The sequence below is a fragment of the Protopterus annectens genome, chromosome 13.part0, assembly GCF_019279795.1.
Source record: "Protopterus annectens isolate FY-2018-M chromosome 13.part0, PAN1.0, whole genome shotgun sequence".
Taxonomy (NCBI): Eukaryota; Metazoa; Chordata; order Ceratodontiformes; family Protopteridae; genus Protopterus; species Protopterus annectens.
In genome coordinates this window covers 217,792,408-217,864,496 of record NC_056747.1, presented here as the reverse complement: position 1 = coordinate 217,864,496, position 72,089 = coordinate 217,792,408, and positions in this window count along the sequence as shown.

The following is a 72,089-nucleotide window of genomic DNA, read 5'->3' as shown; positions in this document are numbered from 1 at the left end:
GCGTATTACTCCCTCCCCTTTTTTAATTTTTTCTGTTCTTGTAAGCATTACCAGTACTCAAGTCAAATATATTCAGATGAAGAGGCTTTGCATTGCATTCTGCAGTTTCCCCCCTCCTTGTCTCCCTCCAACATTTTTATATTATTTTATCTTTTTTAACCTTTCCTTTGACTTTAATCAATGACATCAGTCTACTGAAATGCGTACTGGTGAATTGTCATGTGTGATATTTTCAGTAGCTGCACTGTCAGCTCTGAGTTACAGTAATCCCATAAGGATAGGGTGGATGATGATGCCCATGTCCATGATTGTGAGGAAGTGCTGATATGTGAGCTTGATGTTGACTTTCTGCAATGATGTGACCTAGTGGATGCTGGAGATCCTACAGACAGTGATCTCACAGTGCTGCGCGATGATACCTTGAATAAGAGCTTCTGCTATGAGTAGATAACAGTTTAGGAGGCCTGTATAACTTCTGATGTGAAGTTGTTTAATCTCGCCATTTATTCTTACATGTGGGATCGGAGCCGAGCCATTGGCTCCAAGTCCGGCTAGCTAAAGATCTCAGAATAGCTCGAGGCCAGGCCCCTATCCCATGATGCTCTCCATCCTACCCCAGATCTAGTTTGCCGCTGCAACTGATCGCAAGGTCTACGGAGAGCTCAGGCCAGTAGAATTTATTTCTTTATCTTTGACCTAATTTTTGCAAGTGTTTTTTCAAAAAAGTTGGATATTTAGCTTTAGTGTACTCTCTTATAGGGTTTTTAGGCAGTTAGCCTCTATTTTCGTTAGTATAACTCCACGTTCTTTATGGAGTGGTTTGCTCTAGGCCTTTGGCAGTTTTTTTTTCGTTTGTTAATTCAGCTTACAATTAAAATTACACAGCGGTTTGCTGTAGGCCTTTGGCCATTTTTTTTTTATCAATACAGTTTGAAGTTTGCATTTAATATTACTACCCTATCCCTTTGAATTCAACTAGTACCAGTTAGTATGTGTGTGTGCTATCTTTGTCGTGTATATATATATATATATATATATATATATATATATATATATATATATATATATATATATAAATACTGATCTTTTCTTATCCCTAGTTGTGCAGGGACTTTATATCTTTGTTCGGTTTGTGCAGATTGCTGTTGTTTTTTGTGCATGTGTTGTGATCGAAGTTGATCAGGGCTCTGATAACTTCTATTGCTTAAAAAATGGCGGATCAGAAGGAAAAACAGAGGTCTGGCTTCAAGAAGTGTAACTGTGGGCAGAAGATGTCCGTTACAGATGGACATGTTAATTGTGTTTATTGTTTGGGGCCTGTACACCTCCAAGAAGACTGCTCTATCTGCCACTCCTTCATCAGTAGGGTCTTATTAGAACAGCGAAGGAAGTTGGTAGATAGAGGCTTGTTTAAAGCTGACCAGACCTCCAAATCCTCAAAAGGGTCGAAGTCCTCAAAGGTGTCCTCGGAGCCCAGGTCATCAGTTCCTACTCCTTCTGTGAGGACGCGGTCGTCGGCTCCGCAGTCTTCTGAGCTGTGCACCGAACAGGTGCCTCGGAGCCAGTCCCCGGTCTTGGTACTGGTCTCAGAGACTCTGAAGTCTCCAACCCTTTGATCCATGGTGTCATCGGTTCCTTCGACCCATTCGTCGAGGACCTTTTCTGATGTCAATGTGGACCGGGTGGTGCAGAGGCTTTTAGAGAACCCAGCATTGGCTAAATTACTATCAGCTTCATCCCAACTGGGTTCGAAGCCTGAGACTATCCCACTGGCTGTGACTACTCCTCTTAGCCAAACAGGGCCTTTGGAGTTGGAGGAAGATCTGATGATTGTGGAGCCTTCGGAGCCGAGGCCTGTCCCAGTGCCTTCAGCTCCTTCAACCCTGACTTCTTCAGTTCCATTGTAAGAGTCTCGGAGCCGACATTCTCTCGTCGGCTCTTGGGGGAGTCGAATCAATGCGTCTGTTCTGACCCTTCCTCTCAGGGCTTTGGCGCAGATGAGCTTGGCTCTGTCCTCTGGTTCGGAGCCCGCTGTCTTGGTGCTGGGGAGGCTGCCATCTTCCACAGAACTGACTGCTTCCTCGGGTCGAAGCAGTGGTGCCTTCAATGCCATGAGTAGGGTTATAGATAAAACAAAATCCACGTCAGCAGAACTAGCAGCAAAAAGTCCAATGTTAAGTGTTTTATTAACATCCACTTTTCGTTAAAAAAATGAGTAGGGTTATGTCATCTAAGACACGCACATAGTCAGGTCCCTCCTCTTCCTCCCCTAATGTGCTGAGTTCTGTCTCTACATCTCACGTTCCTGTCAAGCGTCGAGACCCAGAGCCTCAGGTACCCCCATTGGGTGACCGCTGCTCTACTGAGACTTCACCAGAAGCCCCCACTGATGAGGATCCCAGAAAAAGATTATGCAAGAGGAGGCATATAGATTCCCCTCAGGAATCTTTGACATCAGACACCGACTTAGAGGAATCAGAAGGGTCCCCACAGTCCCCCTTGGAGGATATCTACTTTGCGGATATCCTGGAAGTTCTAAAGAGGGGCGACTGGCAGTTCATTAGCCCTACTGAGGATGAGTCAGTACTCCTGAAGGCCTTTGGGTCTCAACCCTCCACCTCCTGGGTGACTTCGCCCTTCAAAGTAATGTATTTGGTCGCTCGAAGGACGTGGGAATCTCTTGATTCCATGGAACCGGTCCCTCGGAGGCCTAATAAATTTATCACCTCCCCCCAAGACAAGACGTTTCTCATGATGGGAGTCCCCGTTGATGCCATGGGGGTGGCGGCAGCCCCCTAGAAAGAGATGTCAGAAACCACTTCCTCTGTGCATCCTCCTAATAGAGACTCTAAGACGATGGACAGATACGGCAAATGCATCTTTAGTTCTGCAACATTTGCCATGAGATCTCTTAATTTGTTGTGTCTTTCAGCTTTTCCTGGTTAGGGGTCGCCGCAGCAGAACTTTGGTCCGCTAATGATTGACAGTAGATTTTTACGTGCCGAGTTGCCAGCCCTGATGCACAACTTTCAACAAAGGTACGCCCATTCACGCATGTCTCCACGCAGAAGATGCTCTAGCTGAGAATCGAACCAGACAGCGTCTTACTGTGAGGTGACAATGCTACCGCAGTACCACCACCGCAGTACTATTTAACCCATTTCACCCATCTTCAACAAGATCTTCTCAAAGAGCTTGGAAATTCTCTAAAGGGCAACACAGATGATGCTGTCTCTGAGAAGGTGACGGCACAGCTTAACACCATTAATTCTATTGTGAACTCATCCATGCAGCTGATGGATCAAGCCAAGCAGCAGGTTCAGCGATAACTCTGCGGAGACCATGCTGGATGCGCATATGCTCCTTTGCAGAAGCCTTCAAGTCTTCCTTTGTCAACACCCCATGTGATGGCTCTTCCCTGTTTGGGCCCAAAGTCAAGGAGACTCTCGCTAGGTGTGAGCAGGAGGGAAAGACTCTATCTGCCGTAGGAGTCCATTTTTGCACCCCTACTAGACTATACCCCAAAGGGCAGAAAGGTGGAAAAATGTGGTTCTGAAAGTCCCAAGGAGCTATGTAGTGAACCCCCCTCCAGTAGCAGTGGAGGGGGCAGTAACAGAAGATGCCGCCCTGGTGGCAGAGGGGGTCCGCAGAACCAGGGTGACAGGGAGCAGTTCCTTGGCAAACCCTACCAGCACTCCTGAGAAGAGGCCCAACTGTTCTGCTCTGAAGGCAGTTGGGGGTCACTTAGCTTTGTATCCAGATGCCTGGCTAGGACTTGCAACAGATTCTTGGGTACAAAGCATAGTTACCAGAGGATACTTCATTCCATTTCTACAAAGCCCGCCTGTCAGCACAGAAATCCCAGATGTTCCACCCAGTCTCTGGGATCAAGCAGCCATAGAAATCCAGAGGCTGCAGGAAGAGTCATCTAGCCAGTCCCAGCAGAGCAGATAGGATCTGGAACTTACTCCAGATTCTTTTTAGTTTCAAAGAAGACGGGGGACTGGAGACCCATCTTGGATCTCAGCAGACTCAACACATTTGTAAAGAAGGAGACGTTCCAGATGGTCACGCTTCAGTCTATCCTTCCATTCCTCGGAGTGGGAGGTTGGATGTGCTCCATAGATCTCAAGGATGCGTACTACCACATCAAAATGGCCAGGTCATCCAGAGATCATCTGTGTTTCCGGCTGGGGGCCAGTCACTACCAATTCTGAGCACCGCCCTTTGGACTCGCAACAGCTCCCAGAGTGTTTACCAAATGCATGTCAGTAGCTACGGCTCACTTGAGATGTCTAGGATTCAGAGTGTTTCCATATCTGGACGACTGGCTCCTTACCACCACCTCCAGGCATCAACTAATTCTGTCCAGGGATCACTCTCAGTCTCTGCTCTCAGCTAGGTATCACTATCGATTTCGAAAAATCTGAGTTGTCACCATCGCAGCATATACCCTTTATCGGAGCAGAACTAGACACTACCACTTCCACAATAAGACTACCCCTGGGCAGAATAGCCTCTTTACGGACTCAGGTCTCAGACATTCTGCAGAGGAAAAAATTACTGGCCCATCAAGTTCTAAAACTCCTAGGCACTATGGCAGCTACACTCATAGCAGTTCCTGTGGGACTAATGCACATGAGGATTCTCCAGTGGTTACTGTTCACCCAGTGGTCATACCAACAACTTCCCATGTCATCCTTAGTCATGATTACAGATGATTCTGGCAAGGAAGGATCTTCGCTGGTGGTTGACCAGCCAACAACTTACGATGGGTCGTCCATTTGTTCTCCCCCTGACTTTGACCATGGATGCTTCCCTGATAGGGTGGGGGAGCTATTTCAGGGAAGTACTGCCCAAGGCATCTGGTCGGAGACAGAGTTGCTTTTGTACATCAATGTTCTGGAGCTGAGAGTGGTGCTTTTGGTGTTGCAGCACTTTCACGACTCTCTGCCTCTAGGGACGATTGCCATACAGACGGACAACCTGTCTGTTGTCTGGTACATCAACAAACAAGGAGGAACCAGGTCTTACCCCCTGTGTTGAGATGCCTTGAGAATTTGGCAGTGGGCTGTGTCCACCGGGTGCTTTCTGATAGCAATGCATATCCCGGGGAAATCCAACGTAATAGCAGACAAATTTGACAGAGCCGTTCTGTTACCTCACGAGTGGTCCCTCAAGAACGAAGTTGCGGAAAAGATTTTCCGCAGGTGGAGCCAGCCTTGCTGCGGCCTGTTTGCATCCCCTATGAATGCCAAATTCAGGAACTACTTTGCCCTAAATCCCCCACCGGTGGACAGCCCAAGGGACTCATTCGTACACGACTGGCCCTGGGACTCCTGTATGCCTTCCCTCCTACTATTCCCCTGATTCCCAAGTTCTTGCAGAAAGCCAAAGCTCTTGGCAGGATAGTAATCTTAATAGCTCCAATTTGGCATAGTCAGGTTTGGTTCCTCTTTCTCCGACTCTATCAAATGGAGGAACCTTGGATTCTGGACTCCTTTCCAGACCTTCTGACACATTCGCCAGGGACCCTCCACCCCTCTCTTCGTTCCCTCAGACTGACAACTTGGTTGCTCCAATTCCCTTCCTTAGCCAGGTCACATGACTTTTCTTCGGAGGTACAACACATTCTTGTATCTTCCCATAAAGCTTCTACCAGAGAGTTATATGCTAGTAAATGGAAGCATTTTGCCATTTGGGCTTCTCGAAACAACATTGATCCCTATGTGGCCCCTATTGCTAGTATTCTGGAATTTCTCTCTCTTCTTTTTCAAGAAGGTGCTGCGGCTGCCACAACTACAGTACAACTGGCTGCCATCTCAAATTTTCATCTTGAAAGTGAGGGTTCTAACTTAATGTCGCACAAATTGTGTTGGGCCTTCCTTAAGGACACCATTCATCTCAGGCCTCCTGTTAGACAGCCCTTTACCCCCTGGAATCTAAATTTCATTCTGTCCTGCATTATTCTTCCTCCTTTTGAGCCTGCATCATTTTGTCTATTGAAGTTCCTATCCTGGAAGACTATTTTCTTAGTGGCCATTACTTCAGCACACAGGGTATCTGAGCGTCAAGCCCTTTCTGTCAAACCACCATATTTGGTGTTTCATCCAAACAAGGTTTCAATGAGGACTAACCCTTCATTCTTGCCAAAAGTGTGCTATGAGCCCAATCTGAACCAAACTATTGAACTTCCAACCTTTTTCCATAATCATTCTAGTCACTTGGAATATATGTTGCATAAACTTGATGTCCACAGACAATTGAGATTCTGTTTGGACAGGACAAAGGAATTTCGAAGATCTGACCAGCTTTTTTTTATCTTATGCAAATGCCAAGAAAGGATTCTCAGTTTCTAAAGTTACCCTTTCCAAATGGTTAACTGACTGCATTAAATTTATCTACTCTTCTGCCAACCAAACATTAGAATATGGTGTGAAGGCCCATTCAACTAGAGCTGTCTCCACGTCTTTGGCTTATACGGCTTGTTTACCTTTGGATACTAAATGTGCAGCTGCCACTTGGTCTACGCCTCATACCTTATCACTCATTGCAAAGTGGACAAGGCCTCCAGGGACAGGGCTTCCTTTGGTTACACTGTTCTCAGGAATATACTCCCGTGAGCCACACGGGATTAGGGTGGTTGGGGCGCTACCCACGTATAAGAATAAATGGCGAGATTAAACTTCACATAAAGAAGTTATGGTCTTACCATAACGTTCCATGTGAATTGTTTATCTCGCCTTTATTTTTACATTCCCACCCACCATCCCCCTCCAGAGTCTCGAAGAACGGGTAGACTTGGGGACTCGTAGTCTTTTCTATGGTTCTTACTCCTGCTAGAGTACTTCTGAGTTACCTTTTTCTTGCTGCTGAGTTCAGCAAACTACATCTAGCGTAGGACAGGAGAGCATCATGGGATAAGGGCCTGACCTTGAGCTATTCTGAGATCTTTAGCTAGTAAAGCGGCCGACTCTGAGCCGATGGCTCAGCTCCGAACCCACGTGCAAGAATAAAAGCGAGATAAACAACTCACATGGAACGTTATGATAAGAACATAACTTCTTTTTGTGTTATGCCCCACCACTTTTCCCAGTACTTTCTTATCACATGGTATGCTATGCCCAGGGAGTACCCCATGCTCATCCCGCAACCGTTTCCTACTTGAGTTTGGTAGATGCTAACTAGTGTACACATCGAGGCAGAGATGCTTGCTTTGTGCCCCACCATACTATGCATGAGTGTGACCATGGCATGATCACTACTCTCTACCATTTCCATGAAGTGGTGGAAATCCTCATGTACACCCTGCAGTACTCTGACCATCTCTAGCTGATGCTGTTTGGCAGTGGACTCAACCTGAACAATGTCCCGGCACACTTGCTGCTAGGCAGACAATGCTTTTTATACTTCTGGAGGTAGCTATGATATGTACTTTCTCCTGTCATGCCTTTGAGAAGATGCTATAGTGGACACTGCTACTTTTAAGATCATGCCATCCTCCAGAAGGTGTTCCTGTGGCTGAGAAACACTGGTGTTGAGGTATATGGGTACTCTCCCTGTACAGCCGATATAATATTCTCATTTACTTGACATTGTGATCCTGTCATTAAATTTGATGGCTGTGTACCACTGCCCTCAGGCTGTCTCATAAATATAGTTACCAACAGTCAATCTGCTATTGACATTGTATCACACTAATGCCTGTTGTATAATGAGGCGTGGAGGACACTTACCATGCTCACTTAGTTCACGCTCATTATGAGCAGAAATAGCGAGTTCACCTGTTGATAGGAAAAGTAATGTATTTGTAAGCAGATAACATCTGCAGTCATCTTCATTATGTGAATGTCATGGTGGAGGCACTCACCTTCCTGAATATATATCTGTGGATTCTGCTAAGGTGGGTAATTGCCAGTGTCCATATCCCCTTTTATTATGCCTGTACCATCCTCATTGGTGTCAGTCATCTTTCTGTATGGAGATGAGGTATTTCTGTTTGGGTATTGCAAAAATAAGTATAGGAGCCCCCCATAAGTAAAGTGACATACAACTTCATTCTGCCTCGGCTTTGCTTTGGCACATCCCACCCTATAGTTGGCCATTTTCCTGTGCTGTATTAATGTGCAGTTTATCCCCCAATAGCTTTGCTGTGTGGGGCATAGCCTACTGTCATTGTACATTAGATATTTTCTCTTATCTTTAAAGAATTTTATTTAACTATAGGTACTCATATGATGTGTTTATATTTTGTTGGTTACACCCTTTGCTGTCTCAGCCTGCTTTGCCCCCTTTCCAAAATGGAGTTTGCCATATGTCATGAGGGCCTCGATGTGGATGTAGTTCTGCTCATTGCTGAGGTTCTTTCCTCTGTCTGGATTCCTACTTCTGCATTATACATTCACCTGAAACAGCATACAGGAGTACCCCTAGTGAAGCCTGATTTATAAAACTGAAACTCATTCATCAGTCCTGCAGCAAAGAACTGAAAGTATCCTTGCATTCCTTACAGTTAAGTCATTTTACAAACTATGCTTGCAGTACCACAAAAAGCACTCTGAAATCTAGGTTCAAAGTGAAATGATATCAGGTATGAACTGAGTAAAGTAGACCTCAGAACTGTTGAATATCCTGTTAACCTACTAAATCCAGTAACCTGCTAAGCATTTATTTCCAGTATCGGCATATGTTTGTCAAAACCAGATCTACAGAGAATGACGTTCAGTAACCTTTCCCCTTGCATTTCCTGTAGACATAACACTCGGATGCACAGCTTTAATAAATGACACTTCACATTCACAACTCCTGACATTACCACTTCCCACATTATCAGCATATATCAGTTGCATTTAACATTCACTTCAGGGTAAAAAAAAAAAAAAAAAAAAAAAAAGATTTTCTTGAAAGTAAATTATCCATTTGAGTTTGCCAATAATGTGTAAATGAAAAGTTGTTTTAGCTTACTTTAAAAAGTTCGTGCTTTCACACAGCAGTTGCCACTAAATTCAGCTGATCACAGCTAAATATGGTAGCTTTACAGTTATTGATGGAAATTCAGGTCCAGTTACATTTTTCTTATGTTAATGAAGCTCAGACACACTGATCTCTTTGAATTGCAGTGATACGTGTTGGTGTATCTGGTTTTAAAGGCAGAGATAAACTTTGAGTGCTCATGGTCAAGCTGTGCTTAGCCACAATGGCCATAAGAATACATGGCAGTACATAAAATGTCTTTATTAAACCTAACATTGCTACAATATTTAAAAAGACGTCTGTACTAAGTTAGCATTAACTGTCAAGTTTACTGAAGCTTTGTCACTTTCCTAACAGTTTGGTTACAGTCATATAATATCAAATACGTGTTAATACATTTCAGATAGAAAATAGTTATTCCCCTGGATTTAATAAACTCCATGCAGGCTCTGTGTAGAGCCTACACTGAATGTATCCATGTCGACAGCTGCAGAGTGCCATTGGTAGCACATCCTGCATATTCATGATCTTCATCATAGGAATATGCAGTCAGTCCAGCAATCCTGAATGACTATCTGAAATCCACAAATGTTATCCCATCTTGTGTCCTTTTATGTTTTTTTAATCCATCCTGCATGTTTGTGTGGCATGCTGCAGTGCATGCAGAGGCTTATCAGGTTTGCACAGTGGGGCGATGCAGGTAGCAGGCATGACCCAGACATCTAAAAATAGAAACAGGATACTTTCACTAAATATAATTGTACAATGCTGTACAACACCTGCTAAGCAGAGCTGTGCTGCACTGATACACTGGAAGGCATAACATGTAGTAAAACAATGTGGATAATGTCACTACACTGGTGGTGACATGGATTAAGTTTTGGACTAAAGTACAAATGGTCCTGGGTTCTAATCCAGGGACTGCATACTTTTTCAATATGATGGTTTGAGATTACAGCATATCCAAATAACCTAGTAATGGAAGGGAATGACCATGGGAGTGTCTTGGTGGTGGTTTTTGCTATTTTTGTTTTTTAAAAAAGGTGAGCAGCACTTAACATCATGCAAATATGAGGTTGTTTTTTTCATATGTATATAATGTGCTGTTTGCGCAATAGTAAGTGGTGCACACTATTTTCAGATTATGAAATTGTACATAGTGCGCACTCTCAGTAAGTGCAAGTGATGGGAAATCATGGTATTTAAAGGGGAAATACCAGGAATTGCACTTTATACTTTGAGGTTTGACTTGAGCAGCAATGCCTGGAGCAGGTGATGGTGTGCATTTCAGGTCACAGTACTAGGGTGTCCAGGAGTCCAAGGTTTTTATTGGGCTCCTGGTTAGGGATCATGGCCCACGCCTGTTGTAGGATGACTGTACTAGCACCCAATACAAAGCAGAAGCCTGGGGTAGTTTGGCAAGGGCACTTCACAGTGCGACTGGTATTACTTGCACCAGTGAACAGTGTCATCACCACTATGATGACCTCTAAAGGAGAAAGAGATACCCTTGATCAGTGGATCAGGGATTGCCAGGCAGGGAACACCCCGGTCATGTGTAAGCATGATGTACATGTATAACTTGAAAATACTCAAGCTGGCTATGGTAAACACTGGTATTTATAACTGCTTTTTCTTTTCCCTTTTTCCACAGCTGCAGAAAACAGGGCCTCGAATGTGAGGTCCGAAGCTAGGTGATTGGAGAGGATGTGACAAGCATGTGGTAAGTAAGAAGAATAATATAAAGCAATTTTATTGCAGTGTCAGTGAGCCATTTGGCAACCCATCTTGTGACATAGGGATTTATACCTAGTTTAGTGAGTTTATCTATAATTCCAGAGTGGGGGATGGTGTCAAAAGCCTTGGTGAGATCTAGATAGGCTGTGTGAACTACCTTACCTGCATCTACGGCTTTGGTGACTGCTTCAAAGAAGTCTATCAGGTTTAGAAGACATGATCTGCCTTTTACAAACCCGAACTGGGTGGGGTCCAGAGTTTGGAGATTACCAATGTCTTTGTTTATAAGTTCCATGATGATACATTCATGGCCTTGCAGACCAGGCTCATTAGTCTAATGGGGCAGTAGTTCATGGGGTCCATGGTGGCTCCCCCTTTGTGAAATGGGATAACCATCGCTGTGTACCATTCAGTATTCTCACAGCTTAAGTTGAGGCTATGATTGAACATGGTGCTTAAGTGTGGTGCCAGTTCATTCTGTAGTTCATGTAGAATGCAGCCTGGGATGTTGTCAGGTCCCACGAATGCTGTGTTGTTGGCTTTGGAGAGTGTGTTTTTTACCTGTGCAGCCATGATTACAGGAACTTTGCATTCTTCTTTTTGTTATTTATGTGTTACTTATTTTTGTTATGATTTATGTTTTACTATTATTACACCTTATTATATCATTGTATTATTTTATTATGTATACTTTTATTTTCTGTTTGTGTTAAGTTTCATTATGTATCATTCTGTTTGCATTAATGTTATTAACCTTTGTTATAATTTTTGGTTATATTTTTCTTTCTGTAAATTTTTTTATTTATTTTGTTTAATGTTTTAATTTTTTTGTTAATACTACAGCACAGCAGGGTAGGCTGGTTCCTGATAATCTGCCTACTCTCACTCCACTGGTTGCAGCACCAAGACTCAGCACTTCTAGGCTCTCATCTGGTGGCACCCCCAAGTGCCCCTGCCCTACCTGCACCCTCAGGTAGATCTGCCCTATGGGCCAGGCATGTGTTCCCCCATCAGAGAAAGGTGGGGAGGGTGCTTACTTCACCCATGCAGAGTTGCTGTATGTGGTGCATAGGATTGTGCACCAGACTGTGGACACACACCTACACTGGATGGAGAAGATGCTGTCCATTCTTGTACTGTAGACGGGCCATAGGCCAAGACGTTGGCTACATCAGCCAGCGGTGCAGTGCTGGACCAGTGCTGACAGTCCAATGGGTGAGGACTTGAGTCACACTGTAACTGTGCTGATGTCCATGGGACCTCGATTTCCCCACCCCTACCCAAACCAAGGTGTTCACCCCCCTCTTGTGTCTTTCACTGACCCTGTCCTTGTCTTATATGCATTGTCTGTCTGCAAATGCTTCCTCATCTTCCCAACTTGCCTGCTGCAGACTTTCCTATGTTCCTTCCCCAACATTCCACACACTCCTTAAAAAAAATGGGAAGGACACCTGTCCCTAAAAAAATATTGTCCCATACATAGCTCTCCATGTCGCAGATATGTCTACTTGACCCACCTAATTTGGTCCAATTGGCTTCACAATGCAATTATTTTGTTGTCACCACTCTCTCCAGAGGTGACAGTCCAAATATATCTTAAAATGCGTACATGTGCCCAGTGTTTAATGTTAAAGACATGGATAGCTAAGGTTCTTTCCTACACCCTTCCTGCACATACCTACCTTCTTGTCACTTTGTTTTTCCCACTGCTTGCTCCCCATTTCACCACTGTTCTGTCATCCCCTTTCTCTTTTCTAATCAATAAAAAATGGTCTGTTGCCATGGATTTGAACTTTCCCACCATCTCTGTTACCGGCTTGGTGGATATGGGCATCCTGAGGCAATGTAGAAATTGCCTCATGCTTACTGACAACCAATTAATTCTCATTGAGAATATGTGAGAGATGTAGTTACACAATGTCACTGAAGGCAAAGCTGTCACATAAAAGTACTCCTAATGTCAATAAGGTTGTCAGTAGTACACACGCTGCAACCATCACGAACAATTCAAAGCAGACATATTGACCCACATGTGCTGAAGCACTTAAATGTAAACTTCCTAAACCGCAAAGATGATCTAGACAAAGTATACATAAATACCCTCATCAGCCCCAAATGCGCTCTTTCAAAACACCCACATCAACACTTAGAGCTACATACCATGGAGCCTCTACCTCTAAGCCCATAAGGCAAGCCACCATACAATCCAATATTCTATTCATTGTAGACTCCATCATGAGACATACTGTTGTCCTTTCACCAGGCTGAGTAAGGAGAAAGTCACACTCAGTTCCTTATCAGTGGCTAGGATCAGCCACATTATGCATGCACTCAGGTCATTGGACCACAATTACCAATATGACTAAGTCATAGTGCATGTGGGAGTAAATGACCTGAGGTGTACCTCCCTAGACTATATGAAGAGAGACATCATGGAGCTCTCAGAAAATGCCTTAGGCTTGTATGAGCCTAGCATTAAGCAGCATTTTACATTCTCCAAGGATGATGCCACAATATAAACAAAAGATTAACTTCAATAATTGGCTTATTTTCTGATGTCATTCTAAGGGGGTGCAATCTTTGACAGCATGGAGGGAGATGGTCAACAGATCATGCAGCTTTGCCAGGGATGGGCTGCACCTCTCTCACCTCTAGGCTTTTGAATATTAGCTAAAGCATTGTCTTCCTCATAGTATCTCTTTTAGTCAATGCCAAACGGAAAGTACTTCTGACACAGGAAATCAAAACCAAGAAAATCTAAAGGTATTACTGCTCAATGCTAGGAATCTAAATAAAAAGCACCACTTCCTAGAAGTTCTCTTTACCCTAGAGAATGCCAACATCTGTGTGGTCACCGAGACACAGTTGTGGAGAGCACACCAACAGTGCAAGGTTATAATGCCTTCCACACATTTAGGCCAGCTACTTCACAGGTGGGGACTAAAGGTGGTGGTGTCTCTATTTGCATCAGAAATAAATATACTTCAATGCTGGTCAAACAGGACAATATACTCAAGCTACTCCATGTTCAAATCACCATAAGCATAAGCCAGGAACATTACTGCCATCTAGTCGGATCTGCCAAAGGTATTACCTAACCTCTAGAATAGTCTTATAGTCTCCCCCAAACTTTTTAATCCAAAGCCTGTCTAAAACAAAAAGTAATTTTTTTTAAATTAGAACAGTTGTTCGTGTGATTGTATAATGAATTAGTAGATTTCTTATTTTTATGTCCCTGTAGTGTTCTAAAATTCTATATCTCAACTTTCTAGTAGTCATACCTATATAAAATGTTGGACAGGAAGGACAGGTGGCTACATAAATTACCATATTAGTGTTGCAGTTGCAAGACCACTTAAAATTCCTTACAGAGACATCAAACTGTTCTAATTAAAAAAAATGTATTTTTTGTTATAGACAGGCTTTGGCATCAATGACACCCTATCCCTAGCTTACATATTAAAACACAAGGCAGCTTGTATTTAATATATTTTAATATACTTTGAATAACTTTTGAATAATGATTCAACATTTATCTATTTATTGATATATACAACAATTTTTATATACTTCATATATTTTTTATTTTCTATTTTATTTTATTTTTTCATACTTATGTATGGCATGTTTATTCATTTTTGATGTTTAATTTTTTATTAATTTTACTGTTTAATATTATATAGTTTATTTTAAAAATTTTTCTAACAAATTTAAGTTTGTATAAGAAACATTATGATCTGTATTATTTTTACCACTGCATACTATTGTATATTCAGTAAGCAAGAACTGATCTCTGAAGTTTGTACAATAAATAGTTCAATGGGCAACTACAGGGTTAATTATAAAAAGGCTGTTAGATGATGTGACTCATTGTGTTTAATTAGCCTTGATTATACTGATGACTACTAAATGTATATAAAGACTATCATTGAATGTATAGACTGACTCTGAAGATGCCCTACCAGGGTGAAAGCACTTAGTCAGTGAGGTTTTGTACATTTTAAGATGCATTTGCACTGTGAGCTACAGAGAGAGGGGTGGCATACTTGCGTTGTGAAGCCAGTTGTATCACATTAGGTGTGTCAAGTAGAGATATGTGAAATGGAGAGCTATGTATGGGATGATATTTTTTTTTTGGACAGGTCCCCTTTTTTGTTTAAAAGAGAGATTGAATTGTTGGGGGGAGGAACATAGGCAAGTCTGGCCAGGTAGGTTGTGAAGGTGAGGAAGCATTTGCAGACATACAAGACAAGGACAGGGTCAGTGAAGGGCACAAGACGGGGGTGAACACCTTGGTTGGGGTCAGGGGAATCGCGAGCCTATGGATGTCATGTTTGGTGATAGTGAAAATCAGATCCCCACCCAATGGACTGCTGTCAGTCACCTCACTGTGCCAATGGCTAATGTCTGTGTCTCCTTATGTCATCCATTATAACCATGGAGAGCAGTCTCTCCACTTGGTGTAGTTATGCACCAAGTGTGTGGTGCACAATGCTATGCACCAAACCAGGCAGTTCAGCTCTCGTGACATGATCACCTCCCCTGCCTCTGCCCCAAGAGGGCACCACAGGCCTGTCATCTGGGGCAGAAGTACCTGAGGGTGCAAGTAGGGCAGGGGTTGCAGGGGGTGCTGCTAGGCTGGATCCCAGAAGTGCTGATCCTCAGTGGTGTAGCAGGTGGAGGGTGAGTAGGTATTCCAGGGGGAACTGTCCTACCAGCCGTGCTGTAATATGTAATGATATAAAAATCAAATAATTAAATACATATAACAGAATAATGTACAAAGTTGCATTAAAAATTTATTATAATGGCAGATATTATAACAAACAATATAATACAGATACAATAAAACAAAATGATAAAAAATAGAGAAGGGGTGGGGTGGGATGAGAGAAAAAAATAGAACATTAGTAACTGTACAGATAATATACAAAGCTTTCTACAAGTAATGTACAATATTATGTTACATTTCTCACATAACAAGACCAAATGCTAATCAATCCCTTTACTACATTGAATGCTACCCTACTTCTAACACAGACACACTATATTTCAGATCAGATAGCACCCAGCAATCATTTCTGCTTGCATATCTTGAACATATATATGTTGCATGTACAGTGTTTACATTTGACAGCAGGCCATCAACAGAGGAGAATTTCACTCCATCAGGTATGCATTCATCTTGTTACCTAAATGTCAATGTTGGAAAGCAAATAACAGTACATGAGAAGTAACTATGTATGCATTTGCTATAAATATATTCATTACATGGCCTTTATCAGACGTGAGAGATGCAGAGGCTGTAGAGTAAACACAAAGTGTAATGCTGTGTGCTAACTATGTACACATGTTCCATGGCAGGATTCTTTGTTAGTACCTTTAACATTCCCCCATTGTTTGCTTAACATTGTTCCTCACCCTGGTATTTGGTATGTTATGGGAGGTGGGGGGAGTGATGAAGTCCTATGGGGGGGGTGGGGGTGGGGGGTAATGAAGTCCTGCTGTGAAAATAACTGAAGTGCAATGTTATGTTGGTTGGGGGACATAGTCCTGTATCTGTTAGGGCACAATAAATTATATAATGCTCCTGTTACTCACTTTTGTAACCATCCTTGCTATGTACTGCACAACTTTGAATCTGTACAGTGTACTCCCCTTTTGAGTATTGGGAGCCTTCCTTTACTGCATAATCTGTATAACAATTTGTACTTATGTGATCATTATGTAGTATCATTATTTTGTCTTTCATTAAAATATGCCCCCAACACAGAGACCCCCATTCTCTGAGGCAGAAAATGAGCTGCTGATAGATGCACTCAGGCAACACCATGAGGTCCTGTGGTCAAGAGGGATGGAAAGAATGGCTAAGCATGCAGAACTGTAGAAAGACCTTGTCAGAAGTCTCAACAGGGTGGGCAGACAGAGTTGCACATATGAGCAAGTGTGTCACAGAGCTACTGACATGAAACATGCAGCAAGGAGGCATGCAGCTGACATCACACTTGATCATGAGGTTACTGGTGGAGGCCCACAGCAGAAGAACCCCTCAGTGTCACTGAAGAATGCCTAGTGAATATTAACACTCTGGGAAGCTCCCAGCAGTCTGACAACCAATATCTCCTTGATGTGGGTGTCACCCCTGCTACTCGAGAGGAGCGTCCAGGTAGGCTGTGTCAGACCATCAGTAGAATACATTTGCAGTCAGTCTGTAATAGTGTATATAGTTTGTGTGTGAAACATTGCTTTATCGGTGGGGTGCAAGTGAGATAGCTGCAATATTCAGGTCCTTCAGCTGTCACAGAGGGATTCCTGGCACACACCTATACACAGGACAGCTCCCAGTCATCCTTGTGCCAGTATGTTCTGGATGTTATGGATGTGTGTGGCACTCCCGCATCACATTTGGGGCTGGGGTCTATATTATATCTTTGAAAAACCTATTCACCGAATGCCTGTTCGCTGACCAATAAACAGAGAAATCTAACTCCCATGACTGGCCATTTCAGCAAATTTTTTCCTAGGGGAAAAAATGCTTGGCCAACGTCTGGAATTTGCCATTTTCCCCACTGTAGTGCTATCTCAGAGTTGGTGTATTAAGTTAGGGGGGTGTGGGGTGTCAGGAATGAATCCCCACTTTGAAGGGTTTGAAAGTTTGTCTGTTTTTTGGTTGGCCAAACAATTTTTTCCCCTTGGAAAAAAATTTGCTTAAATGACTGCTCGAAGAAGTTTGATTTCGCTGTTTATTGGTCGATGAACAGACATTTGCTCAAGAGGTTTTTTGAGGATGTAATATAGACCCATGGGGCTGTCAGGAATGCTTTGCAACATCATCAAAATATTTCTGCATTCTGTCATAAGTGTATATAGTTGTGTCAAGCTATATGTATTTTGTTTTGGGGTATATCAGATAGCTGTATGTAAAATATGTTAGCCACATTCCTGATATGTATTTGAGCATACATATAGACGAGTATGTATTTCAGCATACATATAGATAAGTAAAAGTAACCCCTGTTGTACAGTTAAATTTCTGGTGGTGTTGCCATTGTCTTTTTTGACGTTTTCTATGACCATCAGGGATTCAACATGCCAGGGCTGCAGCAGCAATAGGTAAATGGGCTACATTTTTCCTGTACTGTATATACATCAGTGCCAACATATCTGCTATGCTGTCCTCTCAGGCCTGCTGTATGGATTTCAGTACTGTTGGTATACCTGTCCACTCCACAGGTGTTTTCTGGATACTTGGTTTGATAATCATCTTGCAAGCCTATATTTAAGATCATGGTAATTGAATGTCAGATTACTGTGAAGTCAGCAATGATTTCAAACATTGAATTATTTGACACAGTTCGCGCATTCAAACTGTGTACCCTTCAGATATGTCATGGTGAAGCAAAACCAGTTACTCCATCAGTTGTATTTGTTTGAAGGAGCATATTATGTAACATTTGTCCATATTCTTTAGCCTTTGTACAACCACTATTTATGGCTTTTTCCACACTTCTTACTGTAAGTGGTTAAATGTCTGTAATAGTGACAGTAGTGTAAAGTGCAGCATGCTAGTGCAGGTATTAATGTCATCCTTTTTTTTTATCACAGGTGAACATGGCAGCAGTTGTGTCCTCTGTGCCACTTGATGTCAGTTTCTCATCACAGTCTAATGATGATGGTGGCCAAAGTGAGGCACAGTCAGGAGTTGCACAGGCTAAATCTGACACAGAAGCTGACATCCAGCACCCACACTCAGGATCTCTGGGCACAGCCAGTATGCCTTTGCATATCCAGTCCACTGAGGTCACACATATTGGACAGTTGGAGGGTGAGGACATAGACCAAGGAAGTGTGGCTACCACAGCTTTGGCACCTGTTGACACTTTCCATAGCCAAACTGTTGATGAGTTGCCACACAGGCAGATTGATAGGGATGCTCGTCAGATGCCTGCTGTCCCTCCACCACCTGGTGAAAGTGTGTCTTCATGTGTCATTCAATATATGTTTAGGGCCATAATGGAGGCACAGGCATGTTCAGAACATCATTCCAAGAGAATGCTCAGGGTTTTAGATGCTGCACAGTCTGACATCCGTAACTTGCCTCCACCATGTTGTTGATGTACTGGATCGGTTCAGTGACCAGCATCAAAGGGATGTGGCCATGAGGGAGCACAGAACATCTGTCATGGAACACACATCGTGCTGCAACTTCTGCTGGGAGGGGAACATCGACCTCATGGGCATAGGTCAGTAACTACATCTGCTGTCAGCCAATGGGGTGTGCCCAATCAACCTCCCATAGTGGCTGTACATCTGCTGCCCCATCAGTGTATGATGTCCACACCCCGACATAGGCCATGGGGTCATGGTCCTGGCCATTCCCATGAAGGGAGGATGTCCAGCACACTATCTGACCTTGGGCGTGGAGGTGGCAGTGCTACTCCTGACAGATCCAGTTCTCTTGGTCAAGGCAGGGAAGATGAACTGTCAGCTCTATCATGCATGGCTCACAACTGTCTGACATAGACACGTAGGGCTAGTAATGAGCTTGGCTGTGTTCGTGCAGACACTCGCACACCAATGTCACATTGAGGGCACCTACTGACACATGCTACAACTACATGTTCTCTGTTGGCTGCTGCCCTTACTGACTGACACACACACACACACACACACACACTAACCTTTTGTGTCAACCTAGGCCTCTTGTACCTCCAAAGACCACCCTGTGCAAATGATGACTGTGCCCACACCCCTGTTGTCTACCTTATCCCCAGTATCCCAGATGGTAAATGTGTCTGATGCACAGGGTGACTACATACATTTATTATGTATTTCATATGTCCATTTGTGATGTTGTCCTGATTATTGTAACTGTCATTTATATTCTAGTTAGCCAGTTAGACAATTGCTAGCATAATGATTACTCTGCTTTCTAGCTGATGCCTTTTTTAAGGCTTGTGAAGTCAGTTGATGACATGTATCTGATTAATATATCTAACCCTCTTTTTCAGGATTGTTTAGTGCTAACTTGTGTGCACATCCAAAGTTAACCCATTGAATTCTGAGCTGTGGATTGTATGTCTGCACTGCAGACAGAGCTGACATCAGTAATACAGTATAATGTTTTGCTTTTATATGCACATCATATATTCCGAGGTTAATAGGCTGTGGTAGGGGTATTGTCCTGATGGTGTTTAGAACTGTAGCTGATGCATCACAATATGATATATAATGGCATGCATAATGCATGCCCATGATTCTTACAGAGAGGACCACCCATGTCCAGCATAGACTCATCAGTGATCCATGGTGAATAACATGTTCACATGACATCTGCCAGCCTGTGCTCAAACAGTTTTTTTATGTACTTTGCATGACATACTGTACAATTTAAGCCCTAATGCAGATGGGTGACAACTTTCGAGACATGTATGCTTCTACCTAGCATGTCCTATGTATGTCATACTGTACATTGAGGTCCCTGGACCCAGGTGGCTGTGGTCCCATATGATGCATGGATGTGCAGCATATTTATCTCATTTGGCCAAAGACAGCCATGTAGTGCTTCAGTATTCTGGCTCAAAGCTATATATCTGATACTGCATACACTGACAGCTACTTCATTCTGCCCACAGAAGAGACATGTTGGAGATGCTCTGATGTTTTCATACTCAGAGATATCGGATGTCTGTCATCTTCCTGCAGGTGTCAGGGACAATGCTTATCAAAGGGAGGATTATATACATCAATAGGGCTGATGACAAATAAGTATAGGGGAATGATACACTTTTTGTTGATGTTATGCTTTCCCCTAATCAGATGTAGGATAGAGGATGCCTTCCTCTCCACAGTACATACATTTGTCAGTCGACCTGCGTTTCAAGCTATATTAATGTATAATTGGGATATACTGTACTCTGGTGGTTTTCTTTAAATAAGCAGAAACATGTATTGACATAGGGTATGAAGCATGTTTTTGCAGTTGTTACAACACCCATGGCTTTGTCAGTAGTCATTAGTGGTACACAGAGTTTTTGCTACACATCCTCTGCTTTCTTTTGGGACTTTTGATATGTATATGGCAAACAATAGGGGAGACAACACTGATGCATCTGTTACTACACCAGTGACAAGTCAGCTGCTTTAGATGAAGTCTCCCACTTTGACTGAGTATTGTTGGTCTGTGATCTGATTTGCAACCCGCCTCTTAACATGAGGTGTGATATTCACCTTGGTTAGTTTCTCAGTGGGAACAAACATGTGGATTGCATTGAGGTGCCTGGCCAAGTCAAGATAGGGTGAGTGCACATCCTTGAATATGTCTCTGCTCACAGTCTGGATTTCACACCATTTTTGCAGGCACAAGCTAACCATAAGAACAGATAACTGGAACAGATGTACTATTTGGAGGTCACCTATGTCATTTTTGTGTGAGATGCATGCATGTTGTTTCCATGCCCTTAAAGCAAACATTGAATACAGTCCCATTTGTATGTTGCCTATCCTACATTGTGCTTGTGGATAATGGTCACTGTATTCCATTCATTGTGGACAACAGCAGTATGCAGGCTATCAATGAATATTGTGCCTAGTGCAGTGGTTGTAGTACATGAGTGAGCAGTGTTAACTTGCTTTTTGTAGATACCACAGTTTGGAGGGGGTGATGCAATCATGTAGTAAGCTTGGTGTTGTGAGGGGGACATTTTACAGCCACATGTGTCTGCTAGCAGGTTTGGAATTCACAGTGGGTCAGGGTGTGTAATACCATCCAGAATTACTTCCATATACATCTGAGTGATATATTTTATTTTGCAGATGTAAATGACAGGCCTATGGTTATGCCTGTATATGTCATTACTTCTTAGCATAGTTACTATATGAGGCATCTTCAAGTTGTCTCATTGTTTATGGTGCATCAAGGTGAGTTGGCTTAATGGACCATTTTGTGCATGTGGCATTTGTAAACAGCAGCTTCTGTCACTTACTGTAGAATGTAGTACTGACAAACATCTATCATTATGGATTGTAATTCCTGGTGGATCTGTCCTTGAGCATATCAGGCATGGCTGTGTGTATACATTTGTGTAAGAGTAGTAGATGGTGCATTAGGGTGCAACTTGCACCAGCTGGCAGTGTCCTTTGTGTAAGCCTGAGCCTGAATGTTGGGTATCCCATTCCCTTAGGAAGATGTAGGTAACTTGGATGATGATTTTGAACCTGGGTCCTCACTTAGGGAGTTCCTTAGGTATTCCAAACTGTACACATACTGTGTTATGGTTGGAGTATCAGTACAGGCACTAAATATGTGCCATTATGTTATTCAGTTATATTGTTGACAAACAGGTCTGCTATGTTACAGACCCTTGTGGGGTGGTGCACTATTTCTTCCATGTCATTTCAGTTTGCAACATCCAGTTATGTTTGTGCACATGACTTTGTCCTCCTATAATTACCCACGTGAGGCATTATATGCACTGGTGAATAAATTCATGTCATCTAGTCTTGCAGGCGGAACAGATAAGTGAGGATGGGAGGTTTGAACCTGGTATCTGCAAAGAGAATGCTAAAAGGAGGATATTTATCCGAGTGGCATTTTCTGGGGAGTAACCTATGGTGTGTACATTTCTAGGTCGTTTTTAAGGTGGATCTATAGTTCTGTCATAGATTGGTAGCCGTTTTATTTGCTGCTTATTATGTAACTGAAGGTATGACCGTTACCTACAGCTGTTGAGAATCTGCTCTGCAACATAGCAGCAGCCAAGTCTATTGGAAAATATTGTAATTTCTGTATGTATGAGGACAAAGTGTTAATGCATCTGCACATACACCACAACAGAGCAGGTAATCCAAGGAAACACTGTTAAAGCTCACACTAGGTCCAGAAATAGTAATCTTCAAATACAACCTCCTACTGTACACACTTGCAGAAGTCTACAGGTGCAAGTCCTATAAAAACTGATATCCTAATATTCTTATTCTTTAGGCTACTGCCATGATGGTTTGCCACAGCACATCACCTGCTTCAATTTCCTCCTTTCCTCTACATCTTGTTCTGTCACAACCACCACCTGCCTTTCCTCTGTCATCACATCCATGAACCTAATATTAGGCCTTACTGCTTTCCCCTACCTGCCATCTCCATCCTCAGCATCCATCCCCAAATGCACCCAGCATCCCTTCTAAGCACATGCCCAAAGCAACTGAATCTCACCTCTCTGGACTTGTCGCCAAACTGTACAGCTTTGTGCTGAACTGTCACATACCGATTACTAATTCTGTCCATCCTCGGCACAAGCAATGTAGATCCTAACATCTGTAACTCTTCCATCTCTTGTTATGGCTCCCGTATTTTTGTCAGTGCCACCGTCACCAAACCATATCACATAGCTGTTGTCTGTACACTCTTCTCTTTCATTGTTATTGGTATCCATTTGTCACAAATCAATCCTGACACTCTTCTACACCCACTCCATGCATGCACCATCTTCTTCACCGCCCTTCCATACTCAGCTTTCCTGTCTACTTTAATTCCCATGTATTTACTATCATACACCTTCAACAACTGCACTTCCTGCAGTCTCACCATTCATCTAGCTTCCCTGTCATTCCCAGACACATATTCTGTCTTAATCCTTATGCCAGTCATTACTCAACTCTGTATAGCATAACCTCACCTCTCCAGGGTCTCCTACACATGTTCCCTGATCACAGTATCATACACAGACATCATAGTCCATGGAGACCCCTGTGTGAGCTCCTGTGTCAGCCTTGACCCTCACCATTGCAGAGAGATGTCATGATGTTAGTGCATAACATAAAAGGTGTGTCACTGTTGTCTGTCTTATATTGCATGAGGTGACATCTCAGGCCATTGTGTGTCCGTGGCCTGTTGTGAGCAATACGTATCAAATGATCTGATTTAGCTGATGACATCAGCTGTGTCTCTTGAAGATGTGAGGACAGTGTAACACAGGCTGTGGTAAAATTATCTGTATAACATTCAGCAGCAACACATACACATGCACCAAGTTGACTGCAGTGAGATTAGAACCTCTACCTGTCTAGGTTTACAGACTAGATAACACAGTACTTAAGGCACATGCCACAGCACAAATCTAACTTTAACAAGACTTCAGGTGATCTTATAGTAGATGACAGCAGGCCCTGTGGGGCACAGGAGGTTGGAGGACTGCTAGACATGGATGTTTGCTGCAAGCACAAAAGCATTACAGAACCTGGCCCCTTTCCAAGGCTGTGTTGAATATATGCGCGTGCACACACGCACACACACACACACACTCTCTCTCTCTCTTTCTCTCTCTCTCTACTACAGTGAGAACTGAACCCCTACCTAAGTGCACACACTAATGAACACAGTTTTTAACTCATTCCCTCCAGTAGAGGTCTACTAAGTGTGTACCTCCCAGTGGGTGTGGCTTCAGCCTTTAAAAAATCAAGTTATCACCTTATAGGTCTAACAAATACTGACAGAGGTCCTATAGCAGTACAGTTCTGTTTGCCATCATATATGCTTCAAGATAAAATATTCTGTTACCTTGTATGTAGCATGGTTTTAGAATTATTAATGCAAATATGAACAGGCAATATTTGACGTCTAGAGGTGCAGTAGGATGTAACTGTAGAAATGTCTGGAGACGTCACTCGGCTGTAATGAGTTGCAAACTCCACTATACAAGTATGGTTTTAACATGTCTTAATGTGATCTCATAGTAGATGACATCATCAAAGGCCATCGGGAACACCAGCTTGGGAGGCCTGCATAGGCACATCAGTCCTTTTGTGTCATCTGAGGCTAGTACACTAGCAGTAGTATAATGTTTAGAAGCCATAGCTGTGTAACAGCACAAATCCCTTATTAAGCGTATTTGGATGTTTTCCTTTGGCAGTCAAGCCTGTCAGTACAATATTATTGCCATGTTCGTCAGGGAGCACACAGCATTATTACACCTTTGTTTTGCATTAAGTGCATGTGTTGTAGAATTAAGGAGATCCCATGGTTGTACTGATTGTTATTGAGATTGGTTGTGAAGAAATACATATGCATGTCTATTAACTGTCTGTATGGATCGTTATACTGTGCCCTCAATTTGAAATGTTTCCACATCTTGAAAATATAGAACAGTAAGAACTCAGATCTATGAATGCGATGTAATAGTTGACATACCTCCCAACCTCATAGAGCAGAAAATCTGCACAAAGCCATAATTAATGTGATGAATGTTGAAATATTGCCTTTACAAACCTGAAATATTGATGGAATAACAGGTTTTGCATTAGAATTCATTTTCTGAAAGGTATGACATCCATAAATGAAATGTATGCCATTATTTTCTGACTTTATTCTTAGTTATTTAGCAATAATGTTGTATAAACCAACATATTATGGAGAACAGACTACAAAACTTATGTTAAAATAGGGATCTTCCTCATTAATCTGGACAGTTTAGAGCTATGGTAGTTATGCATAATGAAAATGCACAAGTATTGCACTTAGTGTACACGCATGCCCATTTTACTCCTCTACCTATTTGTGTGATAAGCAGTGTGCAAAAACGGGGTCAGGCTGACCCACAATGGGGAGGTATTATCATCACCCCATGAAAGTCGCGGTCGGGCTGACCCATAATGGGGGGTATTATCACCCAGTGAAATTCAGTGTCAGGCTGACCCATAATGGGGGGGTATTGTCATCCCATGAAAGTCGGGGCCAGGCTGACCCATAATGGGGGGTATTATAATCACCCCGAGAAAGTCTGGGTTGGGCTGACCCATAATGTGGGTATTATTGTCACCCCGTGAAAGTCGGGGGCGGGCTGACACATAATGGGGAGTATTATCGTCACCCCGTGAAAGTCGGGGTCAGGCTGAACCATAATGGGGGGTATTATTGTCAACTCATGAAAATCGGGGTCGGGCTCACCCGTAATCGGGGGATATTATCTTCACCCCATAAAAGTCGGTGTCGGGCTGACCCATAATTGGTGGGATATTGTCACCCCGTGAAAGTTGGGGTCGGTCTGACCCATAATGGGGGGGTATTAACACCCCATGAAAGTCGGGGTCGGGTTGACCCATAACGGGGGGTATTATCATCACCCAGTGAAATTCGGTGTCGGGCTGACCCATAATGGGGGGTATTATTGTCACCCCATGAGTCGGGGTCAGGCTCACCCATAATGGGGGTGTTATCATTACCCCGTGAAAGTCGGGGTCGGGCTGACCCGTAATGGGGGGTATTATCATCACCCCATGAAAGTCGGGGTCGAGCTCACCCGTAATGGGGGGTATTATCATCACCCCATAAAAATCGGGGTCAGGCTGACCCATAATGGGGGTATTTTCATTACCCCGTGAAAGTCGGGGTCGGGCTGACCTGTAATGGGAGGGTATTATCACCCCGTGAAAGTCAAGGTCGAGCTGACCCATAATGGGGGGTATTATCATCACTCCGTGAAAGAAGGGTCAGGCTGAACTGTAATAGGGGGGTTTTATCGTCAGCCCGTGAAAGTCGGGGTCGGGCTGACCCATAATGGGGGGGTATTATCATCATCCCGTGAAAGTCGGGCTGACCCGTAATGGGTATTATCACCACCCCTTGAAAGTCAGGGTCGGGCTGACTCGTAATGGGGGGTATTATCACCCTGTGAAAGTCGAGGATGGGCTGACCTGTAATGGTGGGTATTATCGTCACCCCTTAAAAGTCTGGGGCGGGCTGACCCATAAGGGGGTATTATCATTACCCCATGAAAGTCTGGGTCAGGCTGACCCGTAATGGGGGTATTATCATCACCCCATATAAGTCGGGGTTGGGCTGACCCATAGTGGGGGGTATAATCATCACCCCGGGAAAGTCGGGCTTGGGCTGACCCGTAATGGGGGTATTATCACCCCATCAAAGTCGGGGTCGGGATGACCCATAATGGGGAGTATTATCATCACCCCATAAATGTCGAAGTCTGGCTGACCTGTTATGGGGAGTAAAATCATCACTCCATGAAAGTCAGGGTTGGGCTGACCCATAATGGAGGGGTATTATAGTCACCTCATGAAAGTCAGGGTCATGCTGACCCGTAATGAGGGGGTATTATCATCATGCTGTGAAAGTCGGGGTCGGGCTGACCCATAAATGGGCATATTATCGTCAGCCCAAGAAAGTCGGGTCAAGCTGACACGTAATGGGGGGTACTATCATCACCCCATGAAAGTCCGGGTCGGGCTGACCAGTAATGGTGGGTATTATCATCACCCCGTGAAAGTCGGGGTCAGGCTGACCCATAATGGGGGTACTATCTTCACCCTGTGAAAGTCAGGGTCAAGCTGACCCGTAATGGGGGTATTATCATCACTCCATGAAAGTCGGGGTCAGGCTGACCCGTAATGGGGGGTATTATCATCACTCCGTGAAAGTCGGGGTCGGGCTGACCCGTAATGGGAGGTGGTATCATCACCCTGTGAAAGTTGGGGTCGGGCTGACCCATAATAGCGGGGTATTATTGTCACGCCGTGAAAGTCAGGGTCAGGCTGACCCGTAATGGGGGGTATTATCGTCACCTTGTGAATGTTGGGGTTGGGCTGACCCATAATGGGGGTATTATCATCACCCTGTGAATGTTGGGGTCGGGCTGACCCGTAATGGGGGGTATTATCGTCATCACATGAAAGTCGGGGTCGGGCTGACCCGTAATGGCGTATTATTGTCATCACGTGAAAGTTGGCATCGGGCTGACCCGTAATGGGGGTGTATTATTGTCACCACGTGAAAGTCAGGGTCGGGCTGACCCATAAACGGGGGTATTATCATCACCCAGTGAAAGTCGGGGTGACCCATAAAAGAGGGGTATTATCTTCACCCCATGAAAGATGGGGTCGGGCTGACCCGTAATGGGGGGTTATTAATGTTACCCGGGGAAAGTCGGGGTCGAGATGACCCATAATGGGGGGGATATTAATAGTAATTAAATTACATATAGGATAGAAAATATAATGTTAAGCTGCCCTCTGGTGGAAATTCATATTATTGAACATAAAACTTTCAGATAAAATCTTTTAAATAATATATTAGAATGTCATTCCAACAGTTTAAAATTGATAAAAATAATAATAATAAAAAATATATAAATAGAATGCCTCTGGTAATAATCTATTTAGATGCAGTTTGTATTATAATTTAGCTGCCCTTAATTTCAAAATAGGTGTAATACTTGTGTGTTCATTCAACCCTGGTGGGTTGTATACCTCCAGTGTTACCTGCCACCAGAGCTTCCCTATATTTAATTTTCTCTTCCTAGGGACCTCCTCTTATATCTCTGTGTGTGTGTTCTAACACCATAAATCTAAAATTGGCTCCTGTGCATTCTTTAGTATGCTTAAAGCATTTGTATCCTTACAATTCTTAATATCATTAAAATGTTCGTATATCCTTTTTTTTTAATTTTCTGTTTTTCCTATATAGAAAGAGTTACAAATCACACAGGTAGCCTTATAAATTAGTCCCATGGAATCACAATTATAATAATTCTTATTGTTAATAATCCACCTATCTCTACTTGCTATATAAAGCCTATCTGAATTCAAGATATAAGGGCATTGGGAGCATCTACCACACTTACAGGTACCCATCTTTTTTACATTCTGTGTGGTCATAGTATTCCTACTTTCTAGAATATTTCTAATACTTTGGGCATTTTTATATACTATTTTTGCTGAGATTCCTTCTAATTTGTCTATATCTGTGATGTTAATGAACCTATCCCATTCTTTGGAAAATATCCTTCTAATATTATTATTAAGCGCATTATATTCTAGAGTCAGTGTCCTCTTCACTTCTCTCTTGATCTTTTGTTTGCTCTGTTTCAAAATTAATTACCTTCACAATAGGGGTATATATATCACTCCTTCCCCTTTCTATTTCCTGCCTTATTTCCTTAACAAGCTTAGTGGGGTATCCCCTATCCACAAACATTTTCTCGAAGTTCACATTCTTTAAAAAAATCATCTTGGGAACTTGTCATTCGACTACCTCTCACAAATTGTCCTTTAATAATATTCCTCTTACAATGCAGGGGGTGTGCACTATCATAGTGTAAATAGGTGTTACAATATGTAGGTTTTCTATATACTTTTGTCTCTAAACCATTCCCCTGCTTATAAATTTCCAGATCTAGGTATTGTAGACTTCTATCAGATACTGTATAGGTAAATTTCAAAAACTCAGTAGTTTTATTTAGGTAAGCCATAAACTCCTTGAACTTCTCATATCCACCAGTCCAAAATAGGACTATATTGTCCAGAAATCTGCGATAAAGTACCCAATGGGAGCTGAACTGTGAATTTAATACATATTTCTCTTCCCATTTAGCTAATACTAAGTTAGCATAAGTTGGGGCACAAGCAGCTCCCATGGCTACTCCTTGTGTTTGCCTAAAAAATTCACCGTTAAAATATAAAAAATTATTCTTTAATACCATTTCCATCAACCAAACATTCACTTGTTTTTCATTGTTGGTTAGGTTGCCACTTTCATACAGTATTTCTTCAAACATATATGTACCTTGAGTACAGGGGATGGAGGAAAATAGATCAACTACATCTATGGTAATGAATAATATATTTTCAGAATAATTAACTCCAGAAATAACTTTTAACAAGTCCCAAGAATCCTTTAATATATGTTTTCTTTCTACCCATAGTTTTTTAACCTTAATGTCAATATATTTAGCTAGTGGATGAGTTTTAGATCCATCAGCTGAAACTATGGGTCTTAGTGGGGGGGTCAAGTTTGTTTTTATGGATTTTTGGGATTCCAAAAATCGAGGGAATTTTAGGTTTCTCTACTTTTAAAAATAGATAAGTGTCTTGGTTTATAAGTCCCTCATGTAACATGTCTTTTAAATTTATATCAAATTTGTTATAAGCAATATTGATCTCATTTTTAGAAACTTGATTATATTTAGAACTGTCCCAAAGAATACTATACATTCTACTATCATATTCTATTTTGTCCATGATAACCACACCACCCCCTTTATCTGGTTTCATGATTCTTAAATTGGGATCATTTCTCATCTCATATAACAACTGTCTCTCTCTTTTCCCCAGATTAGTTTGATATTTAATACTATCTTTTTATTTTCTAATCTCCCTTTCAATTATTTTTTCTAAATTCTTTAATTGGGGGTGTATAGGTGCATTATACACGGTTCTATGTTTCAAAACAGGGATAGGTTCATTTTTGTTGTTAGAAAACAAAATTTTCAAATTAATTTTTCTTAAAAATATCCTAATATCCAAAAGCGATTTGGCTAGATCTCCCTTGGTGTAAGCAATAAACTTTAATACTTTGGATAAGAGTCTAAAATGTTCTTTCTCTAAAACTAAATGACTAAAATTATAGATAGTAAAATTATCGAAGGACCACCTGTTACCCACATTAGTGATGTCCATATATTCAGGGTGGTTGGGTACTACTAGTACCTCCCCCTCCCTCACCCCCCATGGAAAATTTGTTTGCCTATTCCCTTGCTTGTTCATCAGCCTTTCTGACCTTCTCAATGGGGGAAATTCATTCTCATATTCATAAGCATCTTCAATGGAATTGTTTTCCTCTTCATTCGCTGAGAGTCCTTTTCTATCATCTTCCTTATAATATACATCCCTAGGGTATCGCTTGTGTGGTGGATTAGGGTAACTCAAGTTATGATTATACTCATAAATATCTCTATCCATTTTCTTTATTTTCCTTTGTATTAAATTCTCACTTTCTTTATATCTTTTCTTATGTTAAAATATTTTTCTTTCTTATTCTATAGAGAAAATTAGATCATTCTTAATACATTGGTCCAATACTTCTATATCCTTATGTATTTCATCTTGAATGTGTGTGTTTTCCCTTACAATCAATTTTAACACATCAATACCACATTTATTAAAAACCTCAATTAATTCTTTATAAAATAAAGAACCAGGAACAACATTTTTAGGAAACTTGAAAACACGTAGCCCTTTGGGCACAATTTCCCTTGAAATACATTCCATTAAATAAGTGTTTTCTATATCTAAAGTTCTGTATTTGTTCATTAATTTTGCAAGGGAGTTTAAGTTCTCCTGTTAGCCTGTACTTTTTTATCCTTATTATTGCATTTGAACACATATTTGAAATGTAACCAGTCTTTCATCTCCTGGTGTGGAGAAACAGTACCTTGTACCTCAGCGTTTTTTTGAGGTTTGTTAGTTCCAACACTTCCACATGGGCGAAATTGGTTCTTGCCATTCTCTAATAAGCCTTTTAATGCGCCCGGCATGTTGGCTGGGTTGAAACTGTCGATTGCAGGCTCTCAATGGATGCCAGTGTCTCCTCTTTCACCTATAAGCTCCACATTGGTATTAGTGTTCAAAAAAATCTCTTTTTGGTAACCCTTCGGTCCTTGAAGAGAATGTTATTGTATTCCTTTCCTGTGTGCCTACATGGGACGAGGCAACTGGTGTGAGCAAGTTGATAAGTTCAGTTAGTTGGCCAATCAATTTGTGTGTTAGCCCAAGGTCTTCCTGCGCTGTAGCTGCAGGGACCGCCTGCTTCTCCATTCCTCTTTCCACCAAATAAATGAAAAAAGTGGAGGTAGGTAAAAAAAAAACCTCCAACTTTGAATGCCAAACAAATCATAACAGAAGAGTGGAGAGCGAAAATTGTTGCCTCAAATCACTATTTTATTCAAACCACGTTGAACTCAAACAAAAAACGTAGATCACGCTACACTCAAACATTAATGCTCTTAACAGACGCGTTTTCGTCTGCAGGATCAGACTTCATCAGATGAACCATAAAGATAGCACATCCCTTTTATACCCTGACCAATAAATCAGTTAGTGTCCATGAATTAAAATATTTAATAATACCAATTTTCCGATTTACATATACAGTTATGTATCTGTTCAAAAAATAATAAATTCACTTCCCTAACCCATATAAAAACACCATCCTTACATTATATATATTGTAAGTTACCCTTCTGAAAACAATTTTATTACCATACATATTTAAAAATAGTAATTAAATTACATATAGATTAGAAAATATAAGCTGCCCTCTGGTGGAAATTCATATTATTGAACATAAAACTTTCAAATAAAATCTTTTGTATTATAGTTACCCCATGAAAGCCGGGCTGACCTGTAATAGGGGTAATTATCATCACTCCGTGAAAGTCAGGGTCAGGCTGACCCGTAATAGGGGGGGTATTATCGACACCCTGTGAAAGTCTGGGTCAGGCTAACCTGTCAATGGGGGTATTATCGTCACCCTGTGAAAGTCATGGTCAGGCTGACCCTTAATGGGAGGGGTATAATCATCACCCCATTGAAAGTCGGGGTCAGGCTGACCCATAATGGGGGGGAATTATCATTACCCTGTGAAAGTCGGGCTCGGGTGGACCCATAATTGGGGGCTATTATCGTCCTGTGAAAGTTGGGGTCAAGCTGGGGGTATTGTTATCACTCTGTGAAAGTCGGGGTCGGGCTGACCCATAATGGGGGGTATTATCATCCCATGAAAGTCGGGGTTGGGCTGAACCGTAATGGGGGTATTATCATCACCCCATGAAAGTCAGGGTCAGGCTGACCTGTAATGGGGGGTATTATTGTCACCCCATAAAAGTTGGGGTTGGGCTGACCTGTAATTTGGGGGTATTATCACCCCGTGAAAGTCGGGGTTGGGCTGACCCATAATGTGGGGTTATCATCATCCCATGAAAGTCGGGGTCGGGCTGACCCATAATGGGGGGTATTATCATCACCTCATGAAAGTTGGGGTTGGGCTGACCCATAATGTGGGGGTATTATCGTCATCCCATGAAAGCCGGGGTCGGGCTGACCCATAATGGGGGGTATTATCATCACCTCATGAAAGTCAGGGTCGGGCTGACCCATAATGGTGGGGTATTATCGTCACCCCATGAAAGTCAGGGTCAGGCTGACCCATAATGGGGGTTATCACCCCATGAAAGTCGGGGTGACCCGTAATGGGGGTTATCATCACCTCATGAAAGTCAGGGTCCGGCTGACCCATAATGGTGGGGTATTATCATCACCCCATGAAAGTTGGGGTTGGGCTGACCCGTAATGTGGGCTATTATCATCACCCTGTGAAAGTCGGGGTTGGGCTGAACAGTAATGGGGGTATTATCACCCCGTGAAAGACTGGGTCGGGCTGACCCATAATGGGGGATATTATCACCCTGTGAAATTTGGGGTCGAGCTAACCCGTAATTGGGGGGTATTATCACCCCATGAAAGTCAGGGTCGGGCCGACCTGTAATGGGGGATTATTATCACCCCATAAAAGTCGGGGTCGGGCTGACCCGTAATGTGGGGTATTATCGTCACCACATGAAAGTCGGGGTCGGGCTGACCCATAAATGGTATCACCCCATGAAAGTCGGGGTTGGGGTGACCCATAAATGGGGGTATTATCATCACCCCGTGAAAGTCAGGGTTGGGCTAACCCATAATGGGGGGGTACTATCATCACCCCATTAAAGTCGAGGTCGGGCTGACCCGTAATTTTGGGGTATTATCACCCAGTGAAAGTTGGGGTTGGGCTGACCCATATAGGGGGGTATTATCATCACCCAATGAAAGTCTGGGATGAGTGACCCGTACTGTGGGGGTATTATCACCCCGTGGAAGTCGCGGTCAGGCTGACCTGTAATGGGGGGGTATTATTGTCACCCCGTGAAAGTTGGGGTCAGGCTGACCTGTAATTTGGGGGTATCACCCTGTGAAAGTTGGGGTTGGGCTGACCCGTAATGGGGGGTATTATCGTCACCCAGTGAAAGTCGGTCGGGCTGACCCATAATGGGGGTATTATCGTCACACCGTGAAAGTCGGGGTCGGGCTGACCCGTAATGGGAGGGTATTATCACCCCCCCGGTGAAAGACGGTGTCGGGCTAACCCGTAATGGGGGGTATTATCATCATCCCGTGAAAGTCGGGGTCAGGCTGACACATGGGGGGTATTATCGTCATCCCATGAAAGTCTGGGTTGGGCTGACCTGTAATGGGGGGTATTATCATCACCCCGTGAAAGTCTGGGTCGGGCTGACCCATTATGGGGGTGTATTATCACCCCATGAAAGTCAGGATCGGGCTAACCCATAATGGGAAGTATTATCGTCACCCTGTGAAAGTCGGGGTCGGGCTGACCTGTAATGGGGGTTATCATCATCACCCCATGAAAGTTGTGGTCGGGGTGACCCGTAATGGGGGGTATTATCGTCACCTCATGAAAGTCGGGGTCCGGCTGACCTGTAATGGTGGGGTATTATCGTCACCCCATGGAACATTGGGGTTGGGCTGAACAGTAATGGGGGGTATTACCCCGTGAAAGTCGGGGTCGGGCTGATCCATAATAGGGGGTATTATCATAATCACGTGAAAGTCTGGTTCGGGCTGACCCGTAATGGGGGCATATTATTGTCATCATGTGAAAGTCGGGGTCGGGCTGACCCAAAATGGGGGGTATTATCATCACCCCATGAAAGTTAGGGTTGAGCTGACCCAAAATGTGAGGTATTAACATCACCCCGTGAAAGTCGGGATCAGGCTGACCCATAATAGGGGGGTATTATCATCTCCCCGTGAAAGTCTGGGTCGGGCTAACCCATAATGGGGGTATTATCGTCACCCTGTGAAAGTCAGGGTCGGGCTGACCCATAATGGGGGAGTATTATCATCACTCCATGAAAGTCGGAGTTGGGCTGACCCGTAATGGGAGGTATTATCATCACCCTGTGAAAGTCGGGGTCGGGCTGACCCATAATAGTGGGGTATTATTGTCACGCCATGAAAGTCGAGGTCAGGGTGACCCGTAATGGGGGGTATTATCATCACTCCGTGAAAGTCGGGGTTGGGCTGACCCATAATGGGAGGTATTATCATCACCCTGTGAAAGTCGGGGTCAGGCTGACCCATAATGGGGGGTATTATTGTCACCTTGTGAATGTCAGGGTCGGGCTGACCCGTAATAGGGGGTATTATCATAATCACGTGAAAGTCTGGTTCGGGCTGACCCGTAATGGGGGCATATTATTGTCATCATGTGAAAGTCGGGGTCGGGCTAACCCGTAATGGGGGTGTATTACTGTCACCATGTGAAAGTCAGGGTCGGGCTGACCCATAAATGGGGGTACTATCATCAGCCCGTGAAAGTCGGAGTTGGGGTGACCCATAATAGGGGGTATTATCTTCACCCCATGAAAGTCGGGGTCAGGCTGACCCGTAATGGGGGGTATTAACATTACCCGGGGAAAGTCAGGGTCGAGCTGACCCATAATGGGGGGATATTAATAGTAATTAAATTGCATATAGGATAGAAAATATAATGTTAAGCTGCCCTCCGGTGGAAATTCATATTATTGAACATAAAACTTTCAGATAAAATCTTTTAAATAATATATTAGAATGTCATTCCAACAGTTTAAAATTGATAAAAATAATAATAATAAAAAATATATAAATAGAATGCCTCTGGTAATCTATTTAGATGCAGTTTGTATTATAATTTAGCTGCCCTTAATTTCAAAATAGGTGTAATACTTGTGTGTTCATTCAACCCTGGTGGGTTGTATGCCTCCAGTGTTACCTGCCACCAGAGCTCCCTATATTCAATTTTCTCTTCCCAGGGACCTCCTCTTATATCTCTCTGTGTGTGTTCTAACACCATAAATCTAAAATTGGCTCCTGTGCATTCTTTAGTATGCTTAAACAAAGCATTTGTATCCTTACAATTCTTAATATCATTAAAATGTTCGTATATCCTTCTTTTTAATTTTCTGTTTTTCCTATATAGAAAGAGTTACAAATCACACAGGTAGCCATATAAATTAGTCCCATGGAATCACAATAATAATAATTCTTATTGTTAATAATCCACCTATCTCTACTTGCTATATAAAGCCTATCTGAATTCAAGATATAAGGGCATTGGGAGCATCTACCACACTTACAGGTACCCATCTTTTTTACATTCTGTGTGGTCATAGTATTCCTACTTTCTAGAATATTTTTAATACTTTGGGCATTTTTATATACTATTTTTGCTGAGATTCCTTCTAATTTGTCTATATCTGTGATGTTAATGAACCTGTCCCATTCTTTGGAAAATATCCTTCTAATATTATTATTAAGCGCATTATTTTCTAGAGTCAGTGTTAGCTGAAAATCCTCTTCACTTCTCTCTTGATCTTTTGTTTGCTCTGTTTCAAAATTAATTACCTTCACAATAGGGGTATATATATCACTCCTTCCCCTTTCTATTTCCTGCCTTATTTCCTTAAGCTTAGTGGGGTATCCTCTATCCACAAACATTTTCTCTAGAAGTTCACATTCTTTAAAAAAATCATCTTGGGAACTTGTCATTCGACTACCTCTCACAAATTGTCCTTTAATAATATTCCTCTTACAATGCAGGGGGTGTGCACTATCATAGTGTAAATAGGTGTTACAATATGTAGGTTTTCTATATACTTTTGTCTCTAAACCATTACCCTGCTTATAAATTTCCAGATCTACGTATTGTAGACTTCTATCAGATACTGTATAGGTAAATTTCAAAAACTCAGTAGTTTTATTTAGGTAAGCCATAAACTCCTTGAACTTCTCATATCCACCAGTCCAAAATAGGACTATATCATCCAGAAATCTGCGATAAAGTACCCAATGGGAGCTGAACTGTGAATTTAATACATATTTCTCTTCCCATTTAGCTAATACTAAGTTAGCATAAGTTGGGGCACAAGCAGCTCCCATGGCTACTCCTTGTGTTTGCCTAAAAAATTCACCATTAAAATATAAAAAAATATTCTTTAATACCATTTCCATCAACCAAACATTCACTTGTTTTTCATTGTTGGTTAGGTTGCCACTTTCATACAGTATTTCTTCAAACATATATGTACCTTGAGTACAGGGGATGGAGGAAAATAGATCAACTAGATCTATGGTAATGAATAATATATTTTCAGAATAATTAACTCCAGAAATAACTTTTAACAAGTCCCAAGAATCCTTTAATATGTTTTCCTTCTACCCATAGTTTTTTAACCTTAATGTCAATATATTTAGCTAGTGGATGAGTTTTAGATCCATCAGCTGAAACTATGGGTCTTAGTGGGGGGTCAAGTTTGTTTTTATGGATTTTTGAGATTCCAAAAATCGAGGGAATTTTAGGTTTCTCTACTTTTAAAAATAGATAAGTGTCTTGGTTTATAAGTCCCTCATGTAACATGTCTTTTAAATGTATATCAATTTTGTTATAAGCAATATTGATCTCATTTTTAGAAACTTGATTATATTTAGAACTGTCCCAAAGAATACTATACATTCTACTATCATATTCGATTTTGTCCATGATAACCACACCACCCCCTTTAACTGGTTTCATGATTCTTAAATTGGGATCACTTCTCATCTCATATAACTGTCTCGCTTTTTTCCCCAGATTAGTTTGATATTTAATACTATCTTTTTCTTTTCTAATCTCCCTTTCAATTATTTTTTTCTAAATTCTTTAATTGGGGGTGTATAGGTGGGTTATACACGGTTCTACATTTCAAAACAGGGATAGGTTCATTTTTGTTAGAAAATAAAATTTTCAAATTAATTTTTCTTAAAAATATCCTAATATCCAAAAGCAATTTGGCTAGATCTCCCTTGGTGTAAGGAATAAACTTTAATCCTTTGGATAAGAGTCTAAAATGTTCTTTCTCTAAAATGAAATGACTAAAATTATAGATAGTAAAATTATTGAAGGACCACCTGTTACCCACATTAGTGATGTCCGTATATTCAGGGTGGTTGGGTACTACTAGTACTTCCCCCTTAGTGATGTCCGTATATTCAGGGTGGTTGGGTACTACTAGTACTTCCCCCTCCCTCTTCTCCCCCCCCCCATGGAAAATTTGTTTGCCTATTCCCTTGCTTGTTCATCCACCTTTCTGACCTTCTCAATGGGGGAAATTCATTCTCATATTCATAAGCATCTTCAATGGGAATGTTTTCCTCTTCATTCTCTGAGCGTCCTTTTCTATCATCTTCCTTATAATATACATCCCTAGGGTATCGATTGTGTGGTGGATTAGGGTAACTCAAGTTATGATTATACTCATAAATATCTCTATCCATTTTCTTTATTTTCCTTTGTATTAAATTCTCACTTTATCTATATCTTTTCTTATGTTAAAATATTTTTCTCTTTCTTCTTCTATAGAGAAAATTAGATCATTCTTAATACATTGGTCCAATACTTCTATATCCTTATGTATTTCATCTTGAATGCGTGTGTTTTCCATTACAATCAATTTTAACACATCAGTACCACATTTATTAAAAACCTCAATTAATTCTTTATAAAATAAAGAACCAGGAACAACATTTTTAGGAAACTTGAAAACACGTAGCCCTTTGGGCACAATTTCCCTTGAAATACATTCCATTAAATAAGTGTTTTCTATATCTAAAGTTCTGTATTTGTTCATTAATTTTGCAAGGGAGTTTAAGTTCTCCTGTTAGCCTGTACTTTTTTATCCTTATTATTGCATTTGAACACATATTTGAAATGTAACCAGTCTTTCATCTCCTGGTGTGGAGAAACAGTACCTTGTACCTCAGCGTTTTTTTGAGGTTTGTTAGTTCCAACACTTCCACATGGGCGAAATTGGTTCTTGCCATTCTCTGATAAGCCTTTTAATGCGCCCGGCATGTTGGCTGGGTTGAAACTGTCGATTGCAGGCTCTGAATGGATGCCAGTGTCTCCTCTTTCACCTATAAGCTCCACATTGGTATTAGTGTTCAAAAAAATCTCTTTTTGGTAACCCTTCGGTCCTTGAAGAGAATGTTATTGTATTCCTTTCCTGTGTGCTTACAAGGGACGAGGCAACTGGTGTGAGCAAGTTGATAAGTTCAGTTAGTTGGCCAATCAATTTGTGTGTTAGCCCAAGGTCTTCCTGCGCTGTAGCTGCAGGGACCGCCTGCTTCTCCATTCCTCTTTCCACCAAATAAACGAATAAAATGAAAAAAGTGGGAACTTGTCATTTGACTACCTCTCACAAATTGTCCTTTAATAATATTCCTCTTACAATGCAGGGGGTGTGCACTATCATAGTGTAAATAGGTGTTGCAATATGTAGGTTTTCTATATACTTTTTTTCTATATACTTTTGTCTCTAAACCATTCCTCTGCTTATAAATTTCCAGATCTAGGTATTGTAGACTTCTATCAGATACTGTATAGGTAAATTTCAAAAACTATTTATTTAGGTAAGCCATAAACTCCTTGAACTTCTCATATCCACCAGTCCAAAATAGGACTATATCGTCCAGAAATCTGCAATAAAGTACCCAATGGGAGCTGAACTGTGAATTTAATACATATTTCTCTTCCCATTTAGCTAATACTAAGTTAGCATAAGTTGGGGCACAAGCAGCTCCCATGGCTACTCCTTGTGTTTGCCTAAAAAATTCACCATTAAAATATAAAAAAATTATTCTTTAATACCATTTCCATCAACCAAACATTCACTTGTTTTTCATTGTTGGTTAGGTTGCCACTTTCATACAGTATTTCTTCAAACATATATGTACCTTGAGTACAGGGGATGGAGGAAAATAGATCAACTACATATATGGTAATGAATAATATATTTTCAGAATAATTAACTCCAGAAATAACTTTTAGCAAGTCCCAAGAATCCTTTAATATACGTTTTCTTTCTACCCATAGTTTTTTAACCTTAATGTCAATATATTTAGCTAGTGGATGAGTTTTAGATCCATCAGCTGAAACTATGGGTCTTAGTGGGGGGTCAAGTTCATTTTTATGGATTTTTGGGATTCCAAAAATCGAGGGAATTTTAGGTTTCTCTACTGTTAAAAAAATAGATAAGTGTCTTGGTTTATAAGTCCCTCATGTAACATGTCTTTTAAATTTATATCAAATTTGTTATAAGCAATATTGATCTCATTTTTAGAAACTTGATTATATTTAGAACTGTCCCAAAGAATACTATACATTCTACTATCATATTTGATTTTGTCCATGATAACCACACCACCCCCTTTATCTGGTTTCATGATTCTTAAATTGGGATAATTTCTCATCTCATATAACAACTGTCTCTTTTCCCCAGATTAGTTTGATATTTAATACTATCTTTTTCTTTTCTAATCTCCCTTTCAATTATTTTTTCTAAATTCTTTAATTGGGGGTGTATAGTCATATCCTGACTAACCCCCATTGTTTGTAGCTGAACTATCTTTTCTCTTCTCTCTACATATTCCTCTGGTAGTATGCTGTAACCTCCTTTTGTTCCAGATCTATCCACCTTGTAATCTAAACCCTCTTTACCTACTACTATATTTACACCTCTCTAAGGGGCCAATCGAAAATTTTATATTAACATCTTTTCTGCCTGTATTTGATTACATCCACAGTATGACTTTGCGACCTGAGACTCCAGTCGTGTAAAAAAAAAAAAAAAAAAAAAAAAACTTTTTGCTCCTCACTTGTTTTTTAATATAACCAGTTGTACTATTATGTAACAATGTAGTTCTCATGTATATAACTAACTCTCAATGTGGAGCTTTTCTCCCAGGGCCTCTGCTGAAAATGGACATGTATCCAGTCGGATTATCCCGGTCAACAAATGTAAAATAAAATAAATAAAGTATAGGTGGGTTATACACGGTTCTACATTTCAAAACCGGGATAGGTTCATTTTTGTTGTTAGAAAACAAAATTTCCAAATTATTTTTTCTTAAAAATATCATAATATCCAAAAGCGATTTGGCTAGATCTCCCTTGGTGTAAGGAATAAACTTTAATCCTTTGGATAAGAGTCTAAAATGTTCTTTCTCTAAAACTAAATAACTAAAATTATAGATAGTAAAATTATCGAAGGACCACCTGTTACCCACATTAGTGATGTCCGTATATTCAGGGTGGTTGGGTACTACTAGTACCTCTCCCCCCCTCCATGGAAAATTTGTTTGCCTATTCCCTTGCTTGTTCATCAGCCTTTCTGTCCTTCTCAATGGGGGAAATTCATTCTCATATTCATAAGCATCTTCAATGGGAATGTTTTCCTCTTCATTCTCTGAGGGTCCTTTTCTATCATCTTCCTTATAATATACATCCCTAGGGTATCTCTTGTGTGGTGGATTAGGGTAACTCAAGTTATGATTATACTCATAAATATCTCTATCCATTTTCTTTATTTTCCTTTGTATTAAATTCTCACTTTCTTTATCTATATATTTTCTTATGTTAAAATATTTTTCTCTTTCTTCTTCTATAGAGAAAATTAGATCATTCTTAATACATTGGTCTAATACTTCTATATCCTTATGTATTTCATCTTGAATGTGTGTGTTTTCCCTTACAATCAATTTTAACACATCAATACCACATTTATTAAAAACCTCAATTGATTCTTTATAAAATAAAGAACCAGGAACAACATTATTAGGAAACTTGAAAACACGTAGCCCTTTGGGCACAATTTCCCTTGAAATACATTCCATTAAATAAGTGTTTTCTATATCTAAAGTTCTGTATTTGTTCATTAATTTCACAAGGGAGTTTAAGTTCTCCCTATATGTATTGTTGTTAGCCTGTACTTTTTTATCCTTATTATTACATTTGAACACATATTTGAAATGTAACAAGTCTTTCATCTCCTGGTGTGGAGAAACAGTACCTTGTACCTCAGCGTTTTTTTTGAGGTTTGTTAGTTCCAACACTTCCACGTGGGCAAAATTGGTTCTTGCCATTCTCTAATAAGCCCTTTAATGCACCCGGCATGTTGGCTGGGTTAAAACTGTCGATTGCAGGCTCTGAATGGATGCCGGTGTCTCCTCTTTCACCTATAAGCTCCACATTGGTATTAGTGTTCAAAAAATCCCTTTTTGGTAACCCTTCGGTCCTTGAGGAGAATGTTATTGTATTCCTTTCCTGTGTGCCTACAAGGGAAGAGGCAACTGGTGTGAGCAAGTTGATAAGTTCAGTTAGTTGGCCAATCGATTTGCGTGTTAGCCCAAGGTCTTCCTGTGCCGTAGCTGCAGGGACCGCCTGCTTCTCCATTCCTGTTTCCACCAAATAAACGAATAAAATGAAAAAAGTGGAGGTAGGTAAAAAAAAAAAACTCCAACCTTGAATGCCAAACAAATCCTAAAAGAAGAGTGGAGAGCGGAAATTGTTGCCTGAAATCACTATTTTATTCGAACCACGTTGAACTCGAACAAAAAATGTAGCTCACGCTACACTCGAACATTAATGCTATTAACACACGCGTTTTCGTCTGCAGGATCAGACTTCATCAGATGAACCATAAAGATAACACATCCCTTTTATACCCTGACCAATAAATCAGTGTCCATGAATTAAAATATTTAATACCAATTTTCCGATTTACATATACAGTTATGTATCTGTTCAAAAAATAATAAATTCACTTCCCTAACCCATATAAAAACACCATCCTTACAATTTTATTACCATACGTATTTAAAAATAGTAATTAAATTACATATAGGATAGAAAATATAATGTTAAGCTTCCCTCTGGTGGAAATTCATATTATTGAACATAAAACTTTCAGATAAAATCTTTTGTATTATAGTTACCCCATGAAAGTCGGGCTGACCTGTAATAGGGGTAATTATTGTCACTCCGTGAAAGTCAAGGTCAGGCTGACCCATAATAGGGGGGGTATTATCGACACCCTGTGAAAGTCGAGGTCAGGTTGACCTGTCAATGGGGGTATTATCACCCCGTGAAAGTCGTCGTCAGGCTGACCCATAATGGGGGGTATAATCATCACCCCATGGAAAGTCGGGGTCAGGCTGACCCATAATGGGTGGGAATTATTGTCACCCTGTGAAAGTCAGGGTCGGCTGACCGGTAATGGGGAAATTATCATTACCCTGTGAAAGTCGGGGTCGGGCTGACCCATAAATGGGGGTATTATCATCATCCCTTGAAAGTCGGGGTTGGGCTGACCCATAATGTGGGGTATTATCGTCACCCCGTGAAAGTCAGGGTTGGGCTGACCCATAAGGGGGGGTATTATCATCACCCCATGAAAGTCGGGGTCGGGCTGACCTGTAATTTGGGGGCATTATCATCACCCCGTGAAAGTTGGGGTCAGGCTGACCCGTATTGGGGGTATTATCGTCACCCAATGAAAGTCGGGGACGAGTGACCCATACTGGTGGGGGAATTATCGTTACCCCTTGAAAGTCTGGGTCAGGCTCACCCGTAATGGGGAGGAATTATAGTCACCCTGTGAAAGTCGGGGTCGGGCTGACCAGTAATTGGGGAATTATCACACAGTGAAAGTCGGGGTCTGGCTGACCAGTAATGGGGGGCTTTTATCACACCGTGAAAGTTGGGGTTAGACTGACCCGTAATTGGGGGGGGGTATTATCACACTGTGAAAGTCGGGGTCGGGCTGACTAGTAATGGGGGGTATTATCGTTACCCTTGAAAGTCGGGGTCGGGCTGACCGGTAATGGGGGAGTATTATTGTCACCCCGTGGAAGTCGAGGTCGGGCTGACACGTAATCGGTGGGTATTATCGTCACCTCTTGAAAGTCGATGTCGGGCTGACCCGTAATGGAGAGGTATTATCATCTCCCCATAAAAGTCGGGGTTGTGCTGACCCAAAATGGGGGTATTATCGTCACCCCGTGAAAGTCAGGGTCGAGCTGACCTGAAATGTGGGGTATTAACATCACCCCGTGAAAGTCGGTGTCGGGCTGACCTGTAATAGGGGGGTATTATCGTCAGCTCGTGAAAGTCAGCGTCGGGCTGAACCATAATGGGGGGGATTATCATCACCCAGTGAAAGTCGGGGTCAGGCTGACCCATAATGGGGAGGTATCATCACCCCATGAAAGTCGCGGTCGGGCAGACCCATAATGGGGGGGTATTATCATCACCTAGTGAAATTCGGTGTCGGGCTGACCCATAATGGGGGGGTATTATCATCACTCCATGAAAGTCGGGGCCGGGATGACCCGTAATGGGGGGTATTATAATCATCCCGAGAAAGTCGGGGTCGGGCCGACCCATAATGGGGGTATTATTGTCACCCTGTGAAAGTCGGGGTCGGGCTGAACCATAATGGGGGATATTATTGTCAAACTGTGAAAATCGGGGTCGGGCTCACCTGTAATCGGGGGATATTATCATCACCCCGTGAAAGTTGGGGTTGGGGCGACCCATAATGGGGAGGTATTATCGTCACTCCATAAAAGTCGGCATCGGGCTGACCCATAATTGGGGGGGTATTATCATCACCCCATGAAAGATGGGGTCGATCTGACCCATAATGGGGAGTATTATCAACACCCCATGAAAGTCGGGGTCGGGCTAACCTGTAACGGGGGGTATTATCATCACCCAGTGAAATTCAGTGTCAGGCTGACCCATAATGGGGGGTATTATTACCCCATGAAAGTTGGGGTCAGGCTGACCTATAATGAGGGTATTATTACCCCGTGAAAGTCTGGTTCGGGCTCACCCATAATGGGGGGTATTATCACCCCATAAAAATCGGAGTCAGGCTGACCCATAATGGGGGTATTTTCATTACCCCATGAAAGTCGGGGTCAGGCTGACCCATAATGGGAGGGTATTATCATCACCCCGTGAAAGTCGGGGTCGAGCTGACAAGTAATGGGGGTATTATCGTCACTCCATAAAAGGGGTCAGGCTGTACAGTAATGGGGGGTTTTATAGTCAGCTCATGAAAGTCGCAGTCGGGCTGACCCATAATGAGGGGTATTATCATTACCCCGTGAAAGTCAGGGCTGACCCATAATGGTGGGTATTATCGCCACCCCTTGAAAGTCAGGGTCGGGCTGACTCATAATGGGGGGTATTATCATCACCCCGTGAAAGTCAGGGATGGGCTGACCCATAATGGTGGGTATTATCATCACCCCGTGAAAGTCGAGGTCGAGCTGACCCGTAACATGGGGTATTTCTGTCACCCCGTGAAAGTCAGGGTCGGGCTGACCAGTAATGGGGGGTATTATCATCACCCCGTGAAAGTCAGGGTCAGGCTGACACAATGGGAGGTATTATCATCACCCCATAAAAGTCGGGGTCAGGCTGACCCGTAATGGGGGTATTATCATCACCCCTTGAAAGATGGGCTCAGGCTGACCCGTAATGGGGGTATTATCGTCACCCCATATAAGTCAGGGTTGGGCTGACCCATAGTGGTTGGTATTATCATCACCCTGGGAAAGTCGGGGTTGAGCTGACCCGTAATGGGGGCATTATTGTCGCCCCGTGAAAGTCGGGGTCGGGCTGACCCATAATGGGGGGTATTATCATCACCCTGTAAAAGTCGTAGTCTGGCTGACCAGTAATGGGGGAGTATTATCGTCACCCCGTGAAAGTTGAGGTTGGGCTGACACATAATGGGGGGGTTATCATCACCCCTTGAAAGCTGGGGTCATGCTGACCCATAATGAGGGGGTATTATTGTCAACCCTTGAAAGTCGGTGGTCGGGCTGACCCGTAATGGGTATTATCGTCACCCCATGAAAGTCAGGGTCGAGCTGACCCATAATGAGGGGTATTTTTGTCACCTTGTGAAAGTCGGGGTCAGGCTGACCCATAATGGAGGGTATTATCGTTACCCCATGAAAGTCGGGGTCAGGCTGAACCGTAATGGGGGAATTGTCAGCCCGTGAAAGTCAGGCTGACCCGTAAAGGGGGATATTATCATCACCCCGTGAAAGTCGGGCTGACCCGTACTGGTGGGTATTGTCGTCAACCCTTGAAAGTCGGGGTCGGGCTGATCCGTAATGGTGGGTATTATCATCAACCTGTGAAAGTCGGGGTTGAGCTGACCAGTAATGGGGGTATTATCAACACCCCATGAAAGTTGGGGTCGGGCTGACCCATAATGGGGGGTATTATCATTACCCCGTGAAAGTCGGGGTCAGGCTTACCCGTAATCGGGGTATTATCATCACCCCATGAAAGTCAGGCTGACCCGTACTGGTGGGTATAATCATCACCCCTTGAAAGTCGGGGTCGGGCTGACTCATAATGGGGGGTATTATAGTCACCCCGTGAAAGTCGGGCTCGGGCTGACCCATAATGGTGGGTATTATCGTCACCCCGTGAAAGTCGAGTTCGAGCTGACCAGTAATGGGGGTATTATCACCCCGTGAAAGTCGGGGTCGGGCTGACCCATAATAGGGGGCTATCATCACCCCTTGAAAGTTGTGGTCGGGCTGACCCATAAATGGGGGTATTATCATCACCCCTCAAAAGTCTGGGTCGGGCCGACCCATAATGGGGGTATTACCCCATGAAAGTCGGGGTCAGGCTGACCCATAATGGGGGGTATTATCACCCCATATAAGTCGCGGTCGGGCTGACCCATAGTGGGGGGATATAATCGTCACCCCGGGAAAGTCAGGCTTGGGCGGACCCGTAATGGGGGTGTTATCACCCCGTGAAAGTCGGGGTCGGGCTGACCCATAATGGGGATTATTATCGTCACCCCGTAAACGTTGAAGTCTGGCTGACTCGTAATGGGGGGTATTATCACCTCATGAAAGTCAGGGTTGGGCTGACCCATAAAGGGAGGGTATTATTGTCACCTCGTGAAAGTCAGGGTCGGGCTGACCCGTAAATGGGCATATTATCGTCACCCCAAGAAAGTCGGGGTCGGGCTGACCCGTAATGGGGGATATCACCCCATGAAAGTCAGGGTCGGGCTGACCAATAATGGGGGTTATCATCACCCCGTGAAAGTTGGGGTCAAGCTGACACATAATGGGGGTATTATCACCCTGCGAAAATCGGAGTTGGGCTGACCCGTAATGGGGGGGTACTATCATCACCCTGTGAAAGTCGGGGTCAGGCTGACCCATAATGGGGGGTATTATCACTCCATGAAAGTCGGGGTCAGGCTGACCCATAATGGGGGGGTATTATCGTCACTCCGTGAAAGTTAGGGTCGGGCTGACCCGTAATGGGGAGGTATCACCCTGTGAAAGTCCAGGTCGGGCTGACCCATAATTGCGGGGTATTATTGTCATGCCATGAAAGTCGGGGTCAGGCTGACCCGTAATGGGGGGTATTATCATCACCTTGTGAATGTCGGGGTCGGGCTGACCCATAATGGGGGTATTATCACCCCCCTGTGAAAGTCAGGGTCGGGCTGACCCATAATGGGGGGTATCATCGTCATCACGTGAAAGTCGGGGTCAGGCTGACCCGTAATGGGGGTGTATTATCACGTGAAAGTTGGGGTCGGGCTGACCCATAATGGGGGTGTATTGTCACCATGTGAAAGTCAGGGTCGGGCTGACCCTTAAATGGGGGTATCATCATCACCCCATGAAAGTCGGGGTCGGGATGACCCATAATAGGGGGTATTAACTTCACCCCATGAAAGTCGGGGTCGGGCTGACCCATAATGGGGGGATATTAATTAACGTTACCCGGGGAAAGTCGAGGTCGGGCTGACCCATAATGGGGGGATATTATCGTCAACCAGTGAAAGTCGGGGTCAGGCTGACCCGTATTGAGGGGTTACTATCGTCATCCCATGAAAGTCTGGGTCGGGCTGACCCGTAACGTGGGAGTATTATCATCACCCCGTGAAAGTCTGGGTCAGGCTGACCCATAATGGAGGGGTATTATCATCACCCTGTGAAATTCGGGGATAGGCTGACCTGTACTGGGGGGATATAGTCACCCCATGAAAGTCGGGGTCAGGCTGTCCTGTAATGGGGGCATTTTCATCACCCCATCAAAGTCGGGGTCGAGCTGACCAGTAATAGGGGGAATTATCGTGACCCTGTAAAAGTTGGGGTCGGGCTGACCAGTAATGGGGGGAATTATCGTGACCCCATAAAAGTTGGGGTCGGGCTGTCCTGTAATAGGGGTAATAGTGACCCCATAAAAGTTGGGGTCAGGCTGTCCTGTAATAGGGGTAATAATCATCACTCCATGAAAGTCAGGGTCGGGCTGACCCATAATAGGGGGGGTATTATCGACACTCGTGAATGTCGGGGTCAGGCTGACCTGTCAATGGGGGTATTACCATCACCCTGTGAAAGTCGTGGTGAGGCTGACCCATAATGGGGGTATAATCGTCACCCCATGGAAAATTGGGGTCAGGCTGACCCATAATGGGGGGAATTATTGTCACCCTGTGAAAGTCAGGGTCGGGCTGACCGGTAATGGGGGAAATATCATTACCCTGTGAAAGTCGGGTTCAGGCTGACCAATAATTGGGGGCTATTATCATCACCCCATGAAAGTCGGGGTCAGGCTGACCCATAATGTGAGTGTATTATCATCACCCCTTGGGTGGGGCTGACCCGTAATTAGGGGTATTTCATCAACCCGTGAAAGTCGGGGTCAGGCTGACCAGTAATAGGGGGTATTGTCACCCCGTGAAAGTCGTTGTCAGGCTGCCCCATAATGGGGGGGGTATTATCGTCACCCCATAAAAATCAGGATCGGGCTGACCCGTAATGGGGGTATTATCATTACCCCGTGAAAGTCGGGATCAGGCTGATCCATAATGGGGGGTATTACCATCACCCCCTTGAAAGTCGGGATCTGGTTCGGGTTGACCCGTAATGGTGGTATTATAGTCACCCCGTGAAAGTCGAGGTCAGGCTGAACCGTAATGGGGGGGTATTATCACCCTGTGAATGTGGGGTATTATCGTCAACTCGTGAAAGTCGGGTCGGGCTTACCCACAATGGGGGGTATTATCGTAAACCCGTGAAAGTTGGGGTCAGGCTGACCCCTAATGGGGGGTATTATCATCACCCCCCCTGTGAGAGTCAGGGTCAGGCTGTCCCGTAATGGGGGGTATTATCGTCACCCTGTGAAAGTCTGGGTCAGGCTGACCCGTAATGGGGGTATCATCACCCCGTGAAAGTCTGGCTCGGGCTGACCCATAATGGGGGGTATCATCATCACCCCTTGAAAGTCAGGATCGGGCTGACCCGTAATGGGGGTTGTCACCCCATGAAAGTCGGGGTCGGGCTGACCCGTAATGGGAGGGTATTATCACCCTGTGAAAATAGTGGTCAGGCTGACCCGTAATGGGGGGTATTATCATCACCCCGTGAAAGTCTGGGTTGGGCTGACCCGTAATGGGGGTATTATAGTCACCCCATGAAAGTTGGAGTCGAGCTGACCTGTAATGGGGGGTATTATCATCACCCTGTGAAAGACGGGGTTGGGCTGACCCGTAATGGGGGTATTATCACCCCGTGAAAGTTGGGGTCAGGCTGAACCATAATGGGTATTATCTTCACCCTGTGAAAGTCAGGGTCGGGCTGACCAATAATGGGGGGTACTATCACCACTCTGTGAAAGTCGGGGTCGGGCTGACCGGTAATGGGGGAATTATCATTAACCCGTGAAAGTTGGGGTCGGGCTGACCCATAATTAGGGAGTTTTATCATCACCCCATGAGTCAGGGTCAGGCTGTCCAGTAATGGGGGTATTGTCATCTCCCCGTGATAGTCTGGGTTGGGCTGACCCATAATGGGGGGATATGATCATCACCCCGTGAAAGTCGGGGTCGGGCTGACCCATAATGGGGGTATTTTTTCACCCCGTGAAAGTCGGGGTCGGGCTGACCAGTAATAGGGGGTATTATCATCACCCCGTGAAAGTCAGGGTCGGGTTGACCTGTAATGGGGGTATTATCATCACTCCGTGAAAGTTGGGGTCAGGCTGAACCATGATGGGGGGTTATATCCTCACCCTGTGAACGTTGTGGTCAGGCTGCCAATAATGGGGGGTATAATTGTCACCCCGTGGAAAGTCGGGGTCAGGCTGACCCATAATGGGGAGAATTATTGTCACCCTGTAAAAGTCAGGGTCAGGCTGAACGGTAATGGGGGAATTATTATTACCCTGTGAAAGTCGGGGTCAGGCTGACCCGTAGTTGGGAGCTATTATCACCCCATGAAAGTCGGGGTCGGGCTGACCCATAATGGGGGTATTTTGTCACCCCGTGAAAGTCTGGGTCGGGCTGACCTGTAATGGAGGGAATTATCATCACCCAGTGAAAGTCAGGGTCTGGCTGACCCATAATGGGGGGGTATTATCGTCACTCCGTGAAAGCCGGGGTCAGGCTGACCCATAATGGGGGGGTATTATAGTCACCCGGTGAAAGTTGGAGTCGAGCTGACCTGTAATGGGGGTGTATTATCGTCACCCCGTGAAAGTTGGGGTTGGTCTGAACCATAATGGGGGGTATTATCACCCCATGAAAGTCGGGGTCAGGCTGACCCATAACGGGGGGTATTATCATCATCCAGTGAAATTCGGTGTTGGGCTGACCCATAATGGGGGATATTATCATCACCCCATGAAAGTCAGGGTCAGGCTGACCCATAATGTGGGTATTATCATTACCCCGTGAAAGGGTCAGGCTGACCTGTAATGGGGGGGTATTATCATCACCCCGTGAAAGTCTGGGTTGAGCTGACCCATAATGGGGGGGTATTATTGTCATCCTGAGAAAGTCAGGGTCGGGCAGATCCGTAATGTGGTTGTTTATAGTCACCCCATGAAAGTCGGGGTCGGGCTGACCCATAATGGGAGGTATTATCATCACCCCGTGAAAGTCAGGGTCGAGCTGACCTGAAATGGGGGGTATTATATCACCCCATGAAAGTCAGGGTCGGGCTGACCCGTAATAGGGGGTTATTACCATCTCCCCGTGAAAGACGGAGTTGGGCTAACCCATAATGGGGGTATTATCATCACCCTGTGAAAGTCTGGGTCGGGCTGACCCGTAATAGGGGAGTATTATCATCACCCCGTGAAAGTCGGTGTCGGGCTGACCCGTAATGGGGAGGTATTATCGTCTCCCCATAAAAGTCTGGGTCGGGCTGACACGTAATGGATGGTATTATCGTCACCCCATGAAAGTCGACGTCAGGCTGACCCATAATGTGGGGGATTATCATCACCCTGTGAAAGTTGGGGTCAGGCTGACCCATAATGGGGAGGTATCACCCCGTGAAAGTCGGGGTCGGGCTGAGCCGTAATGGGGGGGTATTATCATCACCCAGTGAAATTCGGTGTCGGGCTGACCCATAATGGGGGGGGTATTGTTACCCAATGAAAGTCGGGGCCAGGCTGACCCTTAATGGAGGTATTATAATCACCCCGAGAAAGTCGGGGTCAGGCTGACCTGTAATGGGGGTAGTATTGTCACCCCATGAAAGTCGGGGTTGGGCTGACCCGTAATGGGGAGTATTATCGTCACCTCATGAAAGTCGGGGTCGGGCTGAACCATAATGGGGATATTGTCAACCCGTGAAAATCGGGGTCAGGCTCACCCGTAATGAGGTATTATCGTCACCCCTTAATAGTCGGCATTGGGCTGACCCATAATTGGGGGGTATTATCACCCCGAGAAAGTTGGGGTCGGTCTGACCCATAATGGGGGGTATTATCACCCCATGAAAGTTGGGGTCGGGCTGACGCGTAATGGGGGGTATTATCATCACCCAGTGAAATTCGGTATCTGGCTTACCCATAATTAGGTGTATTATCGTCACCCCATGAAAGTCGAGGTCAGGCTGACCCATAATGGAGGTATTATCATTACCCCGTGAAAGTTGGGGTTGGGCTGACCCGTAATGAGGGGTATCGTCACCCCGTGAAAGTCGGGGTCAAACTGACCCGTAATAGGGGGTATTATCACCCCATAAAAATCTGGGTCAGACTGACCCATAATGGGGGTATTATCATTACCCCGTGAAATTCGGGGTTGGGCTGACCCATAATGGGGGGGTATTATCACGTGAAAGTTGGGGTCGAGCTGAACCGTAATGGGGGGTTTTATTGTCAGCCTGTGAAAGTCCTGTAATGGTGGGTATTATTGTCACCCCTTGACAGTCAGGGTCGGGCTGACTTGTAATGGGGGTATTATCGTCACCCCGTGAAAGTCGGGGTTGGGCTGACCAGTAATGGGGGGTATTATCACCCCGTGAAAGTCGGGGTCAGGCTGACCCATAATGGGAGTATTATCATCATCCCGTAAAATTCGGGGTCAGGCTGACCCATAATGGGGGTATTATCACCCCTTGAAAGTCGGTCTCGGGCTGACCCATAATGGGGGTATTATCGTCACCCCATATAAATCGGGGTCGGGCTGACCCATAGTGGGGGGGTATTATCATCACCCCGGGAAAGTCAGGGTCGAGCTGACCCAAAATGGGGGGTATTTTTGTCATCACGTGAATGTCTGGGTCGGGCTGACCCGTAATGGGGGGTATTACCTTCACCCTGTGAAAGTCGGGGTCAGGATGAACCGTAATGGGGGGGTTTAATAGTCAGCCTGTGAAAGTCAGGGTCGGGCTGACCCGTAATGGGGGATATTATCGTCACCCCTTGAAAGTCGGGGTCTGGTTGACCCGTAATGATGGGTATTATCACCCCATGAAATTCGGGGTCGAGCTGACCAGTAATGGGGGTATTATCAACACCCCGTGGAAGCCAGGGTTGGGCTAACACATAATGGGGGGTATTATCAGCACCCTGTGAAAGCCGAGGTTGGGCTGATGCATAATGGGGGGTATCAGCACCCCATGAAAGTCGGGGTCAGGCTTACCCATAATGGGGGTATTATCATCACCCTGTGAAAGTCAGGCTGACCAGTACAGGTGGGTATTATCACCCCTTGAAAGTCGGGGTTGGGCTGACTCGTAATGGGGGGGTATTATCGTCACCCCATGAAAGTCGGGCTCAGGCTGACCCGTAATGGTGGGTATTATCAACCTGTGAAAGTCGTGCTCAGGCTGACCCGTAATGGTGGGTATTATCATCACCCCATGAAAGTCGGGTTCAAGCTGACCAGTAATGGGGGGATATCACCACCCCATGAAGGTCTGGGTTGGGCTGACCCATAATGGGGGCTATAATCACCCCGTGAAAGTTGGGGTCGGGCTGACCCATAATGGGGGTATTATCGCCATCCTGTGAAAGTCGGGGTCGGGCTGACCCATAATGGGGGGTATTATCATCACCCCGTGAAAGTTGGAGTTGAGCTGACCCGTAATGGGGGGTATTATCACCCCATAAAAATCTGGGTCAGGCTGACCCATAATGGGGATATTATCATTACTCCGTGAAATTCGGGGTCGGGCTGACCCGTAATGGGGGGTATTATCGTCACCCCGGGAAAGTCAGGGTTGAGCTGACCGTAATGGGGGTATTATTGTTGCCCCGTGACAGGTGGGGTCGGGCTGACCCATAATGGGGGGTATCACCCCATAAAAGTTGTAGTCTGGCTGACCCATAATGGGGGTGTATTATCGTCACTCCATGAAAGTCTGGGTTGGGCTGACATAATGGGGGGTATTATCATCATTCCGTGAAAGTCGGGGTCATGCTGACCCATAATGAGGGGGTATTATCGTCATCCCGTGAAAGTCGGGGTCGGGCTGACCCATAATGGGGGCATATTATTGTCACCATGTGAAAGTCAGGGTCGGGCTGACCCATAAATGGGGGTATTATCACCCCGTGAAAGTCAGGGTCGGGCTGACCCATAAATGGGGGTATTATCATCACCCCGTGAAAGTCGGGGTCGGGGCGACCCATAATAGGGGGTATTATCTTCACCCCATGAAAGTCGGGGTCAGGCTGACCCGTAATGGGGGGTATTAACATTACCCGGGGAAAGTCAGGGTCGGGCTGACCCATAATGGGGGGATATTATCGTCAACCCGTGAAAGTCGGGGTCTGGCTGACCCGTATTGTGGGGGTACTATCGTCATCCCATGAAAGTCGGGGTCGGGCTGACCCGTAACATGGGAGTATTATCTGAAAAATGTGGTGGTAGGTAAAAAAAAAAACTCCAACCTTGAACGCCAAACAAATCCTAAAAGAAGAGTGAAGAGCGGAAATTGTTGCCTCAAATTACTATTTTATTCAAACCACGTTGAACTCAAACAGAAAACGTAGATCACGCTACACTCAAACATTAACGCTCTTAACACACGCGTTTTCGTCTGCAGGATCAGACTTCATCAGATGAACCATAAAGATAACACATCCCTTTTATACCCTGACCAATAAATCAATTAGTGTCCATGAATTAAAATATTTAATAATACCAGTTTTCCATTTACATATGCAGTTATGTATCTGCTCAAAAAATAATATATTCACTTCCCTAACCCATATAAAAACACCATCCTTGCATTATATATATTGTAAGTTACCCTTCTAAAAACAGTTTTATTACCATGCATATTTAAAAATAGTAATTAAATTACATATAGGATAGAAAATATAATGTTAAGCTGCCCTCTGGTGGAAATTCATATTATTGAACATAACTTTCAGATAAAATCTTTTAAATAATATATTAGAATGTCATTCCAACAGTTTAAAATTGATAAAAATAATAATAAAAAATATATAAATAGAATGCCTCTGGTAATAATCTATTTAGATGCAGTTTGTATTATAATTTAGCTGCCCTTAATTTCAGAATAGGTGTAATACTTGTGTGTTCATTCAACCCTGGTGGGTTGTATGCCTCCAGTGTTACCTGCCACCAGAGCCCCTATATTCAATTTTCTCTTCCCAGGGACCACCTCTTATATCTCTGTGTGTGTGTTCTAACACCATAAATCTAAAATTGGCTCCTGTGCATTCTTTAGTATGCTTAAACAAAGCATTTGTATCCTTACAATTCTTAATATCATTAAAATGTTCGTATAGCCTTCTTTTTAATTTTCTGTTTTTCCTATATAGAAAGAGTTACAAATCACACAGGTAGCCATATAAATTAGTCCCATGGAATCACAATTATAATAATTCTTATTGTTAATAATCCACCTATCTCTACTTGCTATATAAAGCCTATCTGAATTCAAGATATAAGGGCATTGGGAGCGTCTTCCACACTTATAGGTACCCATCTTTTTTACATTCTGTGTGGTCATAGTATTCCTACTTTCTAGAATATTTCTAATACTTTGGGCATTTTTATATACTATTTTTGCTGAGATTCCTTCTAATTTGTCTATATTTGTGATGTTAATGAACCTATCCCATTCTTTGGACAATATCCTTCTAATATTATTATTAAGCGCATTATATTCTAGAGTCAGTGCTAGCTGAAAATCCTCTTCACTTCTCTCTTGATCTTTTGCTGCTCTGTTTCAAAATTAATTACCTCCACAATAGGGGTAAATATATCACTCCTTCCCCTTTCTATTTCCAGCCTTATTTCCTTAGTAAGCTTAGTGGGGTATCACCTATCCACAAACATTTTCTCTAGAAGTTCACATTCTTTAAAAAAATCATCTTGGGAACTTGTCATTTGACTACCTCTCACAAATTGTCCTTTAATAATATTCCTCTTACAATGCAGGGGGTGTGCACTATCATAGTGTAAATAGGTGTTGCAATATGTAGGTTTTCTATATACTTTTGTCTCTAAACCATTCCTCTGCTTATAAATTTCCAGATCTAGGTATTGTAGACTTCTATCAGATACTGTATAGGTAAATTTCAAAAACTATTTATTTAGGTAAGCCATAAACTCCTTGAACTTCTCATATCCACCAGTCCAAAATAGGACTATATCGTCCAGAAATCTGCAATAAAGTACCCAATGGGAGCTGAACTGTGAATTTAATACATATTTCTCTTCCCATTTAGCTAATACTAAGTTAGCATAAGTTGGGGCACAAGCAGCTCCCATGGCTACTCCTTGTGTTTGCCTAAAAAATTCACCATTAAAATATAAAAAAATTATTCTTTAATACCATTTCCATCAACCAAACATTCACTTGTTTTTCATTGTTGGTTAGGTTGCCACTTTCATACAGTATTTCTTCAAACATATATGTACCTTGAGTACAGGGGATGGAGGAAAATAGATCAACTACATATATGGTAATGAATAATATATTTTCAGAATAATTAACTCCAGAAATAACTTTTAGCAAGTCCCAAGAATCCTTTAATATACGTTTTCTTTCTACCCATAGTTTTTTAACCTTAATGTCAATATATTTAGCTAGTGGATGAGTTTTAGATCCATCAGCTGAAACTATGGGTCTTAGTGGGGGGTCAAGTTCATTTTTATGGATTTTTGGGATTCCAAAAATCGAGGGAATTTTAGGTTTCTCTACTTTTAAAAAAATAGATAAGTGTCTTGGTTTATAAGTCCCTCATGTAACATGTCTTTTAAATTTATATCAAATTTGTTATAAGCAATATTGATCTCATTTTTAGAAACTTGATTATATTTAGAACTGTCCCAAAGAATACTATACATTCTACTATCATATTCGATTTTGTCCATGATAACCACACCACCCCCTTTATCTGGTTTCATGATTCTTAAATTGGGATAATTTCTCATCTCATATAACAACTGTCTCTTTTCCCCAGATTAGTTTGATATTTAATACTATCTTTTTCTTTTCTAATCTCCCTTTCAATTATTTTTTCTAAATTCTTTAATTGGGGGTGTATAGTCATATCCTGACTAACCCCCATTGTTTGAAGCTGAACTATCTTTTCTCTTCTCTCTACATATTCCTCTGGTAGTATGCTGTAACCTCCTTTTGTTCCAGATCTATCCACCTTGTAATCTAAACCCTCTTTACCTACTACTATATTTACACCTCTAAGGGGCCAATCGAAAATTTTATATTAACATCTTTTCTGCCTGTATTTGATTACATCCACAGTATGACTTTGCGACCTGAGACTCCAGTCGTGTAAAAAAAAAAAAAAAAAAAAAAAACTTTTTGCTCCTCACTTGTTTTTTAATATAACCAGTTGTACTATTATGTAACAATGTAGTTCTCATGTATATAACTAACTCTCAATGTGGAGCTTTTCTCCCAGGGCCTCTGCTGAAAATGGACATGTATCCAGTCGGATTATCCCGGTCAACAAATGTAAAATAAAATAAATAAAGTATAGGTGGGTTATACACGGTTCTACATTTCAAAACCGGGATAGGTTCATTTTTGTTGTTAGAAAACAAAATTTCCAAATTATTTTTTCTTAAAAATATCATAATATCCAAAAGCGATTTGGCTAGATCTCCCTTGGTGTAAGGAATAAACTTTAATCCTTTGGATAAGAGTCTAAAATGTTCTTTCTCTAAAACTAAATAACTAAAATTATAGATAGTAAAATTATCGAAGGACCACCTGTTACCCACATTAGTGATGTCCGTATATTCAGGGTGGTTGGGTACTACTAGTACCTCTCCCCCCCTCCATGGAAAATTTGTTTGCCTATTCCCTTGCTTGTTCATCAGCCTTTCTGTCCTTCTCAATGGGGGAAATTCATTCTCATATTCATAAGCATCTTCAATGGGAATGTTTTCCTCTTCATTCTCTGAGGGTCCTTTTCTATCATCTTCCTTATAATATACATCCCTAGGGTATCTCTTGTGTGGTGGATTAGGGTAACTCAAGTTATGATTATACTCATAAATATCTCTATCCATTTTCTTTATTTTCCTTTGTATTAAATTCTCACTTTCTTTATCTATATATTTTCTTATGTTAAAATATTTCTCTTTCTTCTTCTATAGAGAAAATTAGATCATTCTTAATACATTGGTCTAATACTTCTATATCCTTATGTATTTCATCTTGAATGTGTGTGTTTTCCCTTACAATCAATTTTAACACATCAATACCACATTTATTAAAAACCTCAATTGATTCTTTATAAAATAAAGAACCAGGAACAACATTATTAGGAAACTTGAAAACACGTAGCCCTTTGGGCACAATTTCCCTTGAAATACATTCCATTAAATAAGTGTTTTCTATATCTAAAGTTCTGTATTTGTTCATTAATTTCACAATGGAGTTTAAGTTCTCCCTATATGTATTGTTAGCCTGTACTTTTTTATACTTATTACATTTGAACACATATTTGAAATGTAACCAGTCTTTCATCGCCTGGTGTGGAGAAACAGTACCTTGTACCTCAGCGTTTTTTTGAGGTTTGTTAGTTCCAACACTTCCACGTGGGCAAAATTGGTTCTTGCCATTCTCTAATAAGCCCTTTAATGCGCCCGGCATGTTGGCTGGGTTGAAACTGTCGATTGCAGGCTCTGAATGGATGCCGGTGTCTCCTCTTTCACCTATAAGCTCCACATTGGTATTAGTGTTCAAAAAATCCCTTTTTGGTAACCCTTCGGTCCTTGAGGAGAATGTTATTGTATTCCTTTCCTGTGTGCCTACAAGGGACGAGACAACTGGTGTGAGCAAGTTGATAAGTTCAGTTAGTTGGCCAATCAATTTGCGTGTTAGCCCAAGGTCTTCCTGCGGCGTAGCTGCAGGGACCGCCTGCTTCTCCATTCCTCTTTCCACCAAATAAACGAATAAAATGAAAAAAGTGGAGGTAGGTAAAAAAAAAACTCCAACCTTGAACGCCAAACAAATCCTAAAAGAAGAGTGGAGAGCAGAAATTGTTGCCTCAAATCACTATTTTATTCAAACCACATTGAACTCAAACAAAAAACGTAGATCACGATGAACTCAAACATTAATGCTCTTAACACACGCGTTTTCGTCTGCAGGATCAGACTTCATCAGATGAACCATAAAGATAACACATCCCTTTTATACCCTGACCAATAAATCAGTTAGTGTCCATGAATTAAAATATTTAATAATACCAATTTTCCGATTTACATATACAGTTATGTATCTGTTCAAAAAATAATAAATTCACTTCCCTAACCCATATAAAAACACCATCCTTACATTATATATATTGTAAGTTACCCTTCTAAAAACAATTTTATTACCATACATATTTAAAAATAGTAATTAAATTACATATAGGATAGAAAATATTATGTTAAGCTGCCCTCTGGTGAAAATTCATATTATTGAACATAAAACTTTCAGATAAAATCTTTTGTATTATAGTTACCCCATGAAAGTCGGGCTGACCTGTAATAGGGGTAATTATCATCACTCCGTGAAAGTCAGGGTCAGGCTGACCCATAATAGGGGGGTATTATCCACACCCTGTGAAAGTCAGGGTCAGGCTGACCTGTCAATGGGGGTATTATCGTCACCCCGTGAAAGTCGTGGTCAGGCTGACCCCATAATGGGGGGGTATAATCGTCACCCCATGGAAAGTCGGGGTCAGGCTGACCCATAATGGGGGGGAATTATTGTCACCTTGTGAAAGTCAGGGTTGGGCTGACCAGTAATGGGGGAATTATCATTACCCTGTGAAAGTCGGGGTTGGGCGAAGCCGTAATTGGGGGCTATTGTCATCCCGTGAAAGTCGGGGTCAGGCTGACCCATATTGGGGGGTATTGTCATCACCCCGTGAAAGTAGGGGTCGGGCTGACCCAGAAGGGGGGGGTATCACCCCGTGAAAGCCGGGGTCAGGCTGACCCATAATGTGGGGTATTATCACCCCGTGAAAGTCTGGGTCAGGCTGACCATAATGGATGGTATCATCACCCCGTGAAAGTCGGGGTCGGGGTGACCATAATGGGGGGTATTATAATCACCCTGTGAAAGTCGGGGTCAGGCTGACCCGTAATGGGGGTATTATCACCCCGTGAAAGTTGGGGTCGGGCTGACCCATAATTTGGGGGTATTATCATCACCCCGTGAAAGTTGGGGTTGGGCTGACCCGTAATGGGGGGTATCGTCACCCCATGAAAGTCGGGGGTCGAGCTGACCCGTAATAGGTGGGTATTATCATCACCCAGTGAAAGTTGGAGTCGGGCTGACCAATTATGGGGGGTATTATTTTCATCCCGTGAAAGTCGGGGTTGGGCTGACCCGTAATGGGGTATTATCCTCACCCCGTGAAAGTCGGGGTTGGGCTGACCCGTAATGGGGGGTATTATCATCCCCCGCTAAAAGTTGGGGTCAGGCTAACCCGTAATGGGGGTATTATCATCCTCCGCTGAAAGTCTGGGTCGGGCTAACCCATAATGGGGGGTATTATCGTCATCCCATGAAAGTCGGGGTCAGGCTGACCCATAATGGGGGGTATTATCATTATCCCGTGAAAGTCTGGGTCGGGCTGACCTGTAATGGGGGGTATTATCATCACCCTGTGAAAGTCGGGGTCGGGCTGACTCATAACGGGGGGTTATCGTCACCCCATGAAAGTCAGGGTTGGGCTAACCTGTAATGGAGGGTATTATCATCACCCCGTGAAAGTCGGGGTCGGGGTGACCCGTAATGGGGGTATTATCACCTCATGAAGGTTGGGGTCCGGCTGACCCGTAATGGTGGGTATTATCATAACCTCATGAAAGTTGGGCTGACCCACAATGTGGGCTATTATCACCCTGTGAAATTTGGGGATGGGCTAACCCGTAATTGGGGGGCATTATCATCACTCCATGAAAGTCATGGTCGGGCTGACCCATAATGTGGGGTATTATCATCACCACGTGAAAGTCTGGGACGGGCTGACCCATAAATGGGGGTATTATCATCACCCAGTGAAAGTCGGGGTTGGGCTGACCCATAATAGGGGGTATTATCGTCACCCCGTGAAAGTCAGGGTTGGGCTGACCCATAATGGGGGTATTATCATCACCCCGTGAAAGTCGGGGTCGGGCTGACCCGTAATGGGGGGGTATTATAGTCACCCAATGAAAGTCTGGGACAAGTGACCCATACTGGGGGGAATTATCATGACCCCTTTAAAGTTGGGGTTGGGCTGACCCATAATTGGGGTATTATAGTCACCCCCGTGAAAGTCGGGGTCGGGCTGATCTGTAATGGGGTAATTATCGTCACCACGTAAAAGTCAGGGTCTGACCCATAATGGGGGGAATTATCGTCACCCGTGAAAGTCGGGGTCAGGCTCACCCATAATGGGGGGTATTATCATCACCCTGTGAAAGTCATTCGGGCTGACCGGTAATTGGGGAATTATCATCACCCCGTGAAAGTCGGGGTCAGGCTGACCAGTAATGGGGGGCTTTTATCATCACACCATGAAAGTTGGGGTGAGACTGACCCATAATTGGGGGGTATTATCATTACCCTGTGAAAGTCGGGGTCGGGCTGTCCCATAATACGGGAGAATTATCGTTACCCCATGGAAGTCGAGGTCGGGCTGACCCATAATCAGGGATATTAGCGTCACCCCTTGAAAGTCAGTGTCGGGCTGACCCATACTGGGGAGGTATTATCATCTCCCCGTAAAAGTCGGGGTCGGGCTGAACCATAATGGGGGATATTATCATCACCCAGTGAAAATCGGGGTCGGGCTGACCCGTAATGTGAGGGTATTATCACCTCGTGAATGTCAGGGTAGGGCTGACCCATAACAGGGGGTATTATCATCACCCCTTGAAAGTCGGGTCTGGCTGACCCATAATGGGGGGTATTATCATCATCCTGTGAAAGTCTGGGTTGGGCAGACCCATAATGGGGGGTATTATAGTCACCCCATGAAAGTCAGGGTCAGGCTGACCCAAAATGGGGGGTATTATCGGCACCCCGTGAAAGTCAGGGTCGAGCTGACCGGTGGGGTATTAACATCACCCTGTGAAAGTCGGTGTCGGGCTGACCCGTAATAGGGGGGTATTATTGTCTCCCCGTGAAAGTCGGGGTCAAGCTAACCCATAATGGGGGTATTATCACCCTGTGAAAGTCGGGGTCAGGCTGACCCATAATGGGGGAGTATTATCACCCCGTGAAAGTCGGGGTCGGGCTGACCCATAATCAGGGGGTATTATCGTCACCTCGTGAAAGTCGGCATCAGGCTGACCCATAATGGGGGGGATTATCATCACCCTGTGAAAGTCGGGGTCAGGCTGACCCATAATGGGGAGGTATTATCACCCCATGAAAGTCGCTGTTGGGCTGACCCGTAATGGGGGGTATTATCATCGCCCAGTGAAATTCGGTGTCGGGCTGACCCATAATGGGGGGGTATTATCGTCACCCCATGAAAGTCGGGGCCAGGATGACCCGTAATGGGGGGTATTATAATCACCCCGAGAAAGTCGGGGTCGGGCTGACCCATAATGGGGGTATTATTGTCACCCCGTGAAAGTCGGGGTCGGGCTGACCCATAATGGGGGGTATTATCGTCACCCCGTGAAAGTCGGGGTCGGGCTGACCCGTAATGGGGAGTATTATCGTCACCCTGTGAAAGTCAGGGTCGGGCTGAACCATAATGGGGGGTATTATTGTCAATCCGTGAAAATCGGGGTCGGGCTCACCCGTAATCGGGGGATATTATCGTCACCCCGTGAAAGTTGGGGTCGGGGCAACCCATAATGGGGAGGTATTATTGTCACCCCATAAAAGTCGGTGTCGTGCTGACCCATAATCGGGTGGTATTATCATCACCCCTTGAAAGTTGGGGTCGATCTGGCCCATAATGGGGAGTATTATCAACACCCCATGAAAGTCGGGGTCGGGCTGACCCGTAATGGGGGTATTATCACCCAGTGAAATTCGGTGTCGGGCTGACCCATAATGGGGTTATTATTACCCTGTGAAAGTCAGGGTCGGGCTGACCCATAATGGGGGGTATCATCACCCCATAAAAATCGGGGTCAGGCTGACCCATAATGGGGGTATTTTCATTACCCAGTGAAAGTCGGGGTCGGGTTGACCCATAATGGGAGGGAATTATCATCACCCCGTGAAAGTCGGGGTCAAGCTGACCCGTAATGGGGGGTATTATCCTCACTCCGTGAAAGAAGGGGTCAGGCTGAACTGTAATGGGGGGTATTATCATCACCCCATGAAAGTCGGGCTGACCCATAATGGTGGGTATTATCGCCACCCCTTGAAAGTCAGGGTCGGGCTGACTTGTAATGGGGGTATTATTGTCACCCCGTGAAAGTCAGGGATGGGCTGACCCATAATGGTGGGTATTATTGTCACCCCATGAAAGTCTAGGTCGAGCTGACCCGTAACGGGGGTATTTCTGTCACCCTGTGAAAGTCGGGGTTGGGCTGACCAGTAATAGGGGGGTATTATCATCACCCCGTGAAAGTTGGGGTCAGGCTGACCCATAATGGGAGGTATTATCATCACCCCATAAAAGTCGGGGTCAGGCTGACCCGTAATAGGGGTATTATCATCACCCCTTGAAAGACGGGCTCGGTCTGACCCGTAATGGGGGTATTATCGTCACCCCATATAAGTCGGGGTTGGGCTGACCCATAGTGGTTGGTATCATCACCCTGGGAAAGTTGGGGTTGGGCTGACCCATAATGGGGGCATTATTGTCGCCCCGTGAAAGTCGGGGTTGGGCTGACCCATAATGGGGGGTATTATCATCACCCTGTAAAAGTGGTAGTCTGGCTGACCAGTAATGGGGGGTATTATCATCACCCCGTGAAAGTCGAGGTTGGGCTGACACAATGGGGGGTATTATCACCCTGTGAATGTCAGGGTCGGGCTGACCCATAATGGGGGGTATTATCACCCCATGAAAGTCAGGGTCGAGCTGACCCGTAATGAGGGGTATTTGTCACCCCATGAAAGTCAGGGTCGGGCTGACCCATAATTGGGGGTATTATCGTCACCCCATGAAAGTCGGGGTCAGGCTGAACCGTAATGGGGGGTTTAATCATCAGCCTGTGAAAGTCGGGGTCGGGCTGACCCGTAATGGGGGATATTATCATCACCCCGTGAAAGTCGGGCTGACCCGTACTGGTGAGTATTATCGTCAATTGAAAGTCGGGGACAGGCTGATCCATAATGGTGGGTATTATCGTCACCCTGTGAAAGTTGGGGTTGAGCTGACCAGTAATGGGGGTATTATCAACACCCCATGAAAGTCAGGGTCGGGCTTACCCATAATCAGGGTATTATCATCATTACATGAAAGTCAGGCTGACCCGTACTAGTGGGTATTATCATCACCCCTTGAAAGTTGGGGTTGGGGCGACCCATAATGGAGGTATTATCGTCGCCCCATAAAAGTTGGCGTCGGGCTGACCCATAATCGGGGGGGTATTATCATCACCCTGTAAAAGTTGGGGTCGATCTGACCCATAATGGGGAGTATTATCAACACCTCAGGAAAGTCGGTGTCGGGCTGACCCATAATGCGGGGTATTATTGTCACCCCATGAAAGTTGGGGTCAGGCTGACCCATAATGGGGGTATTATCATTACCCTGTGAAAGTCGGGGTCGGGCTGACCCATAATGGGGGGTATTATCATCACCCCATGAAAGTCGGGGTCGAGCTCACCCATAATGGGGGGTATTATCATCACCCCATAAAAATCAGGGTCAGGCTGACCCATAATGGGGGTATTTTCATTACCCTGTGAAAGTCAGGGTTGGTCTGACCCATAATGGGGGGGTATTATCACCCCGTGAAAGTCGGGCTGACCCATAATGGTGGGTATTATTGCCACCACTTGAAAGTCAGGGTTGGGTTGACTTGTAATGGGGGGTATTATCATCAAACCCTTGAAAGTCGGGGATGGGCTGACCCATAATGGTGGGTATTATCGTCACCCCGTGAAAGTCGAGGTCGAGCTGACCCGTAATGGGGGTATTTGTCACCCCGTGAAAGTCGGGGTTGGGCTGACCAGTAATGGGGGTATTATCATCACCCCGTGAAAGTCAGGGTCGGGCTGACCCATAATGGGAGGTATCATCACCCCATAAAAGTTGGGGTCAGGCTGACCCGTAATGGGGGTATTATCATCACCCCTTGAAAGACGGGCTCGGGCTGACCCGTAATGGGGGTATTATCATCACCCCATATAAGTCGGGGTCGGGCTGACCCATAGTGGTTGGTATCATCACCCTGGGAAAGTCGGGGTTGAGCTGACCCGTAATGGGGGCATTATTGTTGCCCCATGAAAGTCGGGGTTGGGCTGACCCATAATGGGGGGTTTTATCACCCTGTAAAAGTCGTAGTCTGGCTGACCTTTAATGGGGGTATTATCATCACCCCTTGAAAGACGGGCTCAGGCTGACCCGTAATGGGGGTATTATCATCACCCCATATAAGTCGGGGTTGGGCTGACCCATAGTTGGTATTATCATCACCCCATATAAGTCGGGGTTGGGCTGACCCATAGTTGGTATTATCATCACCCTGGGAAAGTCGGGGTTGAGCTGACCCATAATGGGGGCATTATAGTCGCCCAGTGAAAGTCGGGGATGGGCTGACCCATAATGGTGGGTATTATCGTCACCCTGTGAAAGTCGAGGTCGAGCTGACCCGTAACGAGGGGTATTTCTGTCACCCCGTGAAAGTCGGGGTTGGGCTGACCAGTAATGGGGGTATTATCATCATCCCATGAAAGTCGGGGTTGGGCTGACACATAATGGGGGTATTATCATCCTGTGAAAGTTGAGGTCATGCTGACCCATAATGGGGGGTATTATCGTCACCCCATGAAAGTCGGGGTTGGGCTGACCCGTAATGGGGGGTATTATCATCACCCCGTGAAAGTCAGGGTTGAGCTGACCCGTAATGAGGGGTATTTTTGTCACCCTGTGAAAGTCGGGGTCGGGCTGACCCATAATGGAGGGTATTATCGTCACCCCGTGAAAGTCGGGGTCAGGCTGAACCATAATGGGGGGGTTTCATCATCAGCCCATGAGAGTCTGGGTCGGGCTGACCCGTAATGGGGGATATTATCACACCGTGAAAGTCGGGCTGACCCATACTGGTGGGTATTATCTTCAACCCTTGAAAGTCGGGGTCGGGCTGATCCGTAATGGTGGGGTATTATCGTCACCCTGTGAAAGTCGGGATTGAGCTGACCAGTAATGGGGGTATTATCAACACCCCATAAAAGTTGGGGTCGGGCTGACCCGTAATAGGGGATATTATCATCACACTGTGAAAGTCAGGCTGACCCGTACTGGTGGGCATTATCATCACCCCTTGAAAGTCGGGGTCGGGCTGACTCAATGGAGAGGTATTATAGTCACCCCATGAAAGTTGGGCTTGGGCTTACCCATAATGGTGGGTATTATCGTTACCCCGTGAAAGTTGAGTCTGAGCTGACCAGTAATTGGGGGGTATTATCATCACCCCGTGAAAGTCGGGGTCGGGCTGACCCATAATGGGGGGCTATTGTCACCCCGTAAAAGTCAGGCTGACCTATAATGGTGGGTATTATCATCATCCCGTGAAAGTCGTGGTCGGGCTGACCCATAAATGGGGGTATTATCATCACCCCTTAAAAGTCAGGGTTGGGCTGACCCATAATGGGGGTATTATCATTACCCCATGAAAGTCGGGGTCAGGCTGATCCATAATGAGGGTATTATCATCACCCCATATAAGTCGGGGTCAGGCTGACCCGTAGTGGGGGGGGTATAATCATCACCCCGGGAAAGTCAGGCTGGGGCTGACCCGTAATGGGGGTATATTCACCCAGTGAAAGTCAGGGTCGGGCTGACCCATAATGGGGAGTATTACCACCCCATAAACATCGCAGTCAGGCTGACCTGTAATGGGGGATATTATCACCCCGCAAAAGTCAGGGTTGGGCTGACCCGTAATGGGGGGGTATTATCTTCACCTCATGAAAGTCAGGGTCGGGCTGACCCATAAATGGGCATATTATCACCCCAAGAAAGTTGGGGTCGGGCTGACACGTAATGGAGGATATTATCATCACCCCATGAAAGTCAGGGTCAGGCTGACCAATAATGGGGGGTATTATCATCACCCCGTGAAAGTTGGGGTCAAGCCGACACGTAATGGGGGTATTATCATCACTCTGTGAAAATCGGAGTTGGGCTGACCCGTAATGGGGGGGTACTATCATCACCCAGTGATAGTCAAGGTCGGGCTGACCAGTAATGGCGGGTATTATCATCATCCCGTGAAAGTCGGGGTCAGGCTGACCCATAATGGGGGATACAATCGTCACCCTGTGAAAGTCGGGGTCAGGCTGACCCATAATAGGGGGTATCATCACTTCATGAAAGTCGGGGTCAGGCTGACCCATAATGGGGGGTATTATCGTCACTCCGTGAAGGTCGGGCTGACCCGTAATGGGGGGTATTATCACGCTGTGAAAGTCGGGGTCGGGCTGACCCATAATGCGGGGGTATTATTGTCACGCAGTGAAAGTCTGGATCGGGCTGACCCGTAATGGGGGGTATTATCATCACCTTGTGAAAGTCGGGGTTGGGCTGACCCATAATGGGGGGGCATAATCATCACACCATGGAAAGTTGGGGTCAGGCTGACCCATAATGGGGGGAATTATTGTCACCCTGTGAAAGTCAGGGTCGGGCTGACCGGTAATGGGGGAATTATCATTACTCTGTAAAAGTCGGGGTCAGCCGACCCATAATTGGGGGCTATTATCATCATCCTGTGAAAGTCGGGGTCAGGCTGACCCATAATGGGGGTATTGTCATCACCCCATGAAAGTCGGGGTCGGGCTGACCCATAATGGGGGGTATTATCATCACCCTGTGAAAGTCGAGGTCGAGCTGACTCGTAACGAGGGGTATTTGTCACCCCGTGAAAGTCGGGGTTGGGCTGACCAGTAATGGGGGGTATTATCATCATCCCGTGAAAGTCGGGGTTGGGCTGACACATAATGGGGGGTATTATCATCCCGTGAAAGTTGGGGTCATGCTGACCCATAATGAGGGGGTATTATCGTCACCCCATGAAAGTCGGGGTTGGGCTGACCCATAATGGGGGTATTATCATCACCCCGTGAAAGTCAGGGTCGGGCTGACCCGTAATGAGGGGTATTTTTGTCACCCCGTGAAAGTCGGGGTCGGGCTGAACCATAATGGGGGTGTTGTCACCCCGTGAATGTCGGGGTCAGGCTGAACCATAATAGGGGGTTTAATCATCAGCCCATGAAAGTCAGGGTCGGGCTGACCTGTAATGGGGGATATTATCACCCCGTGAAAGTCGGGCTGACCCGTACTGGTGGGTATTATCATCACCCCGTGAAAGTCGGGGTCGGGCTGACATAATGGAGAGGTATTATAGTCACCCCGTGAAAGTTGGGCTTGGGCTTACCCATAATGGTGGGTATTATTGTCACCCTGTGAAAGTTGAGTCTGAGCTGACCAGTAATTGGGGGGTATTATCATCACCCTGTGAAAGTCGGGGTCGGGCTGACCCATAATGGGGGGCTATTATCGTCACCCCGTGAAAGTCGGGCTGACCTGTAATGGTGGGTATTATCATCATCCCGTGAAAGTCGTGGTCGGGCTGACCCATAAATGGGGGTATTATCATCACCCCTTAAAAGTCAGGGTTGGGCTGACCCATAATGGGGGTATTATCATTACCCCATGAAAGTCGGGGTCAGGCTGATCCATAATGGGGGTATTATCGTCACCCCATATAAGTCGGGGTCAGGCTGACCCGTAGTAGGGGGGTATAATCATCACCCCGGGAAAGTCAGGCTGGGGCTGACCCGTAATGGGGGTATATTCACCCAGTGAAAGTCAGGGTCGGGCTGACCCATAATGGGGAGTATTACCACCCCATAAACATCGAAGTCTGGCTGACCCGTAATGGGGGGTATCATCACCCCGCAAAAGTCAGGGTTGGGCTGACCCATAATGGGGGGGTATTATCTTCACCTCATGAAAGTCAGGGTCGGGCTGACCCGTAAATGGGCGTATTATCATCACCCCAAGAAAGTTGGGGTCAGGCTGACCCATAATGGAGGATATTATCATCGCCCCATGAAAGTCAGGGTTGGGCTGACCAATAATGGGGGGTATTATCATCACCCCGTGAAAGTTGGGGTCAAGCCGACACGTAATGGGGGTATTATCATCACTCTGTGAAAATCGGAGTTGGGCTGACCCGTAATGGGGGGGTACTATCATCACCCAGTGATAGTCAAGGTCGGGCTGACCAGTAATGGCGGGTATTATCATCATCCCATGAAAGTCGGGGTCAGGCTGACCCATAATGGGGGTACAATCGTCACCCTGTGAAAGTCGGGGTCAGGCTGACCCATAATGGGGGGTATTATCACTTCATGAAAGTCGGGGTCAGGCTGACCCATAATAGGGGGTATTATCGTCACTCCATGAAGGTCGGGCTGACCCGTAATGGGAGGTATTATCACCCTGTGAAAGTCCGGGTCGGGCTGACCCATAATAGCGGGGTACTATTGTCACGCAGTGAAAGTCTGGGTCAGGCTGACCCGTAATGGGGGGAATTATCATCACCTTGTGAATGTCTGGGTTGGGCTGACCCATAATGGGGGGGCATAATCATCACACCATGGAAAGTTGGGGTCAGGCTGACCCATAATGGGGGGAATTATTGTCACCCTGTGAAAGTCAGGGTCGGGCTGACCGGTAATGGGGGAATTATCATTACTCTGTAAAAGTCGGGGTCAGCCGACCCGTAATTGGGGGCTATTATCATCATCCTGTGAAAGTCGGGGTCAGGCTGACCCATAATGGGGGTATTGTCATCACCCCATGAAAGTCGGGGTCGGGCTGACCCATAATGGGGGTATTATCATCACCCTGTGAAAGTCAGGGTCAGGCTGACCTGTAATGGGGGTTATTATCACCCTGTGAAAGTCTGGGTCGGGCTGACTCGTAATTTGGGGGTATCACCCCGTAAAAGTTGGGGTTGGGCTGACCCATAATGGGGGGTATTGTCACCGCGTGAAAGTCAGGGTCAGGCTGACACGTAATAGGGAGTATTATCGTCACCCAGTGAAAGTCGGGGTCAGGCCGACCCATAATGGGGGGTATTATCATCCCCCTGTGAAAGTTGGGGTCGGGCTAACCCATAATGGTGGGTATTATCGTCATCCCGTGAAAATCTGGGTCAGGCTGACCCATAATGGTGGGGTATTATTGTCATCCCGTGAAAGTCGGGGTCGGGCTGACCTGTAATGGGGGTGTATTATCATCACCCTCGTGAAAGTTGGTGTCGGGCTGACCCATAATGGGGGGTATTGTCGTCACCCCATGAAAGTCAGGGTTGGGCTAACCTGTAATGGGGGGTATTATCACCCTGTGAAAGTTGGGGTCTGGCTGACCCATAATAGGGGGTATTACCCAGTGAAAGTCGGGGTCAGGCTGACCCATAATGGGGGTATTATCATCACCCCGTGAAAGTCGGGGTCGGGCTGACCCGTAATGGGGGGTATTATCATCCCCCGGTGAAAGTCGGGGTCGGGCTAACCTGTAATGGGGAGTATTATCGTCATCCCGTGAAAGTCGGTGTCAGGCTGACCCATAATGGAGGGGGTATTATCGTCATCCCATAAAAGTCGGGGTCAGGCTGACCTGTAATGGGGGGTATTATCATCATCCTCGTGAAAGTCGGGATTGAGCTGACACATAATGGGGGGTATTATAGTCACCCCATGAAAGTCAGGGTTGGGCTAACATAATGGGGGGTATTATCATCACCCCGTGAAAGTCGGGGTTGAGCTGACCCGTAATGGGGATCACCCTGTGAAAGTCGGGGTTGGGGTGACCCGTAATGGGGGGTATAATCATCACCTCATGAAAGTCAGGGTTCGGCTGACCCGTAATGGTGGGGTATTATCATAACCCCATGAAAGTCGCAGTCGGGCTGACCCGTAATGTGGGCTATTATCACCCTGTGAAAGTCGGGGTCGGGCTGAACAGTAATGGGGGTATTATCACCCCGTGAAAGTCGAGGACGGGCTGACCCATAATGGGGGATTATCACCCCATAAAAGTCGGGGTTGGGCTGACCCGTAATGGGGTATCGTCACCACGTGAAAGTCTGGGTCGGGCTGACCCGTAATGTGGGGGTATTATCATCAACCAATGAAAGTTGGGGACAAGTGACCCATACTGGGGGGTATTAGTCACCCCGTGAAAGTCGGGGTCAGGCTGTCCCATAATGGGGGGTAATTTCATCACCACGTGAAAGTCAGGGTCGCACTGACCTGTAATGGGGGGAATTATCATGACCCCTTTAAAGTTGGGGTCGGGCTGACCCATAATTGGGGTATTAGTCACCCCCGTGAAAGTCGGGGTTGGGCTGATCTGTAATGGGGGTAATTATCGTCACCCCATAAAAGTCAGTCAGGCTGACCCGTAATGGGGGGAATTATCATCATCCCGTGAAAGTTGGGGACAGGCTCACCCGTAATGGGGGGAATTATCACCCCGTGAAAGTCGGGGTCGGGCTGACCAGTAATGGGGGGCTTTTATCATCACACCATGAAAGTTGGGGTCAGACTGACCCGTAATTGAGGGGTATTATCACCCTGTGAAAGTCGGGGTCGGGCTGACCCATAATGGGGGATATTATCGTTACCCTTGAAAGTTGTGGTCGGGCTGTCCCGTAATGGGGGAGTATTATCATTACCCCATGGAAGTCGAGGTCGGGCTGACCCGTAACAGAGGGGTATTATTGTCACCCCTTGAAAGTCGGTGTCGGGCTGACCCGCACTGGGGAGGTATTATCTCCACATAAAAGTCAGGGTCAGGCTGACACATAATGGGGGATATTATCACCCCGTGAAAATCGGGGTCGGGCTGACCCGTAATGGGAGGGTATTATCATCACCTCGTGAAAATCGGGGTCGGGCTGACCCGTAATGGGAGGGTATTATCATCACCTCGTGAATGTCTGGGTAGGGCTGACCCATAACAGGGGGTATTATCATCACCCCTTGAAAGTCGGGTCTGGCTGTCCTGTAATGGGGGTATTATCATCCTGTGAAAGTCGGGGTCTGGCAGACCTGTAATGGGAGGTATTAGTCACCCCGTGAAAGTCGGGGTCAGGCTGACCCATAATCGGGGGGTATTATCGTCACCTTGTGAAAGCCAGTGTCGGGCTGACCCGTCATGGGGAGGTATTATTGTCTCCCCATAAAAGTCGGGGTCGGGCTGACACGTAATGGGGGTATTATTGTCACCCCATGAAAGTCTGGGTCGGGCTGACCCAAAATGGGGGTATTATCGTCACCCCATGAAAGTCAGGGTCGAGCTGACCCAAAATGGGGGTATTATCGTCACCCCATGAAAGTCAGGGTCGAGCTGACCTGAAATGTGGGGTATTAACATCACCTCGTGAAAGTTGTTGGGCTGACCCGTAATAGGGGGGTATTATCGTCTCCCTGTGAAAGTCTGGGTCAGGCTAATCCATAATGGGGGTATTATCATCACCCTGTGAAAGGGTTGAGCTGACCTGAAATGTGGGGTATTAACATCACACCGTGAAAGTTGGGGTCAGGCTGACCCGTAATCGGGGGGGTTATTATCGTCACCTTGTGAAAGTCAATGTCGGGCTGACCTGTCATGGGGAGGTATTATTGTCTCCCCGTAAAAGTCGGGGTCGGGCTGACACAATGGGGTA